Source organism: Salminus brasiliensis, chromosome 10 (assembly GCF_030463535.1).
Source record: "Salminus brasiliensis chromosome 10, fSalBra1.hap2, whole genome shotgun sequence".
In the NCBI taxonomy this organism is placed as follows: domain Eukaryota; kingdom Metazoa; phylum Chordata; class Actinopteri; order Characiformes; family Bryconidae; genus Salminus; species Salminus brasiliensis.
Window position 1 is genome coordinate 3,418,040 of NC_132887.1, and position 72,089 is coordinate 3,490,128.

At 41.7% G+C, this 72,089-nt stretch overlaps 1 protein-coding gene across 2 annotated transcripts; it reads left to right on the forward strand.

The window, feature by feature from the left end:
- Positions 1-12,993: 12,993 nt before the first annotated feature.
- clmna (calmin a) lies at positions 12,994-56,255 on the forward strand. 2 transcript variants are annotated; one of them, XM_072689018.1, is made up of 14 exons: positions 12,994-13,360; positions 38,398-38,459; positions 40,778-40,873; positions 41,464-41,547; positions 41,642-41,734; positions 45,074-45,267; positions 46,353-46,546; positions 46,854-46,936; positions 47,053-47,422; positions 47,523-49,426; positions 51,327-51,523; positions 51,853-51,931; positions 52,611-52,663; positions 53,803-56,255. In XM_072689018.1, the coding sequence occupies exons 1-14, from the start codon at positions 13,276-13,278 to the stop codon at positions 53,963-53,965; spliced, it is 3,657 nt and encodes a 1,218-aa protein (XP_072545119.1). In that variant the 5' UTR covers positions 12,994-13,275; the 3' UTR covers positions 53,966-56,255. The 2 variants fall into 2 exon arrangements, with proteins under 2 accessions (XP_072545119.1, XP_072545118.1); XM_072689017.1 differs by having other exon boundaries at positions 12,996-13,360; positions 52,608-52,663.
- The last annotated feature ends 15,834 nt before the right edge of the window (positions 56,256-72,089 follow it).

A 72,089-nucleotide genomic window follows, 5' to 3' on the forward strand; every position in this document is an offset into this window, starting at 1 on the left:
ATAAGAATGCATGGTATGGGAATTGTGAGATGATGTCGATATAGGGTTAACTTTTATTCATACTAAAGTTTATAAAATGCATTTTTTGTTAAATGCTGAGCTCATTAACCCACCCACTCACTACTCAATACTAAGAGGAGGGTGAGCGTGAGCACATGCCTCCTCCAGTACATCTAAAGTCAGGCACTGCCTCTTCTCCAACTGCTGCCAACGCAGTATCACTAGGCAGCCACTAGGCAGCCAATGCACTCTGAGGAAAGCACCGTCTCCCCAGCTCTGTAACATCAGCCAACAGACGCCTGTGCCAGCCAGCATCATAACTGGAGTGATGAGGGAGAAAGTGCCATCTACTTACCCAGAGAGAGCACGGCCAACTGTGCTCCCTCAGGCTCTGGCTGCTGATGGCGAAGCAGCATGACCCAGGATTTCGAACTTGCAAAGTCCAATATCATTGTTAATCCAATCACTGAGCATTCTTGTGGTTATATTGATATGATCATAGGGTTGTGAGTTTTATACCCAAAAGCTTAACCCCAGGACTGATGTAGCATGGCCGACCCTGTTCTGACCCAGGCTTTTTAAGCTGGGATAAAAGGTGCCCGTATTCAGCTGAGCTCTTCAACCAATCTAACCCTGACCAATCACAGTTCCAGCTCAATTTCCGTGGGCGTTTTGACAAACAAAGATATTCACACAATTCATCCATCCATTTTCTTAGCCGCTTCATCATGGTCAGGATCGCAGTAGGTTTGGGCCATACATGGAATTTCTGGGCAAAATGCAGGAGCATCCCCTGGACAGAGGGCCAGTGCATTGGAGAGTACCCCAAACACACACACACACACACACACACACACACCCATTCACTCACACACTCCTACCTAAGGGATATTTAGCTTATCTAATGCTAATCACCTACCATGCCTGTTTTGGGGAGGTGTGAGGAAACCAATGCTAACACAGGGAATACACACCAAGCTCTTCACAGATAGAGACCCGAGCGAGGATCAAACCCACAACCCACAGCATACACCACCTGCTGCTCTCTTTGACCACTCTTTGGACTTTCAAGAGTAAGCAAAGTAGCTTCACTGGTGCTTAGTGTTGAAGCCAAGGCTCCTAATAGCACTTCTAGTCTCCAACTGGCCTGCTTGTGTGGTTTCTGATCCTGCGTGACTTACTGTTATCTATAAACATGGATTAACATATGGACCAAATCCAGACGGCAAGATAACTGCTACTGTCCTTTAGCCCATGTTTGTAAGATAACACTGAGTCATGCAGTGTCAGAAACCACATAATCAAACCTATTAGAGACTACTGAACGAACACCACCGCACAGTTTGAGACCAGTGAGCGATGATTTACTAGGCGCTAGGTTGGGCCTATAAGTTTTCGCTACTTGTTAGCCACATTAGCTTAGCAGCTACAGTGCTGTCACTTTAAACTAAACTGTGTGGGAGGGATTAGTGTAACACAGATTCCCTTGTGTTACCAAACAGGCGGTCCGGCACCTCACCCACCTCACCCACTGAAGTAAATATTTAATTCCTCTGCTCGTTGCCATGGCAGCACTGTCACAGGCCTCCACATGGGAGAGAATAGTTTAGCTCTTAAATCCGTGTTGACATCCCTTCCGATGATCCTCCGATGACCCGCTTTACCTTCAGACTCCTCTAGCGCATCTTATTTGAGGCCTAAGAAGTCCCATTTGTTTGCCTGGGAGGACCGCAAACGTCCCTGTGGAGAGGAGCGTGGGGGTCCGCATGCAGTGAGGTGAAAGGTGAAGCAGCGTATGTGTTACGGTGAATACGGATGGTGTGTAAGCTCCATGGAGTCTGTTATTATTACGCTGTAGAATATGATGTTATGTGACAGCAGTAAGGGGGTGTAATATCTATTTTTCTTGACGTGTATCTGCCTGAGGGGAAGGGACTGAGCCGTTTCAGCAGCTATGTCAAATCAAGGTTAAACTTTCCTGCCGTTGATGGGTTTCCACCACAGTGACACATTCAGACAGACTTTTCCCTTTTTACCAATAGAAATGCTTCTAGTCATCGCTTTCCACTGATTTCCACTGAAGGTTAAGGATTTATTTGTAAACCCTTCATTTGCAGGAGGAAGGACAAAGTACCACCAAAATACATGGAAAAACTTCTAAAGGGAGATCTGGTAGAGACCTGGTAGACCACCAACACTAACCCTCATCAGATGAACCGCACTTGAATCTTTCATCTTGTGTAGAGAAGAGAAACCCACGTCCCAATCTTACTTCAGGTCTGAGAACATCCAGCAGTAGGCGGTATTACCCCCACTATACCCCCCCCCCCCCCCCCCCCCCATATCATATTCAGAACTAACCCTCTCTCTTTACCTTCTCCGAGTAAATGGCCACCCAGCCCGACCTGCTGGAAGATTGTCCGCTGAGGTCCCCTATACCTGCGTCAGACCAGCTGCCACCTACCAGTCCGACCAGCAGGCCCCACCCCCCCCCCACCACCACACCCTCCTACCACTGCTACCTGTTTAATGACCATGTTAAAAACCTAAATGGACTCTTAACTATCTAATAATTAATAAATAGTTCTGACCAGAGGAGGATGGGTCGGGCCCCCCTTGTGAGTCTTGGTTCCTCCCAAGGTTTCTTCCTCCAGCTCTGAGGGAGGTTCTCCTTGCCACTGTCACTGTCATTGGCTGCTCACTGGGGGTCTTGGATCCTTCATGTCTTCTTACGTTATTTCTTTTGTCTCTTTGCTAAATACTAATTATCTAAAGCTGCTTTGTGACGACAACAGTTGTAAAAAGCTCTAAAAATGAATTTGACTTGACTTGACTATTTACTCATTGAGCCCCTTGTGTTCGGATGGGTCTATTTAAGGTGGATAATTGCACTAATGGGAATATTGACAGGCCTGATTTGGTACTTTTTCACACCATGTTTGAAATGCATCTAAAAAGGCAATTTCTGCAGCTTCCACTCTTTGCTTACACACTGCAGGACATGGCATTTTCTCTGAGCGGTCCACCACAGCAGCTCAGCTACATGCTATAAGCTGAATGAACCAATTAAGACTGTATTAAACACATTTCCTCTTGATAATTAGCCCCAGTAGCAATGTACATGATATATTAGCATTTTATGTCCTTAGCGAGCTATTACATCCACTGTCAGCAACAAAACATCACCACTCAACCACTGCTCCTGCTGGAAAATCAGCTCAAGACCAGCCTCAGGTTTGGTTTCAGATGGTCCAAGCTGGTATCTGATGGTGAAGGTGGATGTGAAAAGCTGGTCAAAGACACCCTATGCTGATAAGCAGGCTGGTTACCCCTTGTAGTTGCTTGTGCTAACCCCTTGTACACTGACCTTTCTCGTTCACTGATCAGCGCTCACAGAGTTCTTCGATGTTCTTCACTCAAATACTGTTCTGCAATTGGCTCCTTAAAACCACATAATCTATGGAAATCAGTTCTTTCTGCCTGACATTGCTCTGAAAGGCCCTACTCGGTACCATCATGTTTAGGAGTCTGTACACAAACTGCCTGAGCCAGATGAACTGCAGACTGTGAGGGGGATGTTTATGAATGGCAATAAAGAGATAGTGGAGATAGGGGCCGCTCTGTGAAACAGCAGAGGTTCACTGAGAGGGTTCGTGCGGTTTGGTTCGAGGAGGAAACCAGCTCCAGTTGATCTGAGCTGGGTGATCAAACAGTTTACTGGACTTGAATGAAAGCAGTCAAACTGATTTGTTGCTCGAGAGACAGAGTGTTTGTTACAGTGTGTGGAACATCGGCATTGGCAGAGCATTTGGCAGGACCTGCCGGTCATGTCGTTTGGTCTTGGGCCACAGCTGGTATCACTGCCTGTATCTAGTGTGTGTTCTTTGCTGTAGGCACGTCCACCACTGCTATTTTCTCTGCTTTCGCAGCTCTGATTGGATTTCAGGTTTCTGCTGCACACAGAAACCAATCTAACGAGCCAACATACCAGCACTGACCATCTGTCCACTGTGAAACCATGAGGAACAGCGGGAAGACGCCACCATGGGGCAGGAGGATGCGGTGGGGGCAGGAGTGTCATGACCAGATTACTGACAGTGAGTCGATCCATGAGGAGATGAAGTGGTAAATCATCTGCGCACACACACACACACACATTTTCATAGCCATACAGAAACCTAATATATGGCCATATTTGCATACATAGCATTAGGCATATAGCACATATATAACATAAAATTAATAGGAATGTAATATGTGAGGGAAATGTTTGAACCCCCCCAGCTAACATGTCCATGTCCCGCACGGTTAGCTCAACTGAGAACCTGAAGGTTTTGTCCTCAGGTTCCACGTTGGCCCTACATATGGATTCCCACCAGGGTCAGTAATGGGACCAGGAAGGGTTAAGCATGGACCCCAGTGCACATGGGGCCTAGATGTGATACATTTAGCAAAAAGGGTTCTATATAGTACTTTAGAAGGTTTCCTACAATACTAGAACCCTTTTTGTTGCTATATAGAACTGAAAGCTCTTATCCAGAGCTCTTAGATGTGACACATTACACAGGTAGAAGAATGCAGGGTTAGGAGTCTTACCCAAGGGCTCTTATTGGTGTATTGTGGTGTGCTTGCCTAAGAATTGAACCATAGTCTGCTACTGGGTGTTGACGGTGTTGTTACTCACTACACTACTACAATCAAGGGGCCCTTTATTTTTAACCCTGCTAACATGTCCATATGGGGCCTGTATTGTCCTCGGGTTCCATGTTGGCCCCACTTATGCATTCCCACCATGATCAGTGATGGGAGCAGGAAGGGTTAAGCATGGACATCATCTGGATTTTACACTGCAAATGGGGCCTAGACGGGACCCATGCAGAGCCGGCCTAAGGCATACTCGAATTACGCAACCGCTTAGGGACGCAACGGCACCAGGGGGCCCCCAAGAGCATCAAGATATTATGATAAAAAATAAAACAAATGTAAAATAACATGAATAATAAAATGAAATGGTATTACCGATACCAGGTTAATCAATGCCACTGTTCGATAAAGGGTCAGTAAAGGCCCGGGCACTTCAGCGTATTGCACAATATCTCTCTCCCTATGGAATGATGGAGCATTTGGTGCTGAGGTGGTGGTATGGGGGCCCAAATGAAAATCTGCTTAGGGCCCTATAAAGGAGTCAGATTAAGGTGGGCTTGTAACAATAAAACCCATTTAGGACCCACTCAGAGCCCATGCCCACCGGGCTAACTCACTCACCCCGATCCGTTCACCCACAGCATCTCTACAGTAGCTGGCTTTTATGGGCCGCAGTGCTGCTGTGTAAGAGTTAGAGTCTGATAAGAGTTAAAGGAGGAGCATCGCAGTGTCCCATCTGAGCTAAGGTCTTCCTCACTCTCCTCCGCTCATCCCGGTCATCTCAATGACGGATCGGCCATGCCGAAGCGCTGAAGCTGGCGACTGGCCCTGCTGTAATGAGACTGAAGTCCTCAAGCTTTCCGGTCCTCTGTAACGTCCCCTGTATTCATTCAGTGTAATTACAAAGAGGATGGATTTACTGATAAGGAAGTGCAGAGCAAACAGAAGAGCCGGCACTTCAGCAGTGTAAACATGATGATTATGCACTCTGTGTGTCACGTACTGGAGCCTGAACAAATGAATGAGCCTTTAGTGTGAATAAGTGAAGGCGAGGCATGAGCCAGGAGTGTAAATCTCTGACTTTACAGCAGTTCGGTTTGATTACAGCTCTTTAGGAAATGATTTGAAGCATCTCAGAGCTCGAAATCTCAAAGTTCACCACCAATCGACTTGTTTTAGGAACGATTTTAAAATCCAAACAACGAAGAGAAAATCTAGAACGTTTCCTACAATATTAGAACCCTTTTTGATGCTATATAGAACCAAAAGCTCTTATCCAGAGCTCTTACATGTGATACATTCCACAGGTAGAAGAATGTAGGGTTAGGAGTCTCACCCAAGGACTTTTATTGGTGTATTGTGGCGTGCTTGCCCAATAATTGAACCCTAGTCTTCCATGGGGAAGGCGGTGTTGTTACCCACTACACTACACCCACTGCTTTTCACCAACTGTATCTACAGCAATTGTTTTAAAAGGTTCTTTAAAGAACCACATAACTGAGTGGCCACTAGGGGGACCCTGGGAGTCGTGACCTCCAATTCCGAGCCATGCTGTTTTGCCATCAGCGGCCGGAGTCTGAGAGAGCACAATTGGCCGTACTCTCTCCGGGTAGGTAGATGGCGCTCTCTTCCCTCATCACTCTTAAGCGATGTTGGCCGACACAGGCATCTGTTAGCGGGTGTGGTGGAGCTGGTGACCCGGCGCTGTCCTTCAAGCGTGCCGGCTGCGACACTTCAAAAAGAGGGAGGCATGTAAAGTCCTTACCCTCCTAGTGTTGCCCTAGTTGGTGAACCCTTCTTGGTTCTGTTTGGCTTTATTTTACATATTATAACATGTAGAGGATTTGTTTATTAAATTACTGACTTTTGGGAGGAGTGTCCATGATAAAGTTTCTGCATCCCAGCACCACCCTTTACCCTTTACCCATACTGTCACCCCCCTTTAACTCAGTCATGTCTCTCAATTCTCTCTCGCTCCTTCATTTCAGTGTTTTTTATTTTACATATAGAGCTCTGCTGTAGTAGTGCGGGTGTGTAGCAAGTATGGGTGTAGATGTTGGTGGTTGGTGAGTCCACATGAACTGGTGCCGTTGCTGAGCATGCATTAAAGTAGCGCCTCTTCTTCCTTCCGGAAACTGAGAAAGGCCTGTCTCCCTCCACCCATCCTCACCCTCTTCTATAGGGGAACCATAGAGAGCATCCTGAGCAGCTGAATCACTGCCTGGTTTGGGACCTGCACAGCCTCTGACCGCAAGACCCTCCAACGCATTGTGAGGACAGCTGAGAGGATCATCGGAGTCTCTCTCCCCTCCGTTATGGACATTTACACTGCCCGCTGCATCCGCAAAGCAACCAGCATTGTGGATGACTCCACCCACCCTTCACATAGACTGTTCTCCCTCCTGCCATCAGGAAGAAGGTACCGCAGCATCCGGTCCAACACGACCAGACTCTGCAACAGCTTCTTCCCACAAGCCATCAGACTTCTCAACTCCACTCAACTTCTGAACTGATATCTTTTCTGTTCCATGCACATACACACACATACAAACACACACACACACACACACACTCTTTCTCTCTCTCTTTCTCTCTCTCTCTCTCTCACCAACCATTTACCCCAGACAATTTTGCACTAATAACTAATTACTACCTCACTGGATTCAGTATTTATTGCACCCTGCATAATTTGCACACTACCCCTAATTATTTATTATTCTGTCTGTATTGTGTTGTGTTGTCTGTCTGCACTGTGTCTATGTTGCACTTGTGTTCTGTATGCACTGTGTCTATGTTGCACCATGGTCCTGGAGGAACGTTGTTTCGTTTCACTGTGTACTCTGTATGTAGTTGAAATTAAAATAAAAACCCACTTGACTTGACTTGACTTGGTGTCAGTAGGGCTAGGTACAGCCTTAGTCACCAGGGAAGCCAATGGGGTTCTACAGTCTTAAAAAAAAAGGTGCATTATCAATGTAAAGGTTCTTTACACTCACTCTAACACAACCTCTATTCCAAACAAGGTTCTTTAGGGAACCAAAAGTGGTTCTTTTGTGGCATCTATTTGTAGAGTGTATCATCATGAGGTTGAGTAAATGAGTGAATGGGAATGGACTGGGCCCTATGTGTAACCCCAGTGATTAGGTGCTGGATTTTTTGCATCTTATCCTGTATTATGTCATTTAACATGCTTAAAAACCATGCAGTCAAACCTTCTGATAGGCTTCAATAATAGCAATATTGATAATAGAATAATAATAATAATAATAATAATAATAATAGTATTATAGTGTAATAATGAATGGCACATTACTGTTAGCAGGACATGCACTATTAGTAGTCCTCAGATTGAGATCAAGGGAACCTTAACCAGCCTCTTTAGAGCCTCTGCTATGTTGATGATGATGCTGCTGATGCTGCTGCTGCTGCTTGCTTGCTTATGTGTGGGCTGTGTGTCGCTCTGTGACATCTTTCTGCTGTGTGTTACACAACGGCTGGTCGTGTCTGGTGTAGAGAGAGAAAGAAAAAGAGAGAGAAAAGCAGAGTGAGCCAGAGAGAGTGGGCAGTATGCAGTGACCCATCTCTCGCTATTAATATTAGCGCGAAGAAGTGACCCGCTCAGCCTCAGTTCATCTTAACTGCAGAGAGAAGAGGATGAGCGGTTTTACTTGTCCTATCACACACAGAACAGAGTGTGTTTGGAGAGAGTGTCCTGCCTCCACTGCAGGAAGTCTCTGGTGGTGTGCTGGCTTGCTTGGGGACCCAGCAAAACAGCTATTTTAATCAGCTGTCTGTACGCCTTATTGCTGCAATAAATCTTCAGAGGGAGGCTGAGAGTCGCTGCGTATTCAGAATGCTGAACACCGTCTCTGTGTTTCTTCAGAATATTTATTAAGGGATTGGGGTGGATGCACCTATTTCCCATTTAGGAGTCAGCACTGAGGGCCCACATCCTGGAAAACTGGATTTTCCTATTAACATTAGCACCACCTGCCTAATATTGAGAAGGGGCCCCTCAGGGGCGAGGTATAGAAGGGGGTTGGGACACTTCTAAAGACCTGTGAGTGACCGGGGCCCTAAAAATAGCATTGTGTGAGTTGGGGCCCAGTGTAATATCTTTTCACAGGGCCCAAAATTCCTGGCAGTGCCACCTCAGCAGATCTGACCATTTGAGGTATGGACTCCACAAGACCTCTGAAGGTGTCCTGCTGTGGTATCTGGCAATAAGACCAACGTTAGCAGCAGATCCTGTAAGTCCTGTAAGTTGTGAGGTGGGACCTCCAAGAGCATCAATGAGCCCTGGGTGCCCATGACCCTGTTTCCGGGTTCACTGGCCGTTCTTGGAGAGCTTTTGGTAGGTGCTGAACAATCCACAAGACCTGCTTGATGTTTTGGAGATGTTCTGACCCAGTCTACCAGGCTATTTTCAGACCTCCAGTCCAAATCTGATTATTGGTATATCTGGATTTTATCCAGATGGAGTTTTGATAGTCTGGACAGACAGAAATCCAGAGTGACCTCCATTTCTCCTGCTTCCACATTTGAAAGCAGCTTGTTAGGCTCTCATCATCACCAAGAGCAACCCCTGCAGATAGGTTTGTGATGTCCAGACTCGCAAATCTGATCTGATTTGAGAAACAAATTTGATTTGCCTGCAGTCTGATCATAGCTAAAGTGTCTCAGATTCTTACATTTGCTTATTTTTTCCTGCTTCCAAAACATCACCTTCAAGAGCCCCCAGACAGGTGCCATTTGAACCAGGGGCCAAATTCACAAAAGCTTAGGAAGGACTCTTAGGATAAACACTAAGAAGTTCATTAGAATGCAATGATCCAAAAAGTACCCAAATATTCTCTTAAGAAAGTCATTCATTATTACTTCTTAAGATCTTCTTAAAATACTTATTATTTTCTTATTTCAGCCAATTGTAACAAAGACTTTTATACTGCATAACATAATTACACTTTAAATAATTTATTTTATTTTTGCAATAGTCAGTTAAAAGCTGTGAAATCTTCATAATGCGGACACTAATCATACTTTAAGAACAATCTTAATGTTTAATCCTGTTAAATTAGATATTAATTCTAGTAATTCAACTATTTAAATTGATCGTTTTAGAGGCGTACTTATCAAACTCTTGGCTGTTGGCTGTTGTAAGGTTGAGAAAATATTTTTGAAGAATTTTTGGAGAATACAAACTTTTCAAAAGAAAAAAAAGAAAATTCTTAAGAAGAATTTTTAAAGAATATAATTTTTTTTTTTTTAAAGCAGCAGTCATGTCAGTTAAAAGCAGTAGTCTGTCTGAATGGGGGAGGGAGAAAATAGTGTAATAAATGGAGTCAGTGTGCTGCGTGACCATCCCTGCAACGCCTAATATATTAATTCTAAATACAGACAGAGTGGTCTGGTAGGTTTTTGTGGTAGTTGTCCTGGCCATGTCACATCTTTACCTTCCGTCACACACACAGCCTCTAAAAGAGGATCCAGCACCACTTGCCGGTTATCTGAGCAACCCCGGCGCTGCTAATAGCGCTGATTCAATCAGAACGGCTGCTGCATATGGAGATCTGCTGCATATGTGGAGAAATCAGAACCTCAACCTCAGTCTCCATCAGCTCCTCCACCCACAGTCCAACCAAAGAACCTGACTAAATGTAAACATGCAATGCTTAGACTGAGCCGCTCTGAAAGAAGACCACAGTGCACATTTTAACATTTACTCTCCCGCCGTGCTCGCTGCAGTTACACATTCTCACCAGAGAGGTCTCTAAATCCCCAAATCCGCAATATTTACAGACTGTCGCTTTAAGCATGAAGTTAAGACCCCTGATCTTCAGTGTGATTCACTTTACGTCAGTGGTTTTAAAGTTATGGCTCTGATAATTCTGCAACATCTATGTGTAACAACTGTGGATTTACAGAGGATTTCCAGACTGCCCAAACTGTCGTTCTGAGTTTCATTAGTTGGTTAATCTGTTCACTCCACTGTGACCGGCATTATTTTGGAAAAATGTACTCAAAGATTTACCCCCCCTTCCCAAACACAGACGTGACTCTTATTGCATAACATGCTGTTGCTATGGACGACAACTATAAATGTCCAAAAAACAAACAAACAAAGAAAAAGACTTTAAATAGATCCATTTTGTAGGAAGTTAGGGCCCTTTAGGCCACAACAATGTAGTAAAAAGCTTTAGCATGCATTTAGCATGTACTAAAGAGGCCTTTTCATTAATGCTGTAATGCTGTAGGGTCTTTTATTACACTCAGGGACTCGAGTAGCTCATCGCCACCAACATGCAGGGGTGTGAGCTCTCTCTGAGGACGAACTTAAGAGTCAACCTTGGGCTAAAAACAGACCAAGCAGCTCTTTATGAAGCATTAATGCTCAGGAGAACAGTCAGTTAAACCAGGACCATTTGAAGCACCTTTTATTTTAACAGTATATCATTATAGAATTGGGTAAATGACTGAAGGGGGTTGTGTCTAGGTCTTTCAGAGATGTTGTGGAGAGATGGCGATGTAGTGGGTGTCTAGAGATGTTAGAACTGGGCCCTATGTTTAACCCCAGTGATTAGGAGTGGGATTTTTAACATCCTTTCCTGTATTACTTCAATTAACATTCCAAAATTACTGCAATAGCAATAGTAATACAGTGTAATAATGCATGCCACATCCTATTAGTAGTCCTCAGATCAAGATCAAGACCTTTATGTATTTAGGATGCAGTAAAAAGACCTTTTTGTTAGTGCTGTAATGCTAAATGGTCTTTTATTATACTGGTGGACTCAAGCAGCTCATCGCCACCAACATGCAGGGGTGTGAGCTCTCTCTGAGGACAAACCTAAGAGTCAACCTTGGGCTAAAAACAGACCAAGCAGCTCTTTATGAAGCATTAATGCTCAGGAGAACAGTCAGTTAAACCAGGACCATTTGAAGCACCTTTTATTTTAACAGTATATCATTATAGAATTGGGTAAATGACTGAAGGGGGTTGTGTCTAGGTCTTTCAGAGATGTTGTGGAGAGATGGTGATGTAGTGGGTGTCTAGAGATGTTAGAACTGGGCCCTATGTTTAACCCCAGTGATTAGGAGTGGGACTTTTAACATCCTTTCCTGTATTACTTCAATTAACATTCCAAAATTACTGCAATAGCAATAGTAATACAGTGTAATAATGCACGCCACATCCTATTAGTAGTCCTGAGGTCAAGATCAAGACCTTTATGTATTTAGGATGCAGTAAAAAGGCCTTTTCATTAGTGCTGTAATGCTATAGTGTCTTTTCTTTACATTAAGGGAGTCCAGTAGCTCATCGCCACCAAGATGTAGGGGTGTAAGCTCTCTCTGAGGACGAACTTAAGAGGTCAACCAGGGCTAAAAACAGACCGAGCAGCTCTTTATGAAGGATTAATGCTCAGGACAACAGTCAGTCGAACCAGAACCAAGGGTAAATAACTGAAGGGGGTTGTGTCTGGGCCTTCCAGAGCATCGGCGAAGGAAGAGCCAATCTGATGAGCCCTGCGAAGAGCTCGCGATGTAGTGGGTGGTATCTTTAGCATCCGTTCTTGTATTACTTCAATTAAAATGCCAAAATCACTGCAGTCGAACCTTCGGTTTCAGTAATACAGTGTAATAATGCACGCCACATCCTATTAGGACCTTTATGTAATTAGGATGCAGTAAAAAGGCCTTTTCATTAGTGCTGTAATGCACTGAGGGACACGAGCAGCCCATCGCCACCAACATGCAGGGCCAGAAGGATCACTGCTCAGGGGAACAGGGGGTCTCCTAAACCCACTTATCACACCCAACATTGAAGACTGTTGTGCACATCACATATATCGTGTTTGAACCCACGTGTGGTTGAATATCTTATCAATAAACATCTAAAAAACCGAATATCCGTAGATATAATATCGATAATCCAGCCTGGACCACAGTTCAGCACAACCGGTCTGCACGGCAGCCACCATATTCCAAGCCTCCTTCGTCGTCGTTGCTGTAAACGGGTAGTGGGCGTGCACCTCGCCTCAGTTCCCCCCGCACCCGTATTGCGACAAGCCCCGCCTCCTGCGCTAGAACTGGCTGCAAGGACACGCTCATGGTTCATTTGCATATCGCGCTACGATTGGCTAGAGGTTCGTACTCGTACTCTCTGTGGAACTCTATGCTCGCAAGCGGGCAAGCGGGCAAGCGGGCCGCTGATTTGCATGGCGCGTCAGGATTGGGCCTGTGTGGCGGTATGCAAATGCAAGCCATGCTTGTGTATGACCTGTTAGCCAGTCTTAGCGCAGAGAGGCGGGGCTCTGCGGAATACGGGTGGGGAAAGAAGCAGGACGCGTTAACCCAGGTGCAGTAGTCATTCGCTCTCTCTCTCTCTCTCTCTTGCTCTCTCTATAGCTCTCTCTCTCCGGCGAAACTTAACTTCACCACAACAAAAATGCCCAGCCAGCCTCCAGACACCTTCATCTGGACCGAGGCTCCACCATCTGCACCGTGTGGTTAAGCGCGAGCGCTCTATTTTCAGGAAGAAACCTCCTATTAGTTTAGGTTTTTTTTTTTTTTTTTTTTTTTTTTTTGGGAAAACCAGGTGCAAAAGAGCAGCAGCAGTCCGTCCTGAAGGTAATGGCCGGCCACGAGTGGGAAGACTGGTTTGAACGGGAGGAATTTATCGGCCAAATCAGCGACATACGAGTGCAGAACCTCCAAGGTAAGCGAGGGAGCTTCCCTGCTGAACGAAGCCTCTGGATGCATGCAGGCTATCAAGTGTATCCCAACTTGCAGCGGTGTTGCTTACTCACTGTGCTGCTGCTGCTGCTGCAGATGTTCCCCCCGATCCCCCCAAACCAGCATGTGGGGTGGTCCAAGGTATGGTTGTGGGTTTTACTGGTATCCTAGTAACAACACACAGCAGATACAGGTTACATAGGGTGCGCGTGCATGTGTGTGTGTGTGTGTGTGTGTGTGTGTGTGTGTGTGTGTATGTGCAGTGGAGAGAGGCGTGGGAGATCCTTGGAGAGATGGGGTGGGGTGGGGGGTGGGGGGAATAGCTCGAGCTTGAGATATTCAAAGCAGAAGGAACCATCACACACACACTCAAGCTTCTGGGCTGGAGCTTTGCTTGGATCCCTGGATCCATCCGTCCCAAAGCCAAAAGCTGGTGGGGTGGAATGGTCTGATAAGGTATGTAGGGTCTTTGGAGAGGTGGGAAGCAGAAGACATGCCAGAGAGCCACATACACACACTTTTAAGCTTCTGGAGATTTGGATGTTTGGATCCGTCTTGTCCGAAATCTGAAAGCTTCTGAGGTTGGATAATCCGACAAGGTGGTCTTCGGTGCAGGTGGAGAGCAACAGGCTTTTCTCTGGAGTCTCAGGTGGTTCCCAGACGGGACTGTCCGGGACAGAAACACTGCAGTGAGCCACACTTGTTTGGCACATGACCGAGCGAGCGCAGGTCCATCCAGTGGAGATCAATGTTTTACAGGGGAATCCCAAGTTCTGCATATTCCAGTCATTTCAAGTGATCCACAGTGGGGTTTAGGGAGATATCAGGGCTTTCATGCATTCTAGGAAATGTGGAAAACCAGGGAATGCTGGTTCCAGTCATGGAAACTCCTGGAAAATGAGACCTGTCCTGGAAGTGTTAGTGAGATGCTGGTTGGAGCATGGTGGGGTTCATTCTGCTGACAGGGTGGCCTTCAAGGCAGAGTAGAAAGCAACAGGCTTTTGCTCTGAAGTCTCAAGTAGTTCTCAAGACAGTCCGCCTTTTAAGGTCATACACTTTCAAGAATTGAGTGTAGGTGTATAGATGGTACTTGGAAACCTAGACCTTGTAACTGGTCTAGAACTTTACATGATGTGAAAAGGTTCTTTACACCGACGCGTCTCATTTACAAATACAGGATTTCTTACATTTAAAGATTTCTGCATATTCCAGTCATTTCAAGTCATCCACAGTTGGGTTTATAGATATCAGGGTTTCATGCATTCTAGGAAATGTGGAAAACCAGGGAATGTTGGTTCCAGTCATGGAAACTCCTGGAAAATGAGACCTGTCCTGGAAGTGTTAGTGAGATCCTAGAACAGTTGAGTTATTGAGCCACGTATTCTCTGTTTATTAAAGCTCAGGATATTCAAAGCAGAAGGAACCATCACACACACTCAAGATTTTGGCTTGGAGCATGGTGGGGTTCATTCTGGTGTATAGATGGTACTAGGTTTATAGATGGTATTAGGAAACCTAGACCTTGTAACTGGTCTAGAACTTTACATGATGTAAAAAGGTTCTTTACACCGACGCGTCTCATTTACAAATACAGAACGTCTTTAGGCTGCTTGGGTTGGAGCTTGGGTCCATTTGTCCAACAGCTGGTGGGTTTAAATAATCAGACGTAGTGGTCTTCAAGGCAGAGAGGCCTTAGTTGGACAGCAACAGGCTTTTGCTCTGAGGCCTCAGCTGGTTTCCAGCCGGTCCATTACCACTGTAGTGAGCCAGTCTTGTTTGGCACATGACCAAAAAATCAGTTCGGTGGAAACCGGTGTCTTAAATGGGAATTCCAACTATTGTCCAGGATTTCTGCGTATTTCAGTACTTTCAGTGCATTCAGACTGGATCTGGTGAGAAATCAGAAACCTGGTTCCACTTACTACACATCCTGGAAAACAAACCGAACAAAACTGGGAAATTAAGAGGAAGCTATTAGTTTTTTTTTCAGACGTCTGATTGCATTTGCTCTGCATTCGGAAAACCTGAAAATTTCAAGCATATTTTATTCTAGTAATGGAAACCATGGATTCCAGAGAAGTTGAGGTATTGAGTCACCGATGCCCTAATTATTAAAGCCATGTCTTACAGCTTGGGATATTCAAAGCAGAAGGAACCGCCCCAAAGAGCCACACACACACACACACACACACTCTCACGCTTCTGGGTTGGAGCTTGAATCCATCCATCCAAAAAGCAAAAATTTGAAAATGTAAGAAGATAAGAAATGTGCTGAAAATATTTAGGAGATTCTGGACAGTTCAGTTCAGGGCCACTGAAATTGCTTAATTAAGCTACTGATTGGTGTCATTGATTGGCGAGTTTAACATAAATATATACTAGTACTTGTTATACAAACATTTGGGATCCATAAATATAAAAGGACACTGTGTAACACTTGCATGTTATGTAGTTTCAGAGCTAAAAAAAAATAAAAATGGCCACAGTGCAGAATCACAAGCAGGTAGAGAAGCAGAATCTGGCTCAGCTTCGACTAACAGCTTTTAACTGCTGTTTAAATTCACATTTCAGAGCAGTGGACTCCAGTTACTCCAGTTTAGAAACAGAAAGAACTTCTGCAGCAAATTTCACATTCAGGTTCACGGCTCTGTGTGAAAAGCTACTAAACTTCAGTGTGTGGCTTTTAAACAAGCTGCTAAAACTCAACGTTTGGTTTCAGAACCAACAAAACACCACATGGAGGCATGGAAGTGCTAAAAGTTCCAATAATAATAATAATCATAATAACTATTTATGACTGCCTTTTACTGGTTGTTTAAACACTTGGTTTCAGAACTTAAATCTTTATATAATCTTTATATTTATATATATATATATATATATATATATAGAGAGAGAGAGAGAGAGAGAGAGATAGATAGATAAATAAATATAAATATAGATAGATTGATAGACAGACAGATAGATAGATAGATAGACAGATAAATAAATATAGATAGATAGATTGATAGACATAGATAAACGGATAGATATAGATAGATATAGATAGATAGATAAATGAATATAAATATATATAGATTGATAGACAGATAGATAAACGGATAGATATAGATAGATATATAAATAAATAAATATAAATATATTTAGATAGATAGACAGATAGATAAACGGATAGACAGACAGATAGATAGATAGATAGACAGACATAGATATATATAGATAGATCAGTAAGCGTCAGTAAGCTACATGGTATCGGTGCTCTCTATTTCCAGTACCGATACTGTGTGTAAGTGCCGGTATCGGTGCAACACTAATTATTACATTGATTTGTAACCAGAATCTGCTGCACTAATTAAACAGGACTAATTACACTCTCAATCCTGAACCTGCAGTTGGTCTGTGTTCTTTCTTAGCATAAAAACATATTGATATTGTGTATCACTAACAACATTTTCCATGATACAACAAAACAGGATAACATATATAATTGTCCACCTCTGTCCACCCTGACCTTTAGTCCAGAGACACATTTTTGTGATTTTCAAGGGAAATGTCACCTTAGAAAACCTGAAGCTTACGCATAATGAAGGAATATATTAACCCTGTATAAAGCCTGTGTCCCGCTGGCAGGCCGAAAGTGTTACTATAAAAGAGAACAGCCCCACCAGTCTGTACAGAAGTCCCTGTAGTTACTGAGTAACACACCTTAGTGTGTGATAAGGCCTGGAGTGTTAAACTATATAAACTCTATATACGAACACATAGAGAATATATATATATATATATATATATATATATATATATATATATATATATATATATATAGTCTCACACTAGCCCATTTACTAGCCCTATTACAGTCTATTAGCCAAAGTCAAAATGTAAGTAATACTATGTGAGCTTTAATGGCTCAAAATGGCATTTATGAATTATTGAATTAACATAAGTTGCTTATTAAAACAACATGAATTCTAATAAATAGCTATATGTAAAAGTATGAGGCAACTGCATCAAAATTAAAGTAACACATACACTCACTAGAACCTCACTAAATCCTATTGGAGACTATTTTGCCTTAAGACAACCTGCTTGTACCTCTCCACCCGATGCAGAACTGTGCAGAAGTTTAAGACTCCCAATCCCATCACTCAGTCTCCTGTCTCTCAGCAGTGAGAGAGTTTTTACAGTAGAAGCTCCAGATCTCATCAGAACAGATGCAGGTGAAGATAAATCCAGTAAAAAGGAGAAACAAGAGCTTCTCATTCTGAAGAAAGTAGTGAGATCTGTCGGTGAGCTAGTCTGAAGAACAGAGCTCGGTTCCTCCAGGGTTCTGCTGGACGCCAGACCCCAGTCCAGCCAGCACAGCGTGGAGGATGTGTTCAACTCCATCAGCAGCAGCAGCAGCAGCAGCTCACCTGATTTACCATCATTAAGCCCTGATTTACCACCAAACCAGGTGTTGAACTGAGGAGAACTCTAAATAATACTAGACTCCATGAGAGAGGAGAACTTTGGAGATGTTCTAATGATGAACACAGTGATGGAGAACCAACACCACTTTCTGTAGGAGTGTTATTATTATTAGTGTTTATACTAATATTATTATCAGTTTTACTGAGCAGATCAGCAGCTTTTTACTCTGATTTTGATCAATACTGTGAGTATTTTAGTGTCTCGGCCACCAGGCAGTGTATTTTTAACCATTTGGTGTAATAACTTTCTGTAAGAGACTCAATCCACCAATATTGGAACACACTAGAGTGGAACCCTTCACCCCAAACCGCTCTGAACGACGTTTTGTTTACGACGGAATAATTTCGTTATACCGAAACAGACCAAATCTGTGGAACAGTGCTTTAATGAGGGTGTAATGGTGGAGTAATGGTGAGTTGGCCCTATCTCCAGAGCTTCACACTTCACTAAGGCTGATTTAAGCTCTCCTCGTAAATCTCTAATTTGCTCCTTATTGCTTTATTGCTTCGAGGTTGGGCAGTCTCAGTCAGAAGCTGCTCTTTGTGTTTTTCAATGTGGTCAGAGTTCAAGCTTACATCTCAGGAAGAAGAGCTTTAGCTTTGCATGAAAGCATCGACCTCCCGTCTTCCACTAGTGTTACTGAAACCATCTCCGGTTGCAGCAGCTCGGAGACTTAAGGCCCTGGAGCTGCAGCTTCGGAGATGTAACACCACGAACGCCCACCGTACCGTCCGAAGGGGAGGGGGGGTTAGAATAGGGAAGAAATACTGGTGAAAACAATGCTCTGAAGTGGATTACGTAACACTCACTTCAGTGAGAGCGTTGCCCTCTGCATTGGAGTGCGGTGCGTTCCCACACATTGCAGGCTCTCCAGAGCCTCGCAGCTAATTGGGATTCATTCTCCCCTCCATGTATGTAGGTTGCAGAGAGCAGTGGTCTGAAATGACCCTCCAGGAAACTCAATAATCAATAGCCACAAACATCTTTCGGCTCGCTTGTGCCGCAGGTCCGTGTTTTATTGTTATAGACGCACATTCCTGTGTACTATCTGTTACACTGCCTCTGCACTCCCTAGCATATTTCACAGCTGGCTGTGTCTGAGAAACATATGCTCAGGTTCTTCTGGCTTAATTTCTAAGAGCAAAATCAAAAATTGTGAAATTTTCAGTGTTAAAAAAATGGAAAATTGATTTCTTTATTAAATAAATGCTGATGTTTAGCATTGCGCCGATACTGTATAAAGAATAAAGCCTCATATCTGAGAGCACAGAGTCGACTGAATGGTTTTTGGAGTGTTTTTGACTGGCTTTGGGAGTAGACTGGCTCAGCCACGCTCTGTCTGAACTCAGCGTCACAAAATTTGCAACACTTGCTAATGGGCATGGCATTTCATTTCATTTAGCATCATGCTCTAATAATCTGTATTTTGTGTCCTCCTGGGCTCCCCCATACAGTTAGGGAGCGTAATTCACTTTTACCTCACTGCCATAAATACAAATCATGCCTTTTGAAGAGCTGCAGAAGCTTGATCTGAAGGTAGAGCAGCATGTGGGCTGAGGCGGTAGTAGAGTAACACTACAGGATTTTACACTAATATGACTCTATGGGTTCTGCAGCGTTACACAGCCTGACAGTTCTGGAGAGAGGTTCTCCTCCTGCAGCTCCACCACCAAACCTCTATAGTGCAGTAGCAGCAGCAGCACCGGAGTGTGAATGCCGGAGACATGTTCTCCCCCTGTTACAGTCAGTGGAGCATCGGCATGATCCTGAAGCTGCTGATTTAATGTAAATTTTTAAGTTTAGGTAGCTGAATGCATTCGTTCAAAGGGGTGTCCACAAACATTTGGACACAGTGTAAATAATATATATTGGACACATTGTTTTTACATATGGATACTTACATATTTATATACATATGAGATATGTTATTACTACATGTCCCTTATATGTATTGCTGTTGTGTCAAAAGTTTGGACACTCCTAGTTGAATGTGTGCTGAATATCATCCTGAAAAACATTTGATCCAAATGCTAGGGTGACCATATTTTTGTTTTAAAACCTGTCCTGAGGTCAGCATTTCTAGGAATACTCAAACCAGCCCGTCTGACACCAGCGATCATGCCACTGAGATCACATTGTCCCCCCATTCTGATGACTGACGTAAACATTACCTAAAAGTGCTGTCCTATATCTGCATGATTTTATGCAATGCACTGCTGCCACATGATTGGCTGCCAGCAATTGCTGGGAATTTTCATTTACAAGCTTTCATCTCCACTCACAAACCCTCCCACAGCAGACCAGCAACACAAATCAGTGCATTTCTCGATGGGTTTCAAATGGTCAATGTGAACGCAGCCTAATGGTGATTGGATTAGTGGGCGGAGCATCAGTAAGTCAGTGCTGGTAACAAGGTCCATATCCTCTGGCCCTGTTTGACCGGATAGAAATGTGTGGCATCACTGATTTCAGGCCAGTTGATTTGTGGGCGTGTGAACTGTCTGTGAAAATGGGAAATGGTGCCTGCAGAAAAAAGTCCTTGTATCCTCCCAGATGGCAGCGTCTGGTCTTTCGGCCTGTGAAGCATCAGTCTGTTGATTGTGGGGGGCTAAGTGGAGTGCCGGGGAGTGTCCGGGCAGGGCTAAAGTGCCTGCAGAGGGGCCGACGATGGTGGAGCGTTTACCTTAGAAGCCAGACATCTGCTGAAGCGCTTCTGAAGAGCTGAAACGGAGCCAGCTTGTGCTGGGACGCAGAAAGTGCAATAAACCGGAGAGAAAAGCTCGGCCGCACTTGACTCCCTCTGGACAATGTGACTGCTGAGTCGTCAAGCAGGACGAGCTTTCATATGAAGTGCTGACTGAAAAATGGCCTTTTTCATTAGTCCGCTCACTCTTTTGTATACACACACACACACACACTTACATACACCCTCTTGTATCCAGTATGTATTATATGTAAGCACCCTAATATAATAATATGCCTTATTTTATTATATACATATAGATACTTATGTATACAAAAGTATTGGGACACCTGCTCATTCGTTGTTACTTCCGAAATCAGCCCAGCATTCAGTGACAAGAGCGTTATTACTGAGGTCAGGATGTTGGATGATGATCACCACCCCACCTCATCATCCCCAACTCATCCCAAAAGTATTGAAAGGAGCACCTTCCATCATTCCAGAGAACACAGTTCTTTCACTGCTCCACAGCTTAATGCTAGGGGGCTTTATACCACTCTACCCCACACCTGACATTAAGCAGCATGGTGCCAATAGGTTCATGATGTTCATCTGCTCTAGATAGTCCTATTCTATTGGCAGTACACCTTTAAAGGGACTAGACAAGCTGTGTGTGTGTGTGTGTGTGTGTGTGTGCACGTCTGTGTCAGCAATAGGTGCAACTTAAAGTAGATGAATGCATTCGTTCGAATGGGGTGTCCACAAACATTTGGACACAGTGTATATATCATATATATTGGACACATTGTTATTACGTATGGATACTTACATATTCATGTACATATGGGATTGTGTGATGTTATTCCTACATGTCCCCTATATGCATTGCTGTTGTGTCAAAAGTTTGGACACTCCTGATTGAATGGAGAGGAAACTTGAGGGAAACCCGGGTGTCCATCGTGGCTGGATGGGGGAGGGGTTGTTTAAGTAGGCCTAAGTTGCAGGTTGAACTGAACGGAGGTGATTGGGTCATATATTGTAGACTATTAAGGCTGTTTGTTGGTTTTACTAAATGAGTAAAGGTGCATACACACACACTGACATGGACCTACAACTTAAGCCCCCAATGACATAATTACGGACCCCTCCTTACAGAGTGTCCTCCTATAAAAAAAACAAAAATATGGTCACCCTAGCATTTGGATCTAATGTGTTCAAGATGAAGATCAGCATAAATTTAACCAGGGGGGTCCAGCATTTGACTGGTACTGTATATGGCAAGTGTTTCTGATAAAGTGGCCATGGAGTGTATATGGTATATAATTAACAGCCAACGAGCTAAAAAATGGCAAGTGTCCAAACCTTGTAATGTACTGTATATGTAATACTGTATGTAAAGCCTTACCCTCAGTAATCAAGAAAAATGGTTGTGCTCTTTTAGTTTTGCACACACACACACACACACACACACACACACACAGTCCACCACTTTCGGAATGTGCTGTTCCACATTAGAGGAGTTTTTCAAAAGCCAGCGTGGAGTGACCGTAGGCTACAGTGCTGTACTGTTTGTGGTATGAGTTTTCAGTCAGGACAGGGAGCAGGACAATGCTTTCTTCTCTTTCACCCATCCCCCTTAGCCCCCTTACACCCCCCCCCCTTTTTTTTTTCTGTCAGCTCTACACAATGCTAGTTTCACTCCTCAGGCAAATGAACTAACTCGGATATCCACTTAACACTTTAGCAAATTCAATTTCCCCTTCCTTCTCGCCCTGAAGTGCCCCATGTTTATTTTGCCATTGTGAAATCACCGCTGGAGCACGGCACTCTTGAGTAATCCACACACTAACCCGTGCACCACCATGCTGTTTGGACGAGGTCGTGGTGTTGTCCCATTGTGGAAAATCATCTGTTAGCTGAAGTAACACGACTGCTATCTCTTGGGGATGCTGCTTAATTACTTGTCACGCTGAATGGCGGCGCGAATCCCTCGCAGCTACTCGATTACGCCTTAGTGTTTAAAGGGGCTCGGTCATGGTTTTTAAGTGAGAGTTTAATGTAGTGCTTCAAAGGTACCCTTCACTCCTCAGTCTGTACTGTAAGCTGAGGGAAAAGAGCCTGGGCATGGGGACACTAAAGCTAAACAAGGGGAGAGTCGAGCTCTAATAACTAGAGAGGGGTAGCTGGGGAACCATCCGTAGACCAAACGGCAAGGCCGACCTAACCTGAATATGTAGCGTGCTGCCTTGAACGTGGGTCGCCTTGCTTGAGCGTGGATAACCTGAGAATCCAGACAGGAAGCGAGGGAGCCTCGCTAGTCACGTGAGTAGCAGGGAGAGCTACTCCTGAATGTGGGTAAAGCACCAGCTGACCTGAACACACCAAAACGTGCGAGGAACCTCGGCGCGTCCTAGAGGATCCAGACGGTTCAATTCACGGCAGAGAACGATGGCGTAGAGGCTCCTTAAGTACCCCCAGTCCCAGGTGTAACACATGAACCAAACAATGAACATGAACCGACTCAAACAAACAGGAAGTCCGTATTTGGGCCGACTCCAGACTCCAGAATAATCCAATCCAACCATGTTCTGATCATCTGCAGCTATTGTTCTGCTCCTGAGTCTGATTCTACACATTCTACATAAATGTGGGTGGTGGTGGTGGTGGTGGGGGGCGATCAAACATCCTGTTGAGTAAATATGTTCAAAGAGACAAAGGTTTTCATGGGTAAACATCGTCATTTTGCCCATTTCCATTGTCACTGATGGATTTCCATCTAATGCACAGCATCAGTGAAGGCGGCTCTACTGTAGGACTGCCGTCTATGTACAGCGGGAGCATTTCTCTGGCTTCATGGCCTCACACACACACACTGGATGCAGTGCAAACGCAGCTGATTTGCTGGAAGCCGCTGCAGCCGAGCTATTATATAAGCCACGTTAACCATGCAGTCACCATCTCGCTCCTCTCTCCATCCGCCTCCTGTTCCAGGGGAGTATCTTTAACATCCACCTCCTCACTGATGCTGCACTGAGTTTCATCATTCTGCTTTAGGGCCGTGACCCAGGCAGTACTCACAGCAGCAGCTCTGTAGAGGCAGGGTAGATGGACTGTGTGGTGTGGAATGAATGTAGTTGTATATTATTCATTTACCAAGCTTTTATTACGGTGCCATTGACTAGCGTATGTAAATAGCCTCTGTTTTGATTGACTGGCTCATTCCAAAGGGTAGTGCAGGCTGAATAATTCATTCAAAAAAAAATATGTACATACAACATTAGGACTGCAATAAATGACAGTTTCAACAGTTAATTAATCAGTAATGATTGTTGAAATTAATAATTGATTGTTAGCATTATGAATCACTCAGTTATCAAGTAATAATTACTAAATAATGGAGCTGTCAGATTTAAAATATAGCTTGAGGTTGTTTTATACATTTATTAGCTAAAAGTGGAGGAAGGTGAGGATCTTATTCAAAAATCCCAGTTTTCATGAACGTGCTAATATATAATACAAATAAAACTACAATACAAGTTTCCTATTAAAATTTAAAACAAAGGGTTTGTTAAGTAGCAGCAATAAAATAAAACAAAACTAAATTAGTTTTCCCTTAATCAGTTTTGTCCAGCAGATTTATCAGCAAAAAAGAAAAAAGGCAGGCAATTGTGAGACAGTAATTCTAGCTTATAGTTTGAAATGATTTTGTTTTACTGCTTTAATTGTATTAGTGACTTTTATTTTGGCACGGTCTGTTTGTATTAGTGACTTTTATTTTGACACGGCCCGTTTGTATTAGTGACTTTTATTTTGATACGGCCCGTTTGTATTAGTGACTTTTATTTTGACACAGTCTGTTTGTATTAGTGACTTTTATTTTGACACAGTCTGTTTGTATTAGTGACTTTTATTTTGGCACGGTCTGTTTGTATTAGTGACTTTTATTTTGACACAGTCTGTTTGTATTAGTGACTTTTATTTTGGCACGGTCTGTTTGTATTAGTGACTTTTATTTTGGCACGGTCACACACACACTAGTGATCAAACACACACACACACACACACACTAGTGATCAAACACACACAGTGATACAGTGAGCACACATGCCCGGAGCAGTGGGCAGCCAGCAGAGCAGCCCAGGGAGCAGAGAGGCTGAAGTGGCAGCATTAGTGGCAGCCCAGGTATCGAACCCCCAACCGCTGAGCCACCACTGCCCACATATTAGTCAGCCGACTAAGTTAATTAGTCGTTATTTTTAAAACAGCAAAGCTCATTAGTTTGTCTGAGATGTCCTTAATTCAGATGTCTTGGAGTCTTTCATGGAGGCCAGCGAGTTTGTTCGACTTTGATTCGATTTCCGATTCAATTTGATTCGATTCGATTTGATTTGATTTGATTCAATTGATTTATTATATTGATTCATTTGGGGATATTTGAGTTACAATATGTTTTATTTGAATATGAAGAGATTTTCAGAGAACTAATGCTGTACAATGTACAAAACACTCAACCTACCATTATTAAAAAGATTGTGTTAAAATAATAAAGCACAGCGTGGAGGATGTGTTCACCTCCATCAGCAGCAGCAGCAGCAGCTCACCTGATTTACCATCATTAAGCCCTGATTTACCACCAAACCAGGTGTTGATCTGAGGAGAACTCTAAATAATACTAGACTCCATGAGGAGTCCCATGTTTCTTTTTCTTTTATTTAATTAATTTCTGTCATTATAAAATGTTCCACTGGATCCAGGAGATGTGCAGATCTAGCTTGGATTCATCTGATTCTTCGGACATGCAGGAGTTTACCTACACACTGTGTTTAGATCTGAAGTGTGTTCAGGGTGGGACTGTGGGAAGCAAACTGCACTCATGCACTCAGGCCTGGGTTTAATATTTCTATTATGTGATACGTCTTCAGATTAACTCTCAGCTCCCTAAAACGGCATGAAATGATCATCATCATAATCCGAACGAGAAACCTCTACCTTCAGATAAGCAAAGTTCTGTGCTGATAAACCTGCCCAGGCGGTCTGACGCAAGTGCCGCTGAGGTCATTCTTTGTTTTGGGGTTGTGAGGACATGAGGCCTGTTTTATTGGATGCAGGTGTTTCTACTGGCTGGCAGTGGACTCGCCGGGCTGGGACTGCAAACGATGCTGAATAAGGTGAAGCTTACAGACGCAAGTGCTTCCAAACCTGGATTTGTTCTGACCTCAGGTTTTATATATAGAAAAGTCGTACACGAGAGACCACTGCAGTGGTAGACTGGTGTTGCTGAGGTTCTGAGCTGAAGTGGTTGTGTGCCAAAATAATCAAAAGTGCACAGTTTGTCCCCTGAGTCAGAGTAGAAGCTAGGGCGTGTTTGATTTCTGAAGTTTTCATATCGGCGTATTTATGTAGCCTACAAAACGGGGGCATTGGGCCAAAGAGTCAACTATGATGTTATAGGTCTCTGATGCTTGATACCCCCTAAAAAAAGGTCGGTAGGTTAATCAGATCTGGCCAATCCGCCATAAAAAATAATGATAGCTGCACCCCTACTGAATACCCCGATCAGCCATAACATTAAAACCACCTGCCTAATATTGTGTGGATCCCCCTTGTGCCACCATAACAGCTCTGACTCATTGAGGCTCTCAAGATCTGTAGTCCTGTAGTATCTGTCAGCAAGACGTTTCACCAAGCAGCACATCCTGTAAGTCAAGTCCTGTAGGTTGTGAGGTGGGTGGGACTTTCATGAGCATCAATGAGCCTTGGGTGCCTATAGCCTTGTCGCCGGTTCACCGGTTGTCCTTCCTTGGAGCACTTTTGGTAGGTACTGACCACTGCATACCGGGAGAGAACACCCCACAAGACCTATGCCTGATGTTTTGGAGATGTTTTGGAGATGTTCCGACCCAGTCACTGTCTAGAACATCAAAGACAGGTTCTGGTTCTCAAAGGGGCTTAGATTCGTATGGTTGCCCCAACCAAGAACCTTCAAGAACTGACTGCTCACTTGCTGCCTAATATAATATTATAATACTAATACCCCTTGACAGGAGCCACTGGGACAGATCAGCCATTGTTATTGTTAACCATTGGCTTATTGGCTATTTGTTTTTTGATCGATTACATCTCAGGGGTTCAGTCCCTATTAATAGATATGCTGTCTTGACAGATGACTGGCTTCCCGTGTCTGTAGAAGTGGACACACAGCTTTATCAGATTAACGAGATTTCTAACGTGGCATTTCCTTCAGCTCGGTCACGAGCGATGTTTACTGGCTACAGTTGTTTTACAGTAATCATGTCAAGTGCCTTGTGAGTGGAAGGAATGAATGGCTTGGTGATAGTCATTTATCTCAACTTTGCTTTCTAGCAGAAGCTCCACAACATCAGAAAGTAAATATGCTCAATGTTTAATCAGAATAATAGGGAAAAACGTGATTTTTTTGACATTATAACTTGGTCCGAGGACGTATTATCCTGCCGGCTGGTCTCGAAAGCATTCGTTTGAATCGCTCTTCGTCTTTCTGTCTTTTTCTCTTTTTCTCTCTCAGTAATAATGTTCTCGCTCAGTCCGTTTATCTTCCTTGCTCTTTCAAACACTCCTGAATATACACTCTGCCTCTCAGTGCTGAGACTTTGCAGCTGGAGTGTTTATTTGGTCTTCAAGTGAGCTTTTCCCCGTCCTAAAGACAGGATGAACTGTTCCCCCGCTGCCGGCCAACTGAGATTCCCACTTCGAAGGCCTTTAGCCTCCAAATGCCACTTTAAACACCAGTTCAGCAGCTGATCCATCATCCTGGGTTAGTACAGCACCTAAACACTGACCACACTCATGCGCTTATTATATCTGTCTGCTGGTTGACGCAGATCTACTAATTCTTCACGAGTGCAGACCTGTATTCTTAGGCGTTACATCACTCTTGTGCTTGTAATGCACTCACAGTCGAGCTGGAGACCGGCTCTGATTGAATTCGATGGCTGGGGGCCAGTAAAAACATTGACATGTGCACAATGGCTGCACTGAAGGTTTAAATGCTGTAGCGTGACACAAGGCCATGGCGATTATGGCTGATCTTCTGAATGAAAACACTGCAGTGTGTTAAAGAGACAAGGGACACATTTATCAGGATCCCAAAATAGGACATTTTCAGTGTAAATGACTGTCCGACAGGTCATAGCCTTCCTGGGTTAAAGGGCAGGAATGTAGTTCTCACTTGATGACCAGATAACCGTTTCATCTGGACATGCTGTACCACAGAACTGGACTGGGGAAATGATGGTTTACTTTAAGCTAATCTCAATCTTCTGCCACTGTACGGTACTCTCGACTGCCATGGACAGTCAATTCAGTGTGTTTTTAAGAACAGAGGCCTTTTTGACTCAATGGGCAGATGCTGAGCGTGTGAATGGCTGAGTGTCTGTGGGTGAACAGGGTCATTCTTTAATTCTTTACACCATTAGATTTGATTTCATTTTAAATAGTATTATTCCTATCCACCCGTGCCCAATCATGTGACTTGTGGCTTTGGCCTCATCATTTTGGTTGGTGTGGTGCAACAGATAAAACCACTAGCTGCCAGTAAGCTATTACACCATGTAGGAGACCACAGTTCGATTCCCAGACTGAGTGCCCTACACCAATACGAGTCCTTGGGCAAGACTCCTAACACTGCATTGGCCCACATCTGTAATATGAGTAACCTTGTAAGTCGCTGTGGATAAGAGCATCAGCTAAATGCTACAAATATAAAATGTAATCATTTGTTATAAAAAACCCTTTTCTATCACTTTTTCACATTTTGACGTTAGCAATATTCTCTATTTCCACCTTGGACTAGCATAGAAATCTCAATAAGGTTGTTCTTTTGGAAAGGTTAGGCCATTTCTATTGTGTTTTTTGCTTTTTGGGGTGTTGGTTTTGTTTTGAGGTTTTTTATTCACATTTTTAACATTTTTAAAACTTTGGTGGATTAGAAAACGCTCTACTGAAACTTCTACTTTTATTTTTTTTAATTATTATTATATTTATTTTGTACTTTTACTGCATAAAGATGCTTTTCCGTTTTTTGTTTGTTTTAATTTCTTTTTTTTTTATTTCCTTTTATTTCCTTAGTTTTTCCTCTTTGTTATTACGGAATAAATAAGAGTTACAAGACAATACACAAGACAAATAAACATAATAAGAGTGAGGGTGAGAAAGTTTTAAAAAGTTTTTTTAAAATTATAATAATAATAATAATAAAAAGGGGGACAGACATTTTTGTAGCTAATTGTGACCAGTTAACTTTTTTTTCAGAGAGTATGATTTTTGAGTTTTACTGCTTTACTGCACACTACATGCTGTGCCAGCTACCTCAGGGTGGCGCTATGCGACACTTGCTGGAACAGACTGTAACTTAACTGCATGACTGTCTGTTCAAAGAATGAGAAGAAATTTAGGTTAGGGTTTTTGTTGCGTTTTTGTCGTTATATCGAACTGTGACCCTGACCTTCTGTGTACCGTTACACTAACATTATACATTACATTAGCAGTGTGTACATCAAACACTTTTCATAATAAACTGACATTTTAAACTACAAATCAGCAATTTTTCTTTTATTGAATCAGACAGTTTTGACATGCTCAGACATGTTTACATCCATGAAGTCCATAAAATATATAATATGACCTTATATGTGAACGTTGTTGGAGTGGACTGTCTGGCTGTTAATGTCACAGTGTTTTTATACCTTTTAAAGGTCTAGAAAGCCATTTTTGGAACTGTCTGCTGTCTCTTCCACAGACGTCCTGTAAGGAATCACTGAGGAACAGTTCTTTCCTGTAATGAGAGGTTTTCCGAACCCTAAGCCAAAAAGTCTGCTTTTAAGTCGTATCAACATTCTGTCACATGCTGAAGATGTTTCTTAATCATGGGTTGAGGCTCTGCGTGCAGTGGCGTGGAAGGGCCGCGTTGTTAGAGCCTGGTGGTTTCTTGGCTTTTCATTTTGTGTCTTTTGACCATGAAGGGATGTGAACCCACAACCTTGAGCATAAGCAGTTTTTTTTTAAAGCTGTAGCTTCTAGGATTTTGACCTGGTTCTTCAGACCTTGTGGATATCCTGTCTATCCAGGAGTCATTAACCGAGGAGATCTTCATCTTTGAAGACCACACCACCTCACCAAGGTACTGTTCTTTAGACTAGAGCGTTTTCGGGGGGTTGGTGAGAAATTGAGGTTCACTGTAGAGAAATGTACCGACTTTATTTGCTATAACCATGACCCGATTAGCACCATGCTGCCTAATGCCAGGTGAGGGCTATAGAGGGGTATAAAGCCCCCCAGCATTGAGGAGCTGTGGAGCAGTGGAAGAACTGTGCTCTCTGGAATGATGGCTGGTGGAACTCCATCCAGTACTCTTGGGATGGGTTGGGAAGTTGGGGATGATGAGGTGGGGTGATAATCATGCTTTACTCAAAATCTAGTAGAAAATCTTCTTCCCTGGACAGTAGAGACTTACTTCTAGTTACTTCTAGTCAAGTCAGATTTACTTGTATAGCGCTTTTTTCAACTGTTGTCGTCACAAAGCAGCTTTACATAATTAGTAATTAATAAAAGACAGACAAAGAAGAAAGAAGAAATAACGTAAGACATGAAGGATCAAAGATTACTTCAACAAAAGAAGGATAAACTCTTTTTTTAATACTTTTGATTTCAGAAGTCCAAATACTTTTGTCAATTTAGTGTATGTGTATGGTTTTGGTTCCTCTCGAAGTTTCTTCCTCTGCTTGGAGGGAGTTTTTTCTTGCTGTTGTCACCAAAGGTTTGCTAAAAGGCCTGGAGCTAAGAGGCTTAAACCTGGATTTGTAAAGCTGTGTTGGTTTATTCAACGTAAAAAACTAAAAATCCCCCAAAACTCCCCCAAAAAGTCAATTCCAATCATGCAGCTTGCTGTTTTTCAGCTGAACCCTACCTGGGGGACCAGTTTAGTTGGGGTTGGATTATTATGTGTGTAATGAAAACCATGCTTCTCCGTGCCGCACTGAAAGCCTTTGTTGTCGAGCAACAGTTCGTATAAAAAAAGAGTTCAGGCATGGCTCAAAGCGAACTTTCTGAAATGCGCTATCAAAGAGCAGAGAGCCGTACACTCTGCTGCCATCAAAAAGACTCGCTGCTTTGTGCTCCGGGTTTTTGGGGGGTGCGTAGGAGGCTCCGGCACACTCACTAACGATTCCTCCGCAGGCTTTTAATTGGGATCCAGTGAAGTGAAACTCTCTTTGCTCTTGGTTTTGTCCTGGCGTACACCCGGGGAAGAAATATCGGCTGTATTGCGTACGATCTGTCTCACAGATTAGCTTGGAGACCATTTTCGGTGTCCAGTCTCTTGAGTTGTGGTCTGGAGCTATTAGCACAGTGCTAACTGCATGCCTCAAAGCATGTGGAGGTGTTCTCTCAGAGCATTGCTCTGTTCTCTGGAATGATGGATGGTGCTCCATCCAAAACTTTCGGGGATGATCCAACATCCTGACCCCTGAAATGCTCTTGTCGCTGGATGCAATGAGATCCTCACAGCAATGCTCCTCCAAACAGCAGTATTTACCCAATCAGACCCTCAACACAGAAACACAGGTAGATCTTCTAACCCTGAACAGTGGAGCTCCTTCCTTCAGAGGAACTCCAACAGATAAAGCCAGAGAGAGGTGAGGAGCGTCTCCTACTCCATCAGAAGACTCTCAGAAACTGGAGGAAACTGAAGAGGTCCGGTACAGGACGAGGTCTGACCCACTCAGATCCACACCAGCACCAGAAGACCAGCTTCTGAGAGTCAGCAGCAGCTTGAGTGTGTGTGCTCGATGGGCGGCTCACACGACCACAGCTTGTAGCTCAGCAGCTTAACACTGGAGCAGGTCTCAGAGTCAGCTGTGAAGAGCAGAAGTCAAGCTGGAGCTGCAGGTTTGACTGCAGGTGGACTACTGAAACTTGACCACTTGACCGGTAGTATGGTAGTATGGTATATGGTACCAGTCTCAGCTGCTGGAGAGTGCTCCAGGCGACTGTGAGCTGGAAGGGCTCGGCTGTTTCTGTTTCGCAGGGGTTCCGAATTTGCATTTTTCATGACCCGGTGGAATCTGTTGCATAATTCCTCTGGCACAGTGGGCGCGTGATTTACATGAGAACATCACAACATCTGAGGGATTTTTAAAGTGGGTAAATTGTCAAACATGAACCTGCTGGTTAGCTGAAGCACTAATTTCCGCTGCTGGAGTTAACACGGCCTAGCCCTGGCCTAGCACGGCTTCCCCCTCTCTGTGTTGCTTGAGGGCAAAAAAACATGAGCTGAGAGAGAGAGAGAGCAAGTGAGAGAGAGAGAGAGAGAGAGAGAGAGAGCGAGCGCTGATGTATGCACTGACTTTAGGTTTTGTTAGTCTAATCATGCAAATCATTACAGACCTCAAGCGCACCGTGAAGGATGCAGCGTGTCTAAGCTGTGGTGGAAGCCCGGGCTCTGCAGTTTAACCTCATTTGCTCCCTGACGTAGCTCGCGGCCGTGTGCGCTGGAGTTTATTTGAGTTGTTTGCTGCCGTTCGAGTTAACAAGGCCTGAAGAAAACTGCTGAGCTCAGGAACTCAGCAACTGTACAAACAAACAAAGTTCTCACGAAGGGGCCGGAAAAGCTCCTTTACTGCAGAGGAACCTCCAGCAGGCCCTGCTGTTCAAATATACACTATTTAATGTATTTACAGAGTTAATTACATAATGAGTTACATGCAATGGGTTTGGGGTTTTTTGCGTCTTATATTTTGTATATTTGAGTTTGGTTTTTGTAAAGGTAAACAAACAAACAAGAAAAAACAGTCAGTAATGTTACGGGGTTGAGTGTGACGGGGTTGTAGGTGTTGTGCTAATATGGTGATTGCCTTTCTTTGCTTGATTAACACTTGATTATACAAAGTGGTGTTTTTTTTTTACAGCAGATATTTCTGTACTTGGCACTATGTCAAATATGTTTATGTGAATATTAGTTTAAAAAATGTATCTAATGTAATCTAATGTATAGAGAAGGTTGAGGACGGGCCTACCTCTGTATAAGCCGACCAGCATTTTTTTACTAAAAATGACGGTGTTACAGGGTTGAGTGAGAGAATGAGGGAGGATAGAGTATGCTGGAATCTTTATTATTAATAATAATCTTTATTATTCAATTATTATTATTTATATTTTTAAATTATTTTTTTATTTTACATTAATTTTTGCTTTATTTTTTTAACTTTGAATTGTCGCAGTATATGAAAGGTGCTATAGTAATAAATTAGAAACAATTTGCATAATTACATAAATAAAAAAGCATTAAAAGTTTATTAAAACTTTATGTTTTTATTTCTTTATTCTAAAATGTTTACTTTAACATTTATTTACTTTATTTATCTTGTTCACTTATTTTCAGTGAACCAGTAGTAAATATATTAGACATATTTGAGAAATAATAATATTATAATATTAGTAATATCCACAATTTGCTTAATTTAACATTAAACATAACATATACACATGCCATATCCTCTGTAAATGATACATATATTACTTCAATATGCTAAACTCAGCAGATAAATAAGTAGATAATTCTGCTCTAACATTCAACAGAAATATATATATTATTCTATATTGAACCATGGCTTAAAATGACTAAATCTCACGTTTTGGAAACTGCTAGCAGTATGTGGGTCTTATTTGTCCTCCTCAGTACTGGCTTGTCCATCGCAGTCGACAGCTCAAAGCCTCTGCACAGGCAGGCATGTGGCCTTTTGTCTTTATGAGCTCAAGCTCTTCAGGGCAGGAAAATGGGCCCCTCATTAACACAGGCCCGCCTGGAGTGTTTCAGCCAGCACAGCCCCCCTAAAATCATAATCTGAGTCCAGCAGGAGAAAGGGCAGAGGATATAATGGCTATAGTGGTCTTTTTAGGCCACCATAAGGGATTTGTTTAGATAGTCTACGTTTACTGTTCTGAGATCTGTTTAAAGCCCTTCCCAGACTCTCACTCTGCATCTCCACCCTTCTTTCTGAAGGCCTCAGAGAGCTCTCTGGATCTGGCCATGATGGTGATCTTCTTCACCACCAGCTTCAACCATCAAGATCAGACCAGACTCCTCCAGAATAATCCTCTCCAGCCATGTTCTGATCATCTGCAGCTGATCTTCTGCTCCTGAGAAAATATATAATGTATAAAATACATCAATTATAAATGATGATTACAGATGTTTCTTCAGGTGTGTGAGGTTAGTTAGATCACCTCCATCTCTCAGTTCTGATCAGATTAAGGTCAAACGTCCAGATGATTTAAATATGTTAAAATAGCTTTTATTGGGGTGTCATTACACAGGTAGGAGAATGTTATTGGTGTGGTGTGGGTGGCGGTGGAACTGGTCGGCCATAAAGAAGGTGGTGTTGTAGCCCACCACTCTAAATCACCGTTGAGCTCAGGCTCTTCAGGGCAGGAAAACTGGCCCCAGATCATTATTTAGGCTTCCTACCAAGGACACATTGGCCATGTTGTGTTTGAATGTGTCCTCGCCAATTTCAGCTCACCGAGGTCAACGAGAAGCAGGTTTTTCAAATGCAGCACACTTAGCTAGATTAGCTTCAGTGGGCTAATGAGCCATCCAAGCTAACCCATCCGGTGTTAACCAAGCTTTACCAGCTAGTGCAGATAATTGCTTTGTCTGGTTAAGCTTTGATTTATTGCTTTTTATTATTGGTTGTTGAAAGCTGTGCATCCTTTAGCCTGCTAGAAAGCTACACTATATGGACAAAAGTATTGGGACACCTGCTCATTCATTGTTTCTTCTAAAAATATATATATATATATAAAAAAGAGCTGATCCTGCTTTTGTTGGACTAACTGTCTCTACTGTCCAGGAAATAAGTCTTTCCACTAGACTTTGAAGCTTTGAGCATTGCTGTGAGGATTTGATTGCATTTCGTGACAAGAGCGTTAGTGAGGTCAGGGTGTTTGATGATCACCACCCCACCCCACCTCATCTCTAACTTCTCAACTCATTCCAAAAGTTTTGGATGGAGCACCATCATCCATCATGCCAGAGAACACAGTTCTTCCACTGCTTCACAGCTCAATGCTGGGGGGCTTTATACCCCCTCTAGCCTCACACCTGGCATTAGGCAGCATGGTGCCAATAGGTTCATGATGTTTATCTGCTCCAGAGAGTCCTATTCTATTGGCAGTACTTCTGTGTGTGTGTACAGTTGCACATATGTGTCAGCAGTGGATGCAACTTAAAGTAGCTGAATGCATTCATTAGAAAGGGGTGTCCACAAATATTTGGACATATAGTGTGGGTATACCCAAAGTATTAGCTTGTAGCTGCTTTCTGCTTACAAATCACTGGCTTTTAAGTGCCTTGTTATACAACTACTAAAGTATTGGGACGTAAACGTTACCATATTTTAGCACAAGGTGGTATTAATGGAGATTGATGTGCTTGTTTTTAAAGAGATTAAAGTCAAGTTAGAGCTCCGAGTGGCTCAGCAGTCTAATGCACTACCACTATGGCAAGTTCGAATCCCGAGCCATTCCACTTCGCCATCAACAGCCGGAGTCTGAGAGAGCACAATTGGCTGTGCTGGCTCCTGGGTAGGTGATGTTGGTCGACACAGCAGGCCTATATCTCTTAGATGGTGTGGTGGAGCTGAAAAGAGGCAGTTGCTGGCTACACATGTATTGGAGGAGAGGCGTTAGGTGCTTACCTTGCTAGTTTTGAGAGCATTGCTAGTGGTAGGGGGAGCTACGAACCGGTGGAGCCAAATTGGGATAAAAAGGGGAAGAATTCGACAAACATTAAAAATAAAACATTTAAATAATCACTGGATAAACTGATAAGAGCGTCCAATTACTTTTACATTTTCTATTTAGAGTATATAGTTGTTAATAAAGCTTATATACACAAGGCTTTTCACAAGTATCACCACTATTAACTTTCTGTTGTATCTGCTTTGGTAATTTTTATCATTAATGTTTAAAACAGTCTGGCCAGAGGAGGATGGGTCCCCCTTGTGAGTCTTGGTTCCTCCCAAGGTTTCTTCCTCCAGCTCTGAGGGAGTTTTTCCTTGCCACTGTCGCCGTTGGCTTGCTCACGGGGGTCTTTGACGCTTCATGTTATTCCTTCTTTCTTCTCTGTCTCTGTTCTTTATTAAGTACTAATTATGTAAAGCTGCTTTGTGACGACAACAGTTGTAAAAAGCTATACAAATAAATCTGACTTGACTTGACTTGACAAGTGCACCAGTAAATCATTCTGGTTTTGTGACCCATTTAACCACTGGAATGGTTTCCAGTTGGATATCTCTCACTAGTAACTCCCTGGTGTGTGTGTGTAGCTTAGCGGATGTGTGTTGTTGTTGTGTTTGGGTGATTAAAATGGTTGATACTTCCATCAACCAAGACTTCCTGCTCAGATGGTCATGATTCCATCATGTAATTTGGACAACACTTATCGATTCCAGCAAATGGAACCGCTTTGTGTGTGTTTTTTTTTTTGATAAATAATGAATGAAGGAAGCCTCTGAAGTGCCACTCCTCTCGGGACGAGCCCCCTTCCACTGCGTTATTTATTTACACGCTCAGAATGCCAACGAGGAGCCTTCAGGAGGAGGAGAAAACTCTCACGTCAGGACAATCCATCAAGAGGGAGATGGAGTTGACAGCGTGCCAGAGGGATTGTATAATCCAACACATTCCCTCGAGCCTCTGTAACTCAGTCTGTTGGGCTGTCACATTCAGCACTATCAGTAAACAAGTAATCTACTGATTCGTTTTTGAGGATTAGTCAAATAATCAGTGTTTTTAAAAAAAGACCACATAATGAAAATGAACTTAACTGAACAATAACAAACCAGGCCTGTCTTGCAATTTTATTTCCATCATTCCAGAGAACACAGTTCTTCCACTGCTCCACAGCTCAATGCTGGGGGGCTTTATTATACCCCTCTAGCCCATGCCTGGCATTATTAGGCAGCATGGTGCCAATAGGGTCATGATGTTGATCTCCTCCAGAGAGTCCTATTCTATTGGCAGTACTTTTTCTCTACAGGGACTAGACAAGCTAGGTGTCTGTATCAGCAATGGGTGCAACTTAAAGTAGCTGAATGCATTCATTAGAAAGGTAAAGGTAAAGGTGCACGTATTTGTCACTGTACAGTGTACAGTGTACAGCGAAATGTGTCCTCCGCATTTAACCCATCTGGTAGTGAACACACACACACACACACACATGTGTTAGGGGCAGTGAGTACACACACACACCCAGAGCGGTGGGCAGCCAACTCCAGCGCCCGGGGAGCAGAGAGGGTAAAGGGCCTTGCTCAAGGGCCCAACAGTGGCAGCTTGCCGAGCCCGGGAATCGAACCCACAACCCTGTTATCGATATCCCGGCGCTCTAACCGCTGAAAGAAAGGGGTGTCCACAAATATTTGGACATATAGTGTAGATATACCCAAGGTATTAGCTTATAGCTGCTTTATGTTAACAAATCAGTGGCCCTTTGAAGGCCGCAAACTGTATTGTATTTTAGCACAGGGTGGTATTAAGGGTCAAATTAGGGCTCAAAGTGGCTCAGCCTTGCTCAGACTTAACTGAACAATAACAAACCAGGCCTGTCTAGCAAAGAGTCAGAAAAGCTATTTTATTTATATAGTGCAAATTCATAAGCAGTTTACATGAAGTGTTTACATGAATAAAAGCTATTTTTATTATTAATATAAAATGCTAATTATAAATCATAACAAATAGTAATAAATAATAATGTTATTATTACTAAACAAATAATTTGTTTTAATAACAAATCTTGAAGCACAACTTTCTCTGTTTTTAATTTTTTTTTGACCTAATGTGAATCTGGCTATTGTGCTTTATATTGTATCGGAATTTAATGACGAATGGACCAATAGAAATGCTCCAAAATTACTGGGAATAAAATATTTTTACATTGACGTCCTTTGGAAGTTAGGAGTTTTTTTACTTCACCTGTAAAATGCTAATTTGGAGATGCAAGGTATTTGTGTGACCGTGACGATATAAATATGTGACCATCAGGATGTATTTAACACTGTAGTACTGTGTTTACATTGCGACAGTAAGTGGGTCATTCCAAATTATTAGGGATGTCCCTTCTGAGCCTACATACACTATATGGACAAAAGTATTGGGACACACCTCTTAGTCATTGAATTCATGTGTTTGATTCCGTTTCATTCAGCCACAGGTGTATAAAATCAAGCCCCTAACCCTGCAGTCTGCCTTTCTCACACACATTAGTGAAAGAATGGGAGGTTCTAAATATACTGATACAGTTTACAATATGCTGATACAGACAAAATGCACTACTTAATACTTTAATCCATATTAAAGAGAAGTTGCAGTACATCCAATTAAACAGGACTAATGGGGTTCGAATCCAGAGCCATGCTGCTTTGCCATCAGCAGCCAGAGTCGAAGAGAGCACAATTGAAGCAGTGTTGGCCAACACAGGCATCTGTTAGCTGGTTCCCCGGAGCATATCAGAGGAGACATGTTAAGTCCTTGCTATTGCTGGGGGAGCTACGCAGGTGATACACAGGACACAAATCCACCTGGAATAAATAAATAAATACAACATGAATTATGTAGAGTTACAGACGCACTAAGAATGCACAAAAAATGCAGCACAGTGAATAAAATGCAGGTGTTTCAGTGCAGTCGTCCATCACCACCTAAACCTTCTGCTCTTCTAGAGCTCTTCTGAAGCCTGGGTTGACGTCTGTGTCTATTTCCTACATAATTAAATGCAATCAAATAATAAAATTATTAACTTAAAATCTTTTCAATCTTTGTTTGTTTTGCAGTTGAGAGAGAAGTGGTTCAGAAGAGGACCTTCACCAGATGGATGAATCTCCATTTAGAGAAGGTTTGTGCAGGTTGATTATAACCCAGCACACACACAGACACACTCCAACACACTCGAGATGGAAATTATAGGGTGTGTTCTGTGGTCAGACGCACACACAGTCCTCCGTCTCCTCAGCAGACACGGCTCCGAGACCTGGACATATGACCTACAGGAATGGTCCATGTCACTTTAAATGAATTCAGTGGAATTGACCTGATTTGACCTGTATTGACCTGTATTGGGTAACTTATAATCAGGCTGAGGGAAGAACTGGCCCCTGTTGTCCCCAGGGCTGCTCAGCGTGGACAAACCACTAGTATTTTCTTTATATTCCTGTTTTTGGTGTAATAATATATATATATATATTGGGGTTATGATGATATTGTTGATTCTAAAGTCCAGATTGTGTGGATTTGTGATGTTTTATGTATTAAAAATGTCGCCCAGCCCTAACCGACAGCATGCTTGCTAACTAATGACATCCATGGCAGTGTTTATATGACTGCATATACATTAAAACACAGCACGTGAGACATGATCAGTAAGTTAATCTGAATGTGCATCATCGCCATACACACTCGAAAGCTAATCAATGCAGATTGATTGAGAAAGTATATTTCATTAAATTGTGTAATTGAGTTTAATTGATTAATTGACAGACGTTATTTAGTTGTTGTTTTTTGTTTTGTAGTTTAAAGTGGATCTATACAAGCATGCGACCTTTGATCTCTGTGCTTTACAGAGAAATCAATAGTGTGTAATGTTTGATGTAACAGAAGCTCTTCTCCAGAGTGGACGAAGAGTGGACATCAAACTGATGTGAAGCACCAAGACTATCTGCAGGGACTATTTCAATATATCGTGATATTTAAAGCCACTTTCTTGATATACAATATGGTTCGCAGTATGCCGTCCATTGAAAAGTTATACGTTTTTTTCCTTCACCTGTAAATAATTAAAATATTAATATTAGCGATCCTGCCAAAAAATACCTTTTAATAGCCTTTTAATTTTACCTTTTAATAAATGGTAAATCTGTCATGCCTGCCCCTGTTGTCATGTCTGCCTCTGTTTGTGTCTTGTCTGTCCTAGCCACGCCTGTCCATTAGTGCTTCCACCTGTGTCTCATCTTTAGCCACGCCCCCTTGTTAGTCCCAGGTGTTCCTTGTGTGTGAGCTAATGTTCCTGTTCCTGTGTTTGTGTTCATGCCAGTTCACAGTTTGTAGCTTTGGCCTGTTTATTTGAGTCTGGTGTTCTTTATTTTGCTAAACTTTGTGCTTGTTTGGTTTCTGTTTTTTTGTCTTGTATTAAAACAGTTATCCTGCGAGTATGTCCGCCTCTGTCTCGTGACAATCAGTGACAAAACCATCAGTCCGACCATTATAAGCATTTAATTAAAAACATATAAACACACCTTTACACGGCGCTGTACTGTAACTATGACAAGTTTATGAAATAAGAGGCTCAAAGCAGCATTATAGCTTTACCAAGACTTGTGATTGAATCTGAGAGGCATCTGTGGAGCGTGTTCCTTATGTGAGATGGTTGACAGTTTATATCTTCAGCAGTGTATTTGGCACTTTTTTCAGTTTTTCTTCTCACACTGTCTGTTTATCCCACTTACTTTCCCTTTCTCTCTCACAGACGGAGAAAAACTCGCACATTTGAGTCACGCCTCGCTCACTATGCACACTCTGTCCGCTCGTTAAAGCCCAGGCTTTTGTTTTCTCTGGCCGTCGTCTGCTGGGCTTCTAGCGTTTCAGACAGCCCGGAGATGATAACACTGCCTTTCACTCAGCTTTCTACTCACTCAAAACAGCCAGTGATGAATCCTTTGTTTTGTGGCACAATGCGTCTCTATTCCTCGACCCGGAGTTTGGCTTTTTATCAGAATGACGACCCACTAATTAACAATTACACATTTGTCTGCATTGTTTTGATGGAAAATCTGACCCTCGTTCTAGAAAAATCGGCTCTGCAAATAGTACACCTCCTCGTTTCTTGTCGGCATGTGCATCCACAGTCGTTCGGGATGTTATTTCTCATGCAAAACAGTGGATAGCTGTGGATACCTTAGGATAGTCCAGCTGCCCTTTCCTCTGTAAGAGCATGTCATGAGGAATGGACCAACAGAAACGGTCCGAAATGACTAAAATCTTGCATTAAAGTTAAGACTGTCCATTTTTTCTCTCTGTAAACAGTCACATTAGTTATTGTGTTTTGAATTAAACTGGCTTTTCACTGTATTTCTGAATTAAGGTTAACCTCATTTAGGTGAATAGAGGGTCTGACGCTTCTCTTCTTTCTTGGCTTGTGAATTCCCCTGTGCTCTGTAGTGTAATCCTCCAATGGAAGTGCATGACCTCTTTAATGACATCCAGGATGGGAGGATTTTAATGGCCCTGCTGGAGGAGCTGTCAGGATGCAGGCTGGTGAGTCACAGCTATAGATCACAGATCTTCTCTGAATCGCTCACCTGATTTACTTTAATGAAGGGCTAATTAGACTGGGAATACTGGTCTGTCTCCTGGAGAGAACTGGAAAACACAGCAACAACCACGTCGGGGTGTTTGTGTTTATTTCGAAGCTAACTTCGCCTACCTGCCGTAGATATTTGCATAGTGCTGTATACATTCACTTGTGACTTTATTAAAAACCCTCTCTAGTGTAGCGTCACATTGCTGGTGCACAGTTGGAAACTGTAGGTTCTCTGTGTTACCCATAACTGGAAACCCTCTGTGTCTCTTTTTTAAAAATGTAAAAAAAAATATGGTCACCCTATCATTCGGGTCAGGTTTAAGATGATGGTCAACACACATCCAACCAGGTATGTTTGCCTGGTACTGTATATGGTAAGTGTTTCTAATAAAGTGGCCATGGAGTGTATATTGTATACGGTAAACACTCAAGGAATCCATTTTGAGCTGAAAAATGTCAACAGACCATTCACAACCTTGGATGGTTCCCTGTTCCTCGCTCACACTGAAAACTCCACCTGTTTGTTTTCTTTGTGACCTTTCAGCTGCACTCGTTCAAGCCGTCCGCTCATCGCATTTTCAGACTCAATAACATAGCGAAGGTTTTGACCTTTCTGGAGGAAAGAAACGTAAGTTGCGAAGAAGTAAATAAAGAATTCTGAAAGCTTTAGCTCAGATGTGCACTGTTTCACATCTAATAAGTCTGTGTTTTGGGTATTCTAGGTAAAGCTGGTGAGCATTGATGCTGCAGACATCGCTGACGGCAATTCCTCCATTGTGCTTGGCCTTATCTGGAATATCATCCTCTTTTTCCAGGTAAGAATATCACAGCCATGTGTTTCTGCTCGTGTTGGTCTGTTCTTGTTTTTCCGCCCCGCCCTGTTTTCCTATCTGTCTGTTCGTCTTTCACTGACGCGTCTTTATTCCCCTGTTGCTTTGTCTCTGCTACTTCTCGTTTTATGTTCAATAGAGAAGCAACAGGAAGAATGTTGTTACGATCTATACCTGGCACCTGTCTTGGGTCACATGAAGACTGTGGCGCAAAAAAGAGAGACCAGACGGGCAGTTACAGTCTTACTTATTAAAAATACAGTACTTAGGTCAGTTACTACAAAGTCAGTGTTCAGTGAGAGTGTCTACCTGTAAAACTCCATATAACATTAGAATAAACCCGAATAAACATAAAGTCAGTGGTCAGTGAGTGTGTCTACCTGCAATTAACTCTATATAACATTAGAATAAACCCTAATAAACATAACGTCAGTGCTCAGTGAGAGTGTCTACCTGTAATTAACTCTATATAACATTAGAATAAACCCAAATAAACATAAAGTCAGTGGTCAGTGAGAGTGTCTACCTGCAATTAACTCTATATAACATTAGAATAAACCCTAATAAACATAAAGTCAGTGGTCAGTGAGAATGTCTTCCTGTAATTAACTCTATATAACATTAGAATAAACCCAAATAAACATAAAGTCAGTGGTCAGTGAGAGTCTCTACCTGTAATAACTATATAACATTAGAATAAACCCTAATAAACATAAAGTCAGTGGCCAGTGAGAGCGTCTACCAAGTTACCATTAGTTGTACGAGATGGCTAGTAACTGGTTAGTAAACTTGTTAAGTGCTACAGGCTAAAACAAAGGCAGAAGCAGACACAGATCCTGGCTTGTATCAGCTGTGGTCGAGCTTGGCAGTGCTGCAGACACAACATTAACTGTATGTTTTCTAAAAGAATGGAAACAGTGATGAAGGCTCAGCGATTAGGGAATCTCTTAAATCCTTCTGCACATCATGTCTACAGTAACGTGATGCACTGTCCGGGCTCTGTTCTTTCCCACCATCTAATCTAATTAAATGTAATCGTCCCAGACAGCAATTTTGCCATTTACCGAAGATCATGTTCCTTTCAGCGTTACCAAAATACACTCAGTTTGAAGTACACAACGGCCCATCTGTTGATGCAGTCTGTGTTACCGTCCTGTGGTCTAAAACTGACCAGTGATGAATGGGGTGGAGGAGGCTGGTAAACTATACACTCACTCACACATATCAGGCGGACTAGAGTCTGTAACCAAACACCTGTATAGTAGGACTGTAAGGTCGGTGGAGCTCCTAAAGTGGCCAATAATTGGAAGCTGTCATGTTACCCATCTCTGTGTTACTTGTATTTCCCACGGAAGCTGTCAGTGACCAGAACTCAATTTCCCATGATTCCTAAGAAACTCATGACTCACTCAGCCAACAGCTGACCTATGACCTATGCTTTAAATTATTGTTTATTTATTTTTTTGATAATTCAGTTATTGTTTAATTATTTTCTTGATAATTTAATTATTGTTTAATTATTTTCTTGATAATTCAGTTATTGTTGAATTATGTTCTTGATAATTTAGTTATTGTTGAATCATTTTCTTGATAATTTAATTATTGTTGGATTATTTCCTTGAATTATTTGATAGTTCAGGCTTTAAACAAGGCAAACAAGGCAAATATTTTTCTGATAAGGCCTAATCTGGCCATCTCTGCCTACAGGTTGCTGTGAATGAACTGTTCTTACTCTCAGTGTCACCAGGAATTCTTCTGAACATTTCTCATCTCTTTTCGTTTTATATAAACACCCGTCTGTTGTGAAATATTGACATTGCCTATCTGTGTATCGACCTGTTTTTGGATTCTCCCTTTTACCCTGGTTGCCTTTTAGTAGTAGTTTGGTTTTGACCCTCCTTTCAACCATTACATCAAATGTATTTGTATAGCTTTTACAATTGGCGTTGTTACAAAGCAGCTTTACAGAATCAGTAATCAACAACATAAGTAGACATGAAAACCTAAGTGAGCAAACCAAAGGGGACAGTGGCAAGAAAAACTCCCTCAGAGCTGGAGGAAGAAACCTTGGGAGGAATCAAGACTCACAGGGGGGACCCGACCCGTCCTCCTCTGATCAAAACTATTTATTAATTATTGATAAAAGCCACCCAACCACCAAGACTGTTCTACTGCTCAGATGGGCAACATAATCATAATATCATAATATGCTAATCACAATAATCATGGTGTAGTAGAACTTAATATAGTCATGGCGGTGATGGTCAGAGTAATGAGAGTAATGATAGTTAATAGTGGTAATATTAATAGTGGCAGAGTCCATTTAGGTTGTAACATGGTAGCAGTGGCTGAAGGGTGTGGCAGCCTGGTGAACGGACTGGTAGGTGGCAGCTGGTCTGACGCATGTAGAGGGGACCCCAGAATACAGTCTTCCAGCAGGCTGGGTGAGCATTTACTTGGAGAAGGTACCGAGACAGAGTTCGTTATGAATGATTTTATAGAGATCAGAGAAAGTTGAGCAGTATCAGAGTGTGTCCGACGACTCCGGCAGGTCTGACTAAAACAGCCTAGTTAAAAGGAGAGAGCCAGAAGGTAACACAGACACGGGAGCACCCTGAAACACTAACGTCCATCTGCTCCACCGTCCACAAACCTGAGTGATCGCCTGCAAGCAGCGAGACGACAGTTCCAGCATCTCAGTGTGCTACAATTCCCTGTGTCCGCGAACCCCTGGACCTGCATCCTTTATCTAAGGGGAAACATTAATTACCAAAAGCTAAACTAAACAGATGAGTTTCAGCCTAGATTTAAAGATTGAGACTGTGTCTGAGTCCCAAACATTATCGGGAAGGTTGTTCCAGAGTTGGGGGGCTTTATAAGAAAAGGCTCTTCCCCCTGCTGAGGTTTTCTGAATTTTGGGAACTACAGAGAAGCAGCACCCTGAGATCTAAGTGTTCCTGTTGGTTTATAAGTCTGATAATTTATTTATTTCGGCTTTAGGACCTAAATGGAGAACCTCTGTTTTATCATTCCTTTTTTGTGTCTGTGAGCATCTTGTTTGTTACTCCAGTGTTACAGCAGCACAGTGTTAGACTTTCTAATTAAGGGGACTGTGAGTACATTAGTACCGCATACGTCGATCATACGGGAGAGGGTCTGAGTAGTAGTTAATAAGAATCTGTCGCTACTGATGTTTTTAGTCTGTAGTTATCGTGATAAATATTGTGTATTGAGCTAAACTGAAGACAAATGCCTTGTATGTGCAAACATGCCTGTCCAGTAAAGCCTGGTTCTGATTCTGATCTCTCCACATGTGTTTTTCAGATTAAAGAGCTCACAGGTAACATAAAGAACCAGTTCTCGTCCTCCTCCAGCCTGTCGTCCATCCCCACCAGCTCGGACTCAGACACGTCACACTCCAGCACGCCTTCGGATGAGCGGAGGCCTTCCATTGCTGCAAGGGATCATGGAAAAGCCATAAAAACTCTTTTACAGTGGGTCCAGAGACGCACCAGAAAGTAAGAGAGTCTGGTTATTATAGGGATTTATATTTATCTATATGGGTTGGTGTAGCGTAGTGGGTAACAACTCCACCCTTCCCGTGTCAGATGAGGGATCAGTTGCTCAGTTAGGCAAGCCAGAGACAAGAGACAACTATATATACATTTACATTTAAGGCATTTAGCAGACGCTCTTCTCCAGAGCGACTTACAAAAGTTCTTTGCTATTTACCCAAGAAAAACCTCAGCTAGTTTGAAAAGACTAATAATTCAAAGATACCTTTAATCTTAGACTCTACTAAACACAAGTCAATAAGGAGACCATAGTACTCTTCTCCTCGCCTGAGTACTCTCAGAAGAGGAGGGTCTTCAGTCTGCGTTTGAATGTTGGACACCATTAGTGTTGGACACAGAGGGAACTTGGCTTCCGCCTTTAACCCGTCCATGCAGTGATCACACACATACACACCAGAGAAACACACACAGTGACAGTGAGCACACATGCCTGGAGCAGTGGGCAGCCGTTGCTGCGGCGCCCAGGGAGCAGAGAGGGTGAAGGGCCTTGTGCAAGGGCCCACCAATGGCAGCTTGCCGAGCCCAGGTATCGAACCCGGAGCACACCACACTACTACACCAAGGTCCTTGGGCAAGACTCCTAACTCTGTAACGCAATTCACATATTATTCATATATAAATACTTATATATGATACTCATATTATTAAGCATACTTATTAAGCATACTGGTTGTCATTGCTGTCGTTTCTTTTATTATTATCAGCCCAATAATAATAATTACATTTTCTTTGTGTAGGTTTATGCCCTTAAACGTTGTGTTTATACTAATACTAAACACAGGGCCTCATTCCCCAATATCTTCCTTAACTCTTAAATTAGTCCAAACTGAAAGTCTAGGTCAGATTCCTGATGTGTTTTTACAGTACAGAATTGTTCACAGCTCTGCTCTATTAATGACGAATCCCAACTAAAAGAACCTTGGCGAATGTCAGAATCTTTGTTAAAACTGTGTAAAAGTGGCTCTTAAGAGAAATTTTCCTCTTAATGTTTATAGTTCAGACCTCACTGCTTATCTCGGTCTTTATAGATATGGAGTGGCGGTCCAGGATTTTGGCAAAAGCTGGACGAGTGGTCTGGCTTTTCTTGCCGTCATTAAGTCCATTGACCCCAGTCTGGTGGACATGAGAAGAGCTCTTCTTAGATCTTCCAAAGAGAACATCGAAGAGGCCTTCAGGACTGCACATTACAGCCTGGGCATCCCACGGCTTCTAGAGCCAGAAGGTAACACAACCTCACTATGTGTGTGTACTGTGTGTGTGTGTGTAGCTCATCAAATGTAACTACAAATGTTTGGATTGAAAGTTTAGAGGCTGAATTTCTCCACTTTAGTATAGAGCCCCCGAAAGGACATAAAGTGGGGAAAGAGCCATTATATATTTTTCCGTTGGTTCCCTGAAGACCCTTTCTATGGGTGATTGTCTAAGGAACCTTTATTAATAATACCAATTAAATATTTTTGGTAGAACTGCACATCCTTATCCAAGAGAACTGTAGGAATGGTCTGGTAAAATGAACCCTGTCTCTTCAGATGTTACTCTAAATCCCCCCGATGAACAGTCCATAATGACCTACGTGTCCCAGTTTCTGGAGCACTTTCCAGGAATCGAGGAGGTGAGAAACGCTGAATGTCACCGAGTGAATTATAAATTCTACTATCACCTAAATATAGAGTCGCAGGTTCATGTCGAGGTGCGATTTATATCCTGTTTGGTTGTCGTTTCCTGAAGGACGAGTCTTCGGATTTCCTGGAGAGGAGTAAGGTCAGCGCGAGGATGAATGATCCGCCGGTCAGGAACGGAGTACAGAGGAAGAGAGAGCAGTCATATGTGGTGAAGAGGGACTGGGTTCAGCCTCCACCCAAGATCTTCATCTCTTCAGTGACTGAGGAACGTGCCCAGAGCCACTCTCCTGCTCAACCGCAGACACCAGAGGACAGGCCCTGGGCCAGTGAAAAGTCCCCAGTGGTTTCAAGTCCCAGTGCTGCAGACAGTCGGCCTCAGTGTCCCCCCTTAGGCCTGAACAAAGACACAGCCTCCACCTCCAGCTCTCCTCAGCCTTCTCTGATCGACTCTGCCATGGATTCCCCAGATTCGTGGGGTAAGATTGTTAAATATTGTTAAAGTAACCATTATATTTCAAATAATTTTGGGTTATGGATGTTGGTCATAATAACAGTATACCCCCCCCCCACCCCCAGGTGAGATGCCCAGTGAGACGGCCCCTCAGCTCCAGCAGTCTTGCAGCGATGGCTCTCTGAGTGATCTGAGGTATTCCACTTCCCCTGGAGAGCTGACCTCAGATCAGGGGTCCCCACTGTTATCAGAAAGGGTCTCTCAAGACCAACCAGACGGAGACTTGTTCATAGACGAGGGAAACTTCTCTCTCAGCTCCATGGAGAGTTTTCAGGCCAAATCCACACTGCTGTCCGAGGAGGAGGACGCCTACAGGTATATCTTGGATCTAAAGGAAGATGGGTCCACCAACCATGAGCCCAGTGAGGATGTAGTGAATGATCCAAACGCAGAGCAGTCAGAACCCAGCCCCGTGCAGAGTGCAGAAATCATCAAACCAGCATCTCAAGATCCCTCATATGGGGACACCGACTCTGGGTACTATCCTGGCCACAAGGACACGTCCATAACAGAACTGGACGACGTCAGCAAGAGTTCGCTGCTCACTGACGCTGATGACCTGGTTTCTGGTATGGAGAGCCAGTCTGAATATTGCAAAGAGAGTTTGGAGTCTTCAATCACTGAAGATTTGCAGAAGGTTCCTTCTGAATCTAATCCATTGACCTTTTTTGAAGATGACCCAGAGTGTCCTGTTGTCAAGTATGAGAGGATTTCCATTTCAGGGAGTGAAGAGGATGGAGAAACGGAGCTGCCTGAAGAAACACCTCCCAACGAAGAGCATGAGGAGAATGATATACCAGATGTTTTCATAAGTGAGGACAGTAAAACATGTCAAGAGGAGGCTGAGGAAGCTGACCAGGTGTTTCATTTACCCCATGACCATCAAGAAGCCGCCGTTGAGCCAGAAAAGGATAATGCAGAGCCAGAAGATAAAGCAGATCTGGTCTGTACTGAGATTTCCACACAGAGAAGCCCGTCTGGAGCAGAGGCAGAGATCCAGGGAGAAGAAAAGAAAGCTTCTGGCAGTGAAGATTCAGGCATGTGTGAAGAGCCTGTAATGAAGGATTTGAGAGTAGCCAACCCACAGGCTTCCAGCAGCAATCTGGCCGAAATTAACTTAATTGAAGAAGAGAAAAACGGCACGTTAGAGTCTAGTGCTCTGAACGAGTCGGGTGAAAGTGAAGATATGGGAGGAAATGTGGCTTGTAGTGAAGGACCAAGTCAGGATGACGTGAGCTCTCCTCAAGAGGCTGCCGTCACCGAGAGCTTTTTAGAAGACGAGCTGAATGAATCTACAAGTTGTCTTGAGAGTGAACCAAGTGAGGCCAGAAGTATGCAGGAAGATGCCACTATCGATGATAACAGCAAGTTGGAGGATCTACCAAGTGAGACCGAAAATGTGAAGGAGGAGGATCTCTTCTACAATCAGCAAGATGAGGAGAGCAAGTGGGAGGATCATCAGAATGAGCTAGAAAGTGTAAAGGCAGAAGAAAGCACCTTCAATCAGCTTCACGATCCTGAACCCATGTTGGAGGGTAAACAGAGTGAGAGAGAAGGTGTAAAGGATTCAGAAACCCACCATCCACCAAACCCCATCGATTATAAGAAAACAGAGCTCAAGAGTGACGTGCAAAAGTCAGAAATCCCTCTGGATGAGGTTTTTGCATCCGACATCACTGAAGTCTTGAAGGAGCCTAAATCTGGCTCTGCTTTCGGTGAAGACACTGAACACCCCTTTACTCCACCAACACCTAGCAGCCCTGCCTCACAGCCAGATTGGGATCACCACGTTGCAGAACAACCCTGTGGTGGACACGGCCAAGGGCAAGCCACTTGGGAGGAGACTTCAGAGAGAGCAGAGAGGTTCCCTACAGAGCTCCGCCTGTCACTCAGTGTGACGCCTCTCCAGCCTGCTCCATCACAGTCTTCCCGTTCTGACTGCGGCAGCGGGCAGGCCAGTCTGGAAAAGGTAATTGGCAGCCTTGTACCAACACTTTACTGGCCGTTTTAAAAGACCCCTCGATGTGTCTAATAAGGTCAGCAGTACGTGTAATCTGATTGATTATGTCCAGGATAAATTTGGGATCTTTTTTTTACATTTGACAGATTTCAGACTGATTTTAATCCAGTATGAATCTACTGTGTGTATTTTTGTATAATCTAACAGTAAAAATTGTAGAGTGATTTTAATCCAGTATGATTTTACAGTGATTATACTTTTTACATTCTAACACTAATAATTTCAGACCGATTTTAATCCAGTATGAATCTACAATGTGTGTAGTTTTTTATAGTCTAACACTAATAATTGTGGAGGGATTTTAATCCAGTATGAATCTACCAGTATAAATCTACAGATTGTACTTTTTACATTCTAACACTATAAAAAACTACACAGTAGATTCATACTGGACTAAAATCGGTCCGAAATTATTAGTGTTAGAATGTAAAAAGTACAATCACAGTAGATTCATGCTGGATTAAAATCAATCTGAAATTATTAGTCTTAACAGTAATAGTTGTGGAGTGATTTAATCCAGTATGATTTTACAGTGATTGTACTTTTTACATTCTAACACTAATCATTTTAGACCGATTTTAATCCAGTATGAATCTACAATATGTGTAGTTTTTATAGTCTAACTGTAACAATTGTGGAGTGATTTAATCCAGTATTAATCTACAGTGATTGCACTTCTTACATTCTAACACTATAAAAAACTACACACAGTAGATTCATACTGGACTAAAATCGGTCCAAAATTATTAGTGTTAGAATGTACAAAGAAAGTACAATCACAGTAGATTCATGCTGGATTAAAATCGATCTGAAATTATTAGTCTTAACAGTAATAATTGTGGAGTGATTTTAATCCAGGATGAATCTGCTCTGATTGCACTTTATACATTCTGAAATTTACAGTCTGCTATATATTTTAATCCAGTATGAATCGACAGAGTGTACTTTATGAATATGCAGAGTCTTCTGTGTGTCCTGTGGCGTAACTCTTCATCTGGTCTGTAACAGTTCAGTTCAGTCATGCTCTCTTTCTCTTTGGAAAATTATGAGAGTGAGGAGAACATTTCTTGGGAAAATGATAGAAATTGTTTATTTATTCTGTAGCAATTGGCCTGGACCATTAGAAGAACTATGAAAAATCAAGAAACCACAGTACTTCATTTTCCTTTTGACTTTATCTACATTATTTCAGCATTTCTCTGGGATTCTGGTCCCTGTTGACATGATTACCTTGCATCATTACTGCAGATTTTATTTGGACCAATTTTAATCCAGTATGATTGAAAATCATGTTCATAAAACCAGTTTGAGATGACACAAACTGAGCGCTGTGGTAAACTGCGGCAATGATTCATTGGTATTAGTGGCCGAAAGTGTGCCAAGAAAACACTCCCTGAAACATTAAACCACCACCACCTCCACCAGCCTGGACTGTTGACGCAAGGCAGGTTTGGTCCATGGATTCAAAGCTGTTGACACCAAATTCTGACCCTAAAGTCGGTGTACAGTCCTCAGCTGTCCAGTGTTGGTGAGCCTGTGCTGACCCACTGCAGCCTCAGCCTTGAAATGGAATACGACGTGGTCTTCAGCTGTTGTAGCTCATCCGCCTCAAGGTTGGAGGTGCTACTCTGAGTCACTGTAGCCTTTCTGTTCTGTCAGCTATCACACCACGCTCAGAATACCTGAACACATGCTGATGGTTGATGTGAATGTTACCTGAAGCTGCTGACCCATATCTATATGGGTTTATGTATTGCACTGCTGCCACACTATTGGTTGATAAGATAATTGCAAATTGATAATTGTAATCTTCTGACTCCTTTCTGTTCTCCATCTGTGTGTTTTTAAGGCGGTAGAGGGGTCTGTGGAGTCTCCAGAGCAGAGCCCGTTTGAGCTGTGGTCCAGGCACCCTGGGGAATGGGGCGCGGTGGATTCGGACCTGCACACAGATCACTGCGAGCTTATTAGCAGCGACGAGGAGCTGTCAACCAGCACTGCCGCTACGGCTACTACTACTGCTGCCAGGGAAAACACAGAGACGTTGAGGTACTGCTCTATTATTAGAGTTCGGCTGTAGTGCACCGCCTGAGAGGGAGCTTTTGGTTGTTCTGAAGGACGTGACCTCACACATGTAGCCTGCAGAGCTCACGGCAAATTACCTTAAATGTACTTAATGATGTTTATTTTTGAAAGCTGCGCTGTGCTGCTAAACTCCTCCGCTGGTGGGGCTCTCGCTCGTTTCCTTTTTAGATGAATGATTGCGTTCTGTTGATGTTCTCCAGACTGGATTAGGCCACAGATGTTGTTATTAAAATGGAAAAAAATGGACAAAAATAGGAAATAATAGGACTCGTGGATTTTTCTAACCCAAACAGGGAAGAAGCTGTTACTGATGCTGCTAAAGAAGAAACCCAGCCATGCTTAGAAGAGACACTTGACCCAAAAGAGTCAAAGGTTTGTGCCCTAGTTGAAATTTGGAATAGGCTGATCTGAGTGATGCCTACTGGTGTCATTTATGATTCGTCTGATTATAGATTCATTTTCAAATAATCATCTAAACGGGTAATTTCTTTAAAAATTTGTTGAACAAATTTCTATAGATTATGGTCGGTAGCCCCATTGTGAATATTGAAATAATTAATTTACATAATTAGTAATTTTTGAATGTTTACATCATCATGTGATGTATTTTCTATTTTAAAAATGTCATTAATATTAACAATAAAGAATAAATATTATTTTTTACATATTATTCCTTTTTATTATATTTTTACTTAAAATGTATATACTTATATGTGATTTTTTTGTAGTTTTATCTGCAGATTGTTTTAATTGTTAATTATTAAATTGTTGTATGTAATATTTACATATTGCAATCTTTATAATTATAATGTTCAAATTATCATATAAATGTACATTTTTTAATGAAGCCCTAAATAAATTGCTCTTGATTTTTGTTTGTTTAATTTATATCTTCTATAATATAATATATTATAAATATTCAAATTATCATCACAATTTTTAATTATCATTACAAATATATTTCTGAATACATTGCTGTAGATTGTGGTTGTTTTGCCTTTTATATTTACATAAATATTTACATATTGTGATCTGTCTTTGTCTCTAGCAGACAGAAAGTGTGGAAACCGCAGATACCATCACGACGGAGATTGCAAATGAAAGGTACTGAAAATCTACGCTGTCAATATTTCATATTTTATCAATAATTAGATATTCTGAATTCACAAATCCAAAGCTCTAAATCCACCCGCAGATTCAAACAATGCAAATGTTCCAGGTTGGCCTCGGGCCTCGCTCTAACCTGTCTGTGTGAACAGGTTTGTCTGTGTTGCATCATCGTGCTCGCTGTATCATACCGTCCTGATTGCGTGTTCATCTTGTGAACTGACCGTCTGTTGTTTTACCCAGGGCAGTCTGAGTGTAATGGGTGTGGAGCAGATTACATCTCCCTCCCTGCTGCTTTGAGCAACAGCAGTGTTGTAACTGACAATTAGATGTTCTAGCTAGCTTACATTCGAAAATGCCCCGACCGAAAGCTCTGACACACCCCTTCCAGAGGTAATCTACAAATAAGCAGCAGGTGGTTCTGCTAGCAGTATAAAACTAACTGGAATGCTGCTTTTGGACACCCCTTCTAATGCATACATCTTCACCTACATTGCAGATGAACAAATGCACTTACACAGCTTGTCTAGTCCCTGTAGGGAAGTATTGCCAATAGAATAGGACGTATGTGGAAGGTCTGGGCTAGAGGGGTATATAGCCCACCAGCATTAAGCTGTGGATCTGTGGAATGATGGATGGTGGTGCTCCATCCAGTACTTTTGGGATGAGTTGGGGAGTTAGGGATGAGGTAGGGTGGTGATTATCCAACACCTTGACCATACTAATGCTTTTATAGCTGAATGCAATCAAATTCTCACAGCAATGCTCCTCCAAAATCTAGTAAAAGCCTTTCCTAGAAAGTAGAGACAGTTACTCCAGCAAAAGCAGGATCAACGCTTTTTAATACCTTTGATTTCAAAAGCAGGTGTCCCAATACTTTTGTCCCTGTGATGTTCTTGCTTCCACTGAGTTGTGTAACCTTGAGGCGAGCGTTTGGCGGTTCAGGCATGCAGATAGCTCCGTGGTGGGGCATGGGCCTCCATTACTTGAGAGCTGCATTAGCTCCGCAGCTCAAAGCAAAGCCACAGACACCGAAAACGTCTTGTCTGATTAACTGCAAGGTCTGGAAATGAGATTTTTTGCAGGTTGAAAAGGTGAGCAGTGAACCTGACCATAGCATGTTTCTGTTTCAACAGGAAGCCGAGCGTTCCTACAGGAGGCTCTGAGAGCTCGCGAGAAGTGGCCTTGTCTGAAATCTACCTGCTGTTGCTCATGTGGCTCCTCGTCTACTGCCTTTTCGTCCTGCCTCAGATTGACATCTGGACGCTTCCCAGCCTTCTGCTCAACCTGGAGGAGTGACCGCTGAGTTCGTTTCTCACACGCTTCACCTGAAAGACTCTTTGCGCTTCCAGAAGAGCCTCCTCCTACTGAGCTTTGAAGAACGGGGCATCTGGTACCACACTGACCATTTATTTCTACATTTTAAATACTCCTGGGCACACGTGGACTAATGCAGTGTGTTGTTTTTTGAGGTTTTTGACGAGTACCAGGTTTACAGCTACTCACACTGTCTGTTCTGTGCACCATGTATCTTCCACACATGAATGCTTTTAGATATTTTAATTATACAGTTATACTTCTAACGGTAATTGGAAAAAAAAAACATAAGAATATGCTTTTTGGGTCTTTATTATGGTAATGCTTAAACTTTATGACAAACAGAAGTGATTGTGCACTTGTTTGAAGGCCAGAGCACACCGACCGGACGACCACCAAGGTTGGGTTGGTGTTCCACGGCTGTTTGTGTTTATTCATATTTAACATGCTGAAACGTCTGATTTGATGGGCAGTCGGGCAGTCATGCCAGCCATGTTACCATAGCGATCAGCTCACAGATTTTACAGTTTAGCTTGTTTTTGCTAGGCTGCACTGATAATAGCATCATTTTGGACGTAGAGGACTTACTTCTTGCCAGAAACTTAAGGGGACACTTTAGACGGTCCCCTGGGGAGAGACAGTCCTATTATTGGTGTCTTATATGAGGTGAAGCTAACCTTTTTCAAAAAGCTGGTGGTGGTGCTCCGCTGCAAACCACGTGATGAAGAAGATAAACCCAGGTTTATCATCCACTGGAGAAGCTCTGGCTCCGATACGAGTGCCCAGAGACTAAATATGGCGAGCAGCAGTGGCCAGACATTTACATTTATGGCATTTAGCTGATGCTCTTATCCAGTTGCTGGTATTACAGATGTAGGCCAATGTAGTGTTAGGAGTCTTGCCCAAGGACTCTTATTGGTGTAGCGCAGCATAGTCACACACACAGGAAATTGAACCCCAGTCTCCCACATGCTGTGGTAGCTCACTGGCCAATAGTGATGTTATCTGTTGCGCCACACCAACCACCGACAGCTTGTGATGTGAGGCGACATCTGCCTGGAAAAATGCAGAGATGTGAATCTGGACAGGCCTAAAATGATTGAGATCAAATCACAGAGAATTACCCCAGGACCCCATTTAAATCGGATCCCGTCTGAATGGGGACTTCATTGGTGGTGTTTGACCGGTGTGTCACGGACGGTTATTCCTCAGAACATCCTAAAACAACTGCCGACATTAGAAATGTGGGGTTTGTCTGTTTGTGTGGTCGGTGTGCTCTGGCCTTTTGAGGTTTTTTAAGTTGACCTCATGGTCTTATAGGTGTACTGCAGAACTTTTGCCATATTTTTATGTGCTTCTGTAAGGGAAACAAAAGCATCACATACTTAGTTAGTTGTTTTTTTGAAAATCGTATGTGATATACAGCAAATTTTAAGCATTTTTCACATTTTGAAGTCACACATTTATAATACAATGAGCTGAAGGCACTTTTACAGGAGGAAAGTCTTTACACGTCTTAAGAACCATATAGGGCTTTATGAAGAAGCGTCAGTGGGGTCAGCTGCACTTTTACCTACAGAAAACATGATCCGCCAAAGATTTAGCTGAAGAGGCTAAAGGTACGCCGAGTAGAAAGAGAGAGAGAGGGAGGAAGTAACGAATTTACCTTATTATTCTTATAATATGAAATGAAGTATTTCTAAAGCGACAGAGCTGTAGATCTATATTTACTTGTATATTTTACAGAATGCGAGGGCACATGAATCATTTCCACATTCATTGACACACTGATGAACATGCCTAGAGGTCTTTACTGAATGTGCTTGTGTTCAATGATCTTTAGTGGTGTTTGTATGTCTCTGGCGTTATATAGAAGCGTATGCGAGCGCCTTTGGCTTGGCCGTTTTAAAGGAACCTGTAAAAAAAACCTGTGTGCTTTGTAATGACATGTTGCTTTTCTCATTTTCCTTTTTTTTGAGTCCTATGAAAGACTTTTCTTTAATTTTCAATACACTGACAAGCACAGTTCTCAGTAAACAGCCCAGCATTGTGGCAACTGTAACGGCAACATTTTGAGTCTCATAACCTTCCATCATGTTCTATGACACTACGAATAAAGCCAGGGGCCACAATCTGTGCATGATGAATGTCCTGCGAGACTGTTGAGTCTTAATTTTGTAAAGCTGTCGGAGAGCTGTCTGAGAACCCACGTTTTGTATTGGAGTCTCGTAAACGCACCAGTCCAGTGCAATAAATTAACAAGCCTCCTGAATTCGAGCCTCACACTTGTGTCTTTTTTGCCGTCGATCCAAAATTCTATCCCCCCACCCAGTGTCCTACACTGTCCAAAGGTTTGTGGACAACTTCTTCTCTAACGTTTCTCTTTTGAAATCCATGGATTGGATGGATACTGCAGTAACAGCCTCTACTCTTCAGAGAAGATAAAGAAGGCTTTACATTATGTTAGAATGTTTGCTGTGAGGAGGACTTGATTGCATTCAGCCTGAAGAGGAGAGTGTACTGAGAGAGTACTTCTTGCACTCCAGCTCATTCAAAAGGTAAGTAGCTCCATCATTATTCCAGGGAACACTGGAATCCAAAGCCCAATACTGCAGGGGGGCATGTTACCCCTCTATCCCATGCTCAGCATTGATTGGTCATGGTAGTCCCCATAGGCCAGGGATGTCCAATCTTATCCGAAAAGGGCCGGTGTGGCTGCAGGTTTTCACTCTAAACCACCAGCAGATCAGATTCTGCTTGTTTAATCAATTAGCCAGTATTCAAACATACGACCACATGTGCTTCTGATTACCTGGAGCGAAAACCTGCAGCCACAGCGGCCCTTTGTGGATAAGATTAGACTCCCCTGCCTTAGGCTAAGCTCCAGAGCGTTCAGTCCTGTCGGTCAGTGCTTTTCTACGATGATTTTTAAAGCCAAAGCAAATGACCGACATTGCACAATTAAGTAGCTGATTTTTGAAGGTTTAAAGATAAATACTGCCGTGTGATCCAGTTTATCACCAAAGCAGTTGCTATGAAATTCCAGATGGTCGCTGTGGTGTCTCAGGTGGTTGCCAGTAACAGTTTATGTGGTATCGCATATGGTTGCATGGGTCTTACTACTGTGTGTTATATCTTTGTGACATTTGAAGGGTCCTAAATAAATAACAAATTAATCAACGACATAATAGAGACACTTTGATGTGAGAAATACTGGATGTAAAATATAGATATAAAAATGTTTAGCAACCTTTTGCTACATGGTTGCTGTGGTGTCTCAGATGGTTGCCAGTAACAGTTCATGTGGTACCGCATATGGTTGCATGGGTCTTACTACTGTGTGTGTGTCATTGTGAAACACTGAAATATAAAAATGGTTATAATGAGGTTGCTATGGTATCCCAGGTGGTTGCTAAATGGTATTTCTAACTAGTTGCTATGTATAACATTGTATACCATGTTATGCGTAGCAACTCTATGTGAACAATATATACAGTATAGTGTTACTTTCTTTCCAATTTATAGAAACATTAAATCAGACGGATCATTGCCATCTTACAGGCATTTAGGAAGGTGGTTGCTACGGTTTTCTAGGTGCTTTGTAGGTGGTTGCTATGTAAACTCTTAACAAGTTAACCTTTTTTATGCAAATTAATCATCTTACCAAGTTGGGCCCTTAACTTCCTCCCTCACTAACTCTCATTCCTTTACCCCTCCCTGAACCATCTCTCTTTTTCTTTCTTACACACACACACACACACACACACACACACACAAACAATCCAGCCCAATCACTGACCATCCATTTATCTCGTAATAAAGTTGGTTAAAGCTTCTGTATTGGAGCTCTGTCGTGTCCCAGGCTCAAGTTCTCTAAGCTACACTGAGATACTATAAGAAAAAACACCAGATTCCTTTAGACAGTTTATTAGGCACACCACAACAAATACACATGTATTTGTTCTTCCAACCAAAATTTCGAGGATGTGCTATAGCTAGCATTTTAACTTGTGACCAATCAAAATTAATCACAGAATATTGTTGTGATTAACGCCATTAAGCTTTTGAATAGATTGACACCACTATTAATAATATGCTGCTGGTCATTGTCCGTACTGGAGACGTAACAAATGGCATCCAAGAGACAAGGTTCTTGTTTTGTTTGCAGATTCTTTTGCAAGTCCCATTAATGAAATAAGATACTAAATAATGATGGAATTTAATCTTATTCTGAGTATCTAAGCTTCTCTCCAGTAAACATTTCCCATAATAGTACTCCAGTGAAATATACTTATATGTAAAGTTACATATTTACTGTGATGCATATGTACTGTTTTATGCATAACAGTCTGAATCCATCCAGTGTGAGTTCAGGCATAAAAGTACCAGTTCCTTGGGGAACGTTTGGAGGTTCTTCAGTTCAAACCGTAGAGGAACCTCTTAAGATGCTTTGAGTAGCCTTCAGGAAAAGCTTTGTAGAAGAAAAAGGTTCCTTGAAGGTTCCTCAAAACAACTTAATGGATTCTTCCACAGTTTCAAATTGAAGAACCCCTAAAAGTTTCTCAATGCATGACTGTGTCTAAAAACACTGACACATAACACTCGCTAGATGGCGCCTCCTGCTCATTTTCAGCTCAGCTCACACTCAGACATTATCATTATCATTCAGGTTTATTATAGGAGAAGTGTGTGTGGGTGCAGCCTAGTCTTATGGATCCATACTATTAGGTGAAATTTAAAACTTATTATTAAAGGCTCAAACTGACTCTTTTCTACGAAGCACTGAAGGAGCAGTGGTTTAAAAACCTAATCACATTCAGATCCCTAGGAAACATCTTACGTCTTCAGTGCTCCGTAGAAAAGAGTCAGTTTGAGCCTTTAATAATGTTTCAATGTTGATGAGACCTGATAACAGACTAGACCACACACACACACACACTACTGTACTAGTGTAAACCTGCAGGCCAATGTCTGAGTGTGAGCTGAGCTGAAAGAGTGCAAGAGGCGCCATCTAGCGAGTGTTATGTGTGAGTAACGGCTTGGTTGTGTAGAAAGTGTCTCCCAGCGGTCAAAGAACCGGATGCTGGCGCTTCTGGGTATGAGAATGTGAAGGAAGGCGGCGTTTCCAGCCTTCAAAGTTCAACTTCCACGTTTTCTTCTTCCACTTTTAACGGATGTCCCCAGACTCGTGGGACGGTGCTGCCGTGGTGGCGCAGTTGTAGCGCGTTCGCTCAGCAACAAGGCGGCGCTGGTTCGAGTCCCGCTCGTAAGAGTCCTTCTTCCTTCAATTACATTTTCACACTCGATCTCATCTAAACTTCACTCCAACCATCTACAGCTGCTTTAAATCATACAATTGTGTGGAATCGACAAATAACAGCCAATCAATCATGCAAATTATAGCCTAGCTTAGACTCCTTAGTAACTGTTGTTAACTATGATTCATTTTAAGCTTCTTTATTTATTTATTTATTTATTTATTTATTTATTTATTTAATGTATTTAATGATTGATTGATTGATTGATTGATTGATGTGTTTCCATTAGGTGTAGAAAGGTTACAGGGGTAGTTGCTGTGTTTGGGCGCTATAGTGTGCACGTATAGCTTTCCAGGAACACCTGTGAAGCAGAGAAGGCGAGCGGAGTAACCATGGCAACACAGGGATCAAAACATTGGAGACGGAGCTGATCTAAACTCCAGGACTCAGAGTTGATGTGAAGAAATGAAGCCCAGGCGACTGCGCTCCTCTGATCTGATCTGGCTTTCATTAAGTCTGATTAGGAATCTGTACAAACCGGACACACATTCAGAGCTCCGGGAGTCAGTGAGGAAGAGCCGAGCTGCGGGCTACACTGAGACCCACTACTTTAAAAGGGCCCGAAGACAGGACCGGCCCGGCACCTACCTTTAGCCCAGTGGGGAAGGTGTTGGACCTGGAGGATGATAGACTGGTCAGGCATGGGTTCGAGACTCGCCACTGACTGCACTGAATGGTGTGCTGGACTCTGCATAGTTAACATAGGTCCTCTGTCTAGCAGATCTTAGTATAGGTAGATCAGTCATTAACAGTGTGTCTCATCAGACTCCAACCAGCCCCTCAGCTAAGGGTGGGTCAAAGCTTTTAATTATTACTGATATTAGTATTATTCATTATTACTTACTGTTATTTCATACTGCTTAGCAACACCATAGCAACCACCTCAAATCATATACCAATCACCTTGCAACGTTAAAGCAACCATTTTGCAATACTATAGCAACCACCTAGCTGCACCAACGCAACAACTTGTCAACACCATAGCAACCACCTGGGATTCCATAGCAACTGCTTAGCAACCACCTGGTAACCCTTAAGAAACACCATAGCAATGGCCTGAGAGACCATACCAATCACCTTGCAACGTTAAAGCAGCCATTTGGCAATACCATAGCAACCACCTAGCAACCACTTGGCAACCCTTAAGAAACATCATAGCAACCACCTAGCAACTACTTAGCAGCACCAAAGCAGCAACTTATCAACACCATAGCAACCACCTGGGATTCCATAACAACTGCTTAGCAACCACCTGGTAACCCTTAAGGAACACCATAGCAACCACCTAGCAACTGCTTAGCAACATCAACTTGACCACCTGGGATACCATAGCAGCCTCCTAGCAACTACTTAGCAACACCATAGCAACCACCTGGGATTTCATAGCAACTGCTTAGCAACCACCTGGCAATTCTTAAGAATCTAAATAGCAACCGTCTCAGATATCATAACAACGACCTAGCAACTACTTAGCAACACCATAGCAACCACCTAGCAACACCATAGCAACCACTTAGCAACACCATAGCAACCACCTAGCAACACCATAGCAACCACTTAGCAACACTTTAGCAACACTATTTTGACCAGCTGGGTTAACATAGCAACCACTTACTGCTAACATGAGTTAATGTATAGCTTTGTATAATAACAATTCGTTCATTAGATGTGTCCAAACCTTTGACAGACATAATCTTTTTCCTGCATCCCGCAAAAGATAAAACAAAACCTTTTGGGAAAAGAGGGGTAAAATAGTATATTATTATTATTATTATTGTTATTAATATTATTATTATTATTATGATTACTATGATTATTTTTTGGTTATTGTTACTATTTATATGATTGTTATTATTATTATTATTATAATGTTAATTTTTCTTTATCTTAGTCTTCTTCTTCTTATTATTATTATTATTATTATTATTATTATTATTGTTGTTGTTGTTGTTGTTTTTGTTGTTTTTTTTAATTATTATCTCACAGTGATCCATTAAACACTTTTTACAGAACATTGATCTGTCCAGCTCCTCCAGACCTCACCTGACCTCACCTGACATTTCCTTCTCGGACTGTTTGATCTTACCTGAGTTATTTGATTGACAGACTGCTGTAATACTTTTGTATTTCAGGGGAATTGACATGTAAAAATTTAAATTATTATAATAAATTAATGAAAAAAGCATATTGTAATTTAGTTTTCTAAAGTAAAATGTGATTATTATTATTATTATTATTATTAGTAGTAGTAGTAAGAGGTGGAGGAGGTGGAGGAGGATCTGTGTGCAGGGGTTATATACACAAGAGTAATTCCAGAGCAATGGCACTGGCAGGAAGCCTGAGAATATGGGGAATATAATTAATTATTAATAGTAGTAGTATTTATTTATTTATTTATTTATTTATTTATTTTGGTGTTTCAGTGAAAGTGAGAAATTAATAAGGTTACAGAGTGACCACATTTTTCAGTATTATTTTTGCATATTTACATATTTCATATTTGCATATTTAACACTTTAATAATATTTACATATTTAACTATTTAAGAATATTTACATATTTTAAAGTAATATTGAAATATTTAACTTTTTATTACTTTTATTACACAGTAAACACATTTAAAACTTTAATATTAACATTTTTAACATATTTTATACTTTCATAATATTTACATATTTACCAGTTTAATAATATTTAACACATTGAACAGTTTTCTGAGGTGTGGAGCGCTGTCAAAAATAAGATGTGAAATATCTGTTTGTAAAAGTCTGCAGGGGTGCAGTGGGTGACCATCATCGTCCATGATGGAGAGCAGTTTGTGGAGTGTCCTCCTCTCTGCCACCTTAACCACAGAGTCCAGTTCTACACCAACCACTGACCCAGCACGTCTGACCAGCCTGTCCACAGTCTCTGATGTACAGTCCATTAGCCTGACATACTGAGGTCTGCCTGGGTCAGTAGTCAGTAATCCAGACAACCAGGTGCAGATCCACTTGCTTCCTTGTCAGCTTGTCCTGCAGGTGGAGGGGCTGAATGGTGTTAAAGGCTCTTGAAAAGAAAATTAAACCTTTTGATGAAAGGAGGGTAAACTAGTATATTTATTATTATTATTATTATTATTATTAGTAGTAGTAGTAGTAGTAGTATTATTTAGTTTAAAGCCTCAGTCAAATGATCACCCACTACTTACTGAACCGATCGTGTCGGTGTAAAAGAGGACAGTCAGTGTCTGGCTGAAGAGAACGATATAGGAAACCTGCTGAATGCAGTGAGAATGGAGAAAACACCATTGTGAGGATAAGCCATGAGGGGAATTAGAATTTAGCATTAAAACTATAGCTTATATTAGCATAGAGTTATTATATATAGAGTCTCATATAACACAAACATTCTGCAGTAAATATGTTGCTGGTTGCTAACGCTAAACTGAGTGCAGCTGGTTAGGCTAGCACTAATGTTTGCCTATGCTCACGCCTGTGCACCCAAGTAGAAACACCTCCAATCTGAGCAGGACTGTAGATTCTTCTCACGGTGATCCGTTCAACACTTTTTACACAACACTGATCTGTGCAGCTCCTCCAAACCTCACCTGACCTCACCTGGTCCCCACTGAAACCAGCAGGATGACTGCGTCCAGTTTATACAGACTGATTTATTACTTTTGTATTTTAGGAGAATTAAAATATAAAAAAACTTTAAGAAATGATTGTAATAAATAAATGAAAATAATATATTGTAATTATGTGTCTTATTATAAAGCAATGGCACTGTCAGGAAGCCTGAGACTACAAAGAACATAATAATCATGACTATTTCTTTATTTATTTTTGTATTTCAGTGAAACTGAGAAATGAATCAGTGAATCAGTAAACTGAAAGTAAAGGTGTTGTGAATAAACTGGACAAGTAATTACTGAAGATCAGAAAGTTATCATTAAAAACACTGCAGATAAAAAACACATCTCATTCTCAAACACTTTATTCAACCCAATAAAGTCCAGCTGATCTGCTGCTGTCAGGATTTCCTCTTCCAGAAAGAAGGGTTCAAATGTAGCCCAGTGCAGACAGGACTACAGCTGCCAGCGCCAGACTTCCAGAGTTTAGAGGCAGGATAAGAAAACACTGCCTCTGCATTTCAACCACGAGAGAGTGACCGAGTGACCAGCCTCAGACCTAAGAGCTGCTGTAGAAACACATTAACCCTTTGATAATATTTACACATTTAACCCTTTAATAATATTTACACAATTAACCCTTTAATAATATTTACATATTTAATATTTGATATTTACACATTTAACCCTTTAATAATATGTACACATTAACCCTTTAATAATATTTACACATTAACCCTTTAATAATATTTACATATTTAATATTTGATATTTACACATTTAACCCTTTAATAATATTCACATATTTAACCATTTCATAATATTTACACATTTAATACTTTAATAATATTTAAACATTTAACCTTTAATAATATTTACATATTTTAACCTTTAATAATACTTACATATTTAACAATTTAATCATATTTACATATTTAACCCTTTTAAATTATTTACACATTTAACAAATTTAACAGTTCAGCAGCATTTACATATTTAAGAAAAAAAAAACATTCAGCAATATTTACATGTTACATATATCAAACAATTGAACAAAATCTAAATATTTAAGACATTTAACCACTTAATAATATTTCAATATTTAACAGTTCCCTGAGGTATGGGTCTCTGTGAAAAAATACCCTGAAGGCCAATGTCTGAGTGTGAGCTGAGCTGAAAGAGTGCAAGAGGCGCCATCTAGCGAGTGTTATGTGTGAGTAACGGCTTGGTTGTGTAGAAAGTGTCTCCCAGCGGTCAAAGAACCGGATGCTGGCGCTTCTGGGTATGAGAATGTGAAGGAAGGCGGCGTTTCCAGCCTTCAAAGTTCAACTTCCACGTTTTCTTCTTCCACTTTTAACGGATGTCCCCAGACTCGTGGGACGGTGCTGCCGTGGTGGTGCAGTTGTAGCGCGTTCGCTCGGCAACAAGGCGGCGCCGGTTCGAGTCCCGCTCTTAAGAGTCCTTCTTCCTTCAATTACATTTTCACACTCGATCTCATCTAAACTTCACTCCAACCATCTACAGCTGCTTTAAATCATACAATTGTGTGGAATCGACCAATAACAGCCAATCAGTCATGCAAATTATAGCCTAGCTTAGACTCCTTAGTAACTGTTGTTAACTATGATTCATTTTAAGCTTCTTTATTTATTTATTTATTTATTAATGTATTTAATGATTGATTGATTGATTGATTGATTGATGTATTTCCATTAGGTGTAGAAAGGTTACAGGGGTAGTTGCTGTGTTTGGGCGCTATAGTGTGCACGTATAGCTTTCCAGGAACACCTGTGAAGCAGAGAAGGCGAGCGGAGTAACCATGGCAACACAGGGATCAAAACATTGGAGACGGAGCTGATCTAAACTCCAGGACTCAGAGTTGATGTGAAGAAATGAAGCCCAGGCGACTGCGCTCCTCTGATCTGATCTGGCTTTCATTAAGTCTGATTAGGAATCTGTACAAACCGGACACACATTCAGAGCTCCGGGAGTCAGTGAGGAAGAGCCGAGCTGCGGGCTACACTGAGACCCACTACTTTAAAAGGGCCCGAAGACAGGACCGGCCCGGCACCTACCTTTAGCCCAGTGGGGAAGGTGTTGGACCTGGAGGATGATAGACTGGTCAGGCATGGGTTCGAGACTCGCCACTGACTGCACTGAATGGTGTGCTGGACTCTGCATAGTTAACATAGGCCCTCTGTCTAGCAGATCTTAGTATAGGTAGATCAGTCATTAACAGTGCGTCTCATCAGACTCCAACCAGCCCCTCAGCTAAGGGTGGGTCAAAGCTTTTAATTATTACTGATATTAGTATTATTCATTATTACTTACTGTTATTTCATACTGCTTAGCAACACCATAGCAACCACCTCAAATCATATACCAATCACCTTGCAACGTTAAAGCAACAATTTTGCAATACTATAGCAACCACCTAGCAACTACTTAGCAGCACCAAAGCAGCAACTTGTCAACACCATAGCAACCACCTGGGATTCCATTGCAACTGCTTAGCAACCACTTGGTAACCCTTAAGAAACATCATAGCAACCACCTAGCAACTGCTTAGCAACGCCAACTTGACCACCTGGGATACCATAGCAACCACCTAGCAATGACTTAGCAACACCATAGCAACCACCTGGAATTTCATAGCAACACCATAGCAACCACCTAGCAACACCAAAGCAACCACTCTATTTTGAACAGCTGGGATAATATGAGATATGTATAGCTTTGTATAATTAAAATTGTTAATTAAATGTGTTCAAACATTTGACAGACATAATGTTTGTCCTGCATCCCACAAAACATAAATCAAAACCTTTTGGGAAAAGAGGGGTAAAATAGTATATTATTATTATTATTATTATTATTATTATTATTACTATGATTATTTTTTGGGTATTGTCACCATTTATATGATTGTTATTATTATTATTATTTTAATGTTCATTCTTCTTCTTCTTCATATTCTTCTTCTTATTATTATTGTTATTATTATTATTATTATTATTATTATTATCTCACAGTGATCCATTAAACCCTTTTTACAGAACATTGATCTGTGCAGCTCCTCCAAACCTCACCTGACCTCACCTGGTACCCACTGAAACCCGCAGGATGACTGGGTCCAGTTTATACAGACTGTCAATAAAAACAAAGGCCTGACATTTCCTTCTCGGACTGTTTGATCTTATCTGAGTTATTTGATTCACAGACTGCTGTAATACTTTTGTATTTCAGGCAAATTGACATGTAACAATTTAAATTATTATAAGAAATGAATGAAAAAAGTATATTGGATTTTTTTCTCTAAAGTAAAATGTGATATTATTATTATTATCATTAGTAGTAGTAGTGGTATTAGTAGTAGTAGTAGTAAGAGGTGTAGGAGAAGTATCTGTGTGCAGGGGTTTTATACACAAGAGTAATTCCAGCACAATGGCACTGGCAGGAAGGAGTATGGGGAACATAACAATTAATTATTATTATTATTATTATTAGCAGTAGTATTTATTTATTTATTTATTTATTTATGTGTTTCAGTGAAAGTGAGAAATAAATACAGTGACCAAAATTTTAAGTATTATTTTTGCTGTAAAAACAATTAAGTAATGGATAAAAATGGATAAAAACACTTATAATATATAAATAAAGCAACATGTGATAATTATTTTGTTGTATTTATTGGTTTTGTTATTATTATTATAATACATGTTTATTTAATTATTTATTTTTGTATTTCAGTAAATCGGAGAAATAAATAAATGAATCAGTCAAAATGAAAGTAAAGGTGAATAAACTGGACAAGTATTTACTGAAGATACGTATGTACAGACGAACAGATAAACATATATATGTATGTGAACCAACCGGAGATGAAAGGCGGTGCAGTTATAAAGAATAAGGAATGAATAATGTGCAGGAGGAGTGGGTATCAGCAGATAGACGACAACACTGAATAAATATGTGCACATGTTGGTATTTAAGTGTCAGTAGTGTCCAGGAGTGCAGATGTACAGGATGTACAGTAAAGTGTAAATAGTGCAGATTAAACCTCTGATTAAACATAAGAGACTCAGTCCTCATCCGTCCTCCTCCCTTTTCCAGCACCACGGGGAAGAGTTGGAGAGCCTGATCAGAACAAAGGATCTCCTGAGTCTGTCTGTAGACCTGCCACTGAACTTCCTTTGGTCCATAATGATGGGGTGCAGTGGGTGACCATCATCGTCCATGATGAAGAGCAGTTTGTGGAGTGTCCTCCTCTCTGCCACCTTAACCACAGAGTCCAGTTCTACACCAACCACTGACCCAGCACGTCTGACCAGCCTGTCCAGTCTCCTCTCGTCTCTCTCTTTCATGCTTCCTCCCCAGCACACCACAGCATAGAAAAGACAGCTGGACACCACCATCTGATAGAACATCTGCAGGAGCTTCCTACAGATGTTGAAGGACCCCAGACTCCTCAGAAAGTGGAGCCGGCTCTGGCTCTGTACAGGACGTCTGTGTTGGCTGACCAGTCCAACCTTTCATCCAGGTGCAGTCCGAGATATGATCAACATTTTAATAAAAGTTTAAGAAAAATGATTTATTCGTGCTGTACGCTTAAAATATTTAGTAGTTAAACCAACTTTTTCATATTAATATAAAGCTAATCTTTCATGTAAAGCATAATCAATTATAATTTGTTAAACCAACATGACTTTATATATTAATTTCAATATTTTCTTTAACATGAAGTATATTAAAGTGATTTGTTAAACCAGTATACCTTTATCATGTGAAGTACGTACAATGTGTTAAAATGACCTGATCTCTGTAAATAAATCCTACACTGTAAAGGGACAACTTTGGCATACTCTGCTCTCCAAGTTATTTCTGTAGCTGATTTCTGTTATTGAAGTCCTACATTTTGTACTTCCCTCTACTTGATATAGTCTAGTCCTTTACATAAACATTTACAGTATGTTTTAGAAAGTGTGGTAATAAACACTTTTACACATCACAGTATTTGCATTTGGCAACAATACCGTCTGTAACACTACCTTTATTCATGTTAGACTTTACTCTAAACACCACTATGGATTTCAAAAGGTTTAATCTTTAAAGAAAGATTTCATCAGTCAAAATCTGTGCTTGTGCTCATTTTTATTTCAAAAGAAACGGATGCTTTACAAGAACAACAGGAAGACGCATTTGATCAGAAAAGTGCACAGTAAACCACTGCAACCTGCTGGAAGGAAAATGCATGACTGCTTCCTAACTCACCAACAAAGGAGAATGCTTCACAACGGTTCAATGAAGGGTGATGTAGAGCAAATAGTTCCCTGGACAACTGTATTAATCAACAGATGCAACCTGAAATGAGCAAATTAAAGAGTCAATTGTTCAAAAAGAAAATTAAAAAAGGCCAAAACTGGAGGAGATAAACAGTAAGGAAGGGGCAAGACTCAGGTCAAGCTACCCTTTGTTTCACAAATCAGTGCAGCAAAAAAACACTTCACTGATAAAGTCTGTTTTTAAGGACTTGGGCTTTCTTGGAGTGAGTTGCCTTCCAGCTCAATGACAACCTTCTGACGCACTTCAAAAGGTATATCTGAGTTCAGAAGGGTAGTTTAGATTTAAAGAATACATTAGGCCAATCAGCATGGCAGCATCCAATGCAACATTATCCAATACCTGCAGAACCACCTGACCCTCGAGGACAATCCCGATGTCTGCTTCATCACAGGCATCTGCTCGTCTGAACACACATTCTGACTGTGGTCTCCTCTATGGATCCTTGAATGAGAGCTTCATCTGCTGCCTGCAGATTGTACATTCACAAAAAGAAAGAAAATGAGATTACACAAACACTTTCAGGGAAAATATGATCACATGGTGAACATAGACTCAAACACTGCCAGGAAAGAGCCCAATTGGGATGGAATTAGTTTGAGCTAGGGAGGTGTAAGGAATGAGCCCAATTGGGATGGATATAGTTTGAGCTAGGGAGGTGGAGTAATGTAATTTTACTACAGGACTGATTCACACACCATAAGAAATGCTCACAGCTACAAAACAAACCTTTATAATGAAGTAACAATAACAGTTTAGTTAAGAAATGCACTCATGTTTCACATCTTCATTTCTCTTCAGATGTGTGTTTTTAAGAATAAAAAAACTACTGACTAGCTAAATTCTTGCATGCACATAAGTGACATCTGGATATAAATATAAAATCTAGTGTTTTTGTGTCTGATGTTCGTGCATGGAAATCACTTGACTCTGATGTATTAAAGCATTCCATGTCTTAAATGTGCACGGACATTTAGAATTTGTACATGGATAGCAGATGGTGCGTCCAAAATGTGGGTGTTTGTGATGGTTAAGTAGTTTACACCTACTGGCAACAGGTACTGAACACCCTTTACACTGCCACCTTCACTGGAAAACAACAGAGAAAAAATGTCAGATCATCTCCACACATGCTAAAGAAATAAGACTTTCATCACAGAATAAGTAAACACTGCTTCCTAATATGATCTATTAGTTAAATTAGGGCTGGACGATATGGCATTTCTTCATTTCAGTCAATTCGATTTAATACCAATGTCAATATAAACACTATAAAATCCACCAGCTGTTAGGTCTGCGATTATGCACTGATGTTGCCAGTAAAGACCACAACAGCAGTCAGAGACCAAGGCTGGGACACATCAAGTCACATCACAGCACAGAGACAGCCCTAGTGAAGATTACAAACGATCTCCTCTTTGCCTCTGATCAAGACTACAGATCCTTATTATCTCTACTCGACCTCAGTGCAGCCTTTGATAAAATAGATCACACTATTCTACTAGAAAATGGTTGGAATCACAGGAACAGCCCTATCGTGGTTCAAATCACATCTAACTGAACACTATCAGTTCATAAAGATAAAAAAATTTACCCATAAATTACACAAAAGTAAGATATGGAGTTCCGCAAGGCTCTATTTTAGGACGGCTATTATTTACATTATACATGTTACCACTGGGCTTAGTTATAAGCAGACATGTCGTTCATTTCCATTGATATGCAGATTACACACAGCTCTATATATCAGCCAAACCTACAGAAAATGGTGGACTGTGACATGCAATTTTATAATTTTTCAAAAAGACCTTAGGGTCCTAATCTAACATACCCATAACTGCAGTAGTGCGAGAACTACTGATATTTTACATGACATGAGGGACTGGATCACATAATTCTTTGATATTTCCCTTGCTGTGGGGGAGAATATGGTTCCCACAAAAATACTGATAGTTCACAGAACATTGGGTTTGGACAACAGCAATCTACACCCTTTCTCTTGGTGCTCTGTGTGTGGTCTCTTTCTGTTCTCTCTCAACTAAAAATGACTTCTGAGGAAAGTTGAAGGAGGTGTTGTCTATTTGACCATGAAAGTGACAGAGGAGAATGTGTCTGAGACGGAGGATGATGTTGAGGAGGACCCTGATTATGAGATATCCACCTCTTATGAGACCCTGATGAGACTCTAAGTGTTGATCTTCCTTTTGTCTCTCAACCACCAGCAAACACACTACCTTCCAAAAATGGAAATTTATTATGGTCCCTCTCCCCACCTGAACAACAAGGTAGACTCAGTGCAGCTAAAGCCCCACCAGAAACACTGTCAGCCCCATACAGCTGCCGACACATGACTGCCCATTGGCCCCTTGTAATATTCTTCAACATCATTGATGTGAGCGCCTACGGAGTGAAATAAACAAGGACAGGAACAGCGAGAAACTGGAGGAGGATTTTCCTGTAAGAGCTGGGTAACGTGTTGGTGAAACCTCATATCAAGAGAAGACGGTGCCTTCCAAGAGCATCAACAGCTGCAACTGTTGTAAAGGACACCCAAACAGGGACACACGCCCCAACTCCTCAAGTGGATCAAACTGCAAGCAGGAAACATGGAAGGTGCCAGGTCTGTCCCAAAAGAAATTACTCCAAGACCAGCAACACCTGTGAGAAATGCAAGACATGCATGCGCTCTCTGCACATCATGTGTACAGTAGTGCAGACAGAGGGCTGGACTGTATCTTCTGGTGGCTGGAAGGAAAAACACAACGCTGTTCATATTCTGTCTAATCCTGTTCTGCCAAACTGATTTTAGTGAGTAAATAACTTTGATTTTTACTCACACAGACATATTCACATACAGTAGCAAAGCACACCCCCTGAAAACGCTCAAGTGTGCTTCCTTATAAGTGTACTGTAAAGAAAATAACTACTATGTGTTCTAATGATGGTGAGGGTCTAATTTACAAATAACATCCTTGTAAATGTTCAAATTTGAAATTGACCCCAAACATAACACACGTTACTATTCTTGAAAACATCAAATATTTTTATTACAAATGTTTTAGATCCACCAAATATATTTCTATTTTAAATTTAGATCAATCAATGAGATTTTAAGGTGATTTGCACATATCTCTATAGGTGCATAACAGGTATTCTGGATGTATAAGGGGGGGGGGGTCTTTTTTTAAGACTATTTCAATAATCAACAAACAAAAACAGCATGTGACACAAACTCGAGTAACAAATTTAATTATAGAAATTTTCTGGAGGTCTAAATTGCTGGGGTCAAATTAACCCCCAGGATAAAAGATGTTAGTAAATTTGAAGGTAACAGAAGGGTCAAATACTCATACAAATGCTCATAATTTGAGCAACATATAGCTTATATTAGTAGAACAGACTTTATGCATCTTAGGAACATTGTCAAACTAAGAAACTCTTTATCTCTACAGGATGCAGAAAAACTAGTACACACTTTAATTACCTCAAGGCTAGATTACTGTAATGCACTTCTGCAGGTTGTTCCAGCTGGAACCTCAATAAACTTCAGCTGGTTCAAAATGCCGCAGCCAGGGTCCTTCCTAAAACTAGAAATTTTGACCATATCAGTCCAGTTCCATCAGCACTTCATTGGCTCCCAGTTAATTTCTGTATTGAATACAAAATTCTTCTACTAGCATACAAAGCCCTACATGGCCTCGCTCCTGAGTACCTGCGAGATCTAATGACATATCATCAAGAACACTTAGATTTGAGAGTGCTGGCTTCTTCCCAAAATTCAGAAAACTTCAGCAGGGGGAAGAGCCTTTTCTTATAAAGCTCCCCAACTCTGTAA

Bases quoted from the DNA above. Each gene is read 5' to 3' on its own strand.
- clmna (XM_072689017.1), top strand. From the start codon at position 13,276: ATGGCCGGCCACGAGTGGGAAGACTGGTTTGAACGGGAGGAATTTATC. The intron at 46,937-47,052 runs GTGAGAAACGCT...CGTTTCCTGAAG, and splicing joins ACTTTCCAGGAATCGAGGAG to GACGAGTCTTCGGATTTCCT. The intron at 51,524-51,852 runs GTACTGCTCTAT...TAACCCAAACAG, and splicing joins GAAAACACAGAGACGTTGAG to GGAAGAAGCTGTTACTGATG.